At 34.2% G+C, this 72,089-nt stretch overlaps 1 protein-coding gene across 1 annotated transcript; it reads right to left on the bottom strand.

Annotated features, from left to right (window-relative positions):
- Positions 1 to 45,365: 45,365 nt before the first annotated feature.
- Positions 45,366 to 47,806, bottom strand: LOC149541118 (alpha carbonic anhydrase 7-like). Its single transcript, XM_089802788.1, has 7 exons — positions 47,727 to 47,806; positions 47,482 to 47,627; positions 47,277 to 47,383; positions 47,062 to 47,167; positions 45,775 to 45,948; positions 45,624 to 45,677; positions 45,366 to 45,473 (listed from the first exon to the last, which is right to left on the bottom strand). Exons 1-7 carry the CDS (start codon positions 47,788 to 47,790, stop codon positions 45,366 to 45,368), a joined length of 759 nt encoding a protein of 252 aa, XP_089658914.1. The 5' UTR covers positions 47,791 to 47,806.
- Positions 47,807 to 72,089: the final 24,283 nt, after the last annotated feature.

Genomic DNA, 72,089 nt, shown 5'->3' with positions numbered 1-72,089 from the left:
ATTTTTATTTATGGAGTTTTGTGTCAAATAAGCCTTGTGATGCCCTTAAGAGAAACTAGTGATTAGTTGTCTTTATGATAGTTTTTCCTTGTGATTGGGGATTCCTAGGAGTGGTTTGGTTTCTTAGAATGTTATAAAGGTCCTTAGGTTAATTAGGTTAAATTTTAGGCATCTAGGAGTTAAGATGTCAAAAATTGCAAAAAATTGCAAAAGTTGTCAAAGCAAAATTGCAAATATGTTGAAAACTTTGCAGGAATTTGGAAATTGGTGAGGGGTTGAGCATTTGGAAATAAGTCATTTTACTATTTCTGAACCTTTTACAAGTCATAGAATTGGAATCAAGTGAAAAATGTAAAAATTACACTTTTTGTGCATAGTTGCATTGTTGAAAGTTGTAAAAGTTGCTCAAGTTTGCAACTTATTAGAAAAAGGGTCATGGGATCGAACTATCTACTCCGTTAGCTTTGGGTGGCTGGGTAAACCCCATCCCCAACCTTATCTCATCCTATTTAGCACTTGAACATTCTCAGGCATGCCAAACCAGAACGTCCCTAAGGGTCACTAAATACCATAGAGCTGCAATCTTTAACGGGACATATCATGGAGCTTGTGCTGTTAGAATTGCTTTAGAATAACTGAGAGGACTAGGTGAATCAGTTATTCAAGGTCTAGATGTCCCTTACAAACTTTTTTTCCAAATGTGGTGAATCCATTCATTCATTCATTCAAGCTTTAACCTATCTAATTAGCAAGTTATTGTAAATCAACATGCAAGTATAACACACAAGAAATCAACACATGACAAAGTGATTTATGTGAAAATCCAATTTGAGAAAAACCACTAGTAACATGCCACCCAATTCTCACCCTTCTAAAGTGATGCCATATGAAAGGCCTACTCTATTAAAAGCTTGCAACACACACTATTAAATGTGACCTCATTAGAGGATTTAACCACCCTTTTAGAAGTGGGCCTGGTTAAAGGACTTTAGAACACTTACCTGGAATGTCACCCTATTAAAGGATTTACAAATGGCTATTAGACCAACCTAAGTCCATAGGATTTTTAGATCTAATACAATTGCTAGAGAGTATTAGAAAATCTTGACCTGACTACAACATACAACTTATCTTGCAGATCTCGGATCACTTCTTTGCACATACCCTTGCCCGGCCTTCTATCTTTGCAACTCTTAACTACTTGTCTTATCTTTCAAGCTTTGTCTCCTTGATTCTCCATACTCAATGTACTAGTGAAATCATCTCTTCATGAGAACTTGTACAAGCAAAGCCTCTATGCTCTTCCTTCACCTAGATGTCTCCTTCTTGAGACCCTTTTGATCTATTCACAGATTTGACACTTTTGTAGCAACAATATTAGTAGCTCTCTACTTCTTGGTTTATGAATTCTTAAATAGAAGTCTTGGAGTTCTTTTTCCCACTCGATTCTTCTTTTCTTCAATTTCAATTCACATGGATTAGGTAGGATTGATTGCATCTAACCCATATTCTATTTCCTCTAGAAACTTCTTGAATAATTCATTAGAATTCACCCAAAAATGGTTTACATAGGATTCTATGCCAAAAAATCATCATCCTTATCCTCCAACTTGTTCACAAAATTCAATGTAACCACTAAGTCAACTTGGATTTGGAAAATCTTTGTTATTTGAAATAATGCAGCAGCTCGACACTATTGAAATATTGGTGCTCAACACATACTATGTTACTTGACATCAACTATGTTTTTCGTGATGCTTGACACCTGAAGATTACTTGGCATCAACTAATTTTTTTTATATGCTTGGCACCTGAAGATTACTCAACACACACTAAAAATTTCTACTACTCGACTTCTAATAGGAATTTTCTCAGCTTCAACTAATTTTCTTGGCTTGATCTAATGATCAAGATTAAAGCTTTGCAGTGAACTTTGTTACAACTTTTTCTTCCAATATGTCTAATTGTGACCATCCTCTATATCTTCGAGTATGTTATCAATAAACTACTAAACCATTTTCTTAGCTGATCCTTGCACTTCATTACATCATGATAACTCAACCTTTCATTTGGGTGCTCTTGTTACATCTTGTTGATCAAATCCTCTTCATCAATCAACTAAGTGATAGTGCTTGATCCTTATAAGAAAATATCATTCCTATAAATAGTAGGATTGACATCAATGACAAAACAATGATTGAAAACATTCTTTCACAACAATCTCCCTCTTTGATCTTCAACAACAATGAGCTTTTCAATTAGATTTCCAACAATCTCCCTCTTTGTCATTGATGGCAAACCAAGTTGATCAACCATCAGACTAAACTATTCAACCACAAACTAAATAGGTTAAAATAGTAAGTCAAAAGCTAAAAGTAAATTGTAACATTACATCTCCTTCTACTATTTTGATTGCTTCATTTGAGCTTCTCCCTCTTTGCTACTATAGCCTTATTCTTTTTTCTTTCTCCTTATGTATTGTTCATCTTCTACTGTTCTGATCAAGCTCTAAAATCTTTATTTGTCTTTATTTGTTAAGTTGTCTATATTAAACATTTTTCTAAATCTTTTGTTTTCAAAGTTGTTGATCAGTTGTTCACTTCTCCCTCTACTTCTTTGATCCTTTATCTTTAATAGTTGTTGATTAGTTGTTCATTTCTCCCTCTTTGACAACAATGCCAAAGACATATTAGCATCTTTAATATGTAGCTGTAACTCTTACAGATTTAGTCAATTCCTCCCTCTATCACCTTGCTTGTGACTGATTTAAAGGTTTCAGCACTTCTATTACTTTTGGCATGGATCCCAAAGTAAACATCCTCTACATCAATGTGTAAAGTCTTCAACATTCAACTTATTTGATGCAGGGCATTCTTGCTTTTGATTTAAATAGCCTTAGCTAGGGGTATCACCGCTAACTTACCTCTAAGATACTCAAAAGAATCTTTAGGTAGTGGTTTTGTGAAGATATCAACAATCTATTCCTTTGAGCTAACATATTACATCTTCACTTGTTTATCTTCCACTAGCTCTCTTACATAGTGATACTCAATTGCAATATGCTTGGTTTTAGCATGCATTACTGGATTCTTTGATATATTGATAGCACTTGTATTATCACAATAAAGAGTCATGGGCTCAATTAAATTTTCCTTCATACCTTGCAGAAAATGTTTGATCCACACAATATTAGTGTAGTTTATAGCAGCTGCTACATATTCAACTTCAGTAGTAGACTGTGAGGTGCAACTTTGATTTTTGCTTGTCTATGAAATCAACCTCTTTCCTAAGAAAAGTGCTCCTCCACTGGTTCTTTTTCTATCATCAATGTTACCTCCCCAATCTACATCAGTGTAAGCTCTCAGTTCAAATTTCTCATTCCTTTTGTAGTATAGACCAAAGTCATCAATTCCTTTTAGGTATCTCAATAGTCTCTTTACTACCATTAAGTGGTTTTCTCTTGAATTGGCAAAAAATCTAGCCACTATTCCAATAGCTAATGCAATGTCTGGTCTACTATGTACAACATATTGCAACTTTCCAATCATTGACCTATATAATGTCTGATTTACTTCAACAAAATCATCATTCTTGGATAGCTTATGTCCAGTTGCCATTGGTGTGTTGACTGATTTTGAGTCTTCTAACCCAAATGTTTCAAGTAACTTCCTTGATGTATTTGGATTGAGCCACAAATATGCCATGCTTCAACTGATGTACTTGTAATCCAACAAAAAATTTGATTTCTCCAAAAATTGACATCTCAAATTCATGCTTCATTTGATTTGCAAAATCTTTGCATGAAACATCTTTCCCTCTAAATATTATGTCATCAAAAAAGATTTCTGAAATCAAAATGTCTTTTCTTTCCTCAGATTTAATGTACAAATTGCTATTGTCATCAGTTCTTTCAAATCCTATCTTTACAAGATATTTGTACAACCTTTCAAACCATGCTCTTAGCACTTGTTTTAGTCCATAAAGTGCTTTGTGTAGTTTGTAGACCATGTCATTGTTCTTCTCATCAACAAACCCCTCTGGTTTGTAGACTTCCTCTTCTAGTATACCATTAAAAAAAGCTGACTTCACTTCCATCTGGTAGAGTTTGAAACCTTTATATGTAGCATGTGCAAGTAATGTTCTTACTCCTTCCATTCTTGCAACATGAGCAAATGTCTCTCCATAATCCAATCCTTCTTCTTGCACATAGCCTTTGCAAACTAATCTAGCTTTGTTTCTTGTTATTTCACCATTCTCATAAAGTTTGTTTCTGAACACCCATTTGGTACCAATCACATTCTTATCAGCTGGTCTAGGAACTAGAGACCAAGTTTTGTTCTTGTCAATTTGATCTATCTCTTCTTTCATGGCCTTATACTAGTCATCATCTTGCAGTGCATCTTTGACTATTTTGGGTTCAAACTTGCTTAGTATACATGATTCATTTCTGAGTCTACTCCTTGTCATTGGTCTAGCATCCTTATCACTAATGATTTGATCTGCAGGGTGATGTCTTTTTACATACTTGGCTAATCTAGGTTTAGTCCTTCTTTCAATATTTGATCCTTCAGCTTCAGAGTCATTTCATTCTTCTTCATTAGGTAATTTATCATTCCTTTCATGTATACCATTTTTACAACCAGTTTGTACATTTTCTACATTCTGTAGCTCAACTTTTGAATGTAACTCAACATTCATAGGTTGAGACTGAGCAAATAGTGAAGTTTGTTGCTGATTCCCAACTTGATTTGCATCATTGTCTTTAGCTATCATTTCTTCACAGAGGTATACAAAGGATCTATAATCCTCTATTTTCTTTGACTCATCACTTCTACATGCTCATCAAAATTTACATTTTCACTCTTCACAATTCTATTAGTGTTAGTATTCAAACACTTATATGCGTTGCTTTTAGTGAAGTACCTAAGAAATATTCCTTCATCACTTTTCGCATCAAACTTTCCATTTCTAGTGTCTTTTAGAATATAGCATTTACAACCAAACACTTTGAAATGTTTAACATTAGGTGAATGGCCATACCATAATTCAAAGTGTGTTGCATTTGTACCTTTTTTGACTTGAACTCTATTTAGTGTGTAGATTGTAGTACTTACAACTTCTCTCTAGTACTTAAGTGCAACATTTTTCTCCATCATCAAGGTTCTAGCAAAGTCAATCACTGACCTATTTCTCCTTTCAGTAATACCATTCTATGGTGGAGTTCTTGATGCTAACATTTTCCTTTTGATACCTTTGTCATTGCAAAATATTTCAAATTCACTTGATGTGAACTCACCTCCTCTATTTGACCTTAGGCATTTCAGGTTCTTTCCCGTTTTCTTCTCAATTCTAGCCAAATACCACTTGAACATTTGAAATGCATCAGATTTTTTTTTAAGAACATAGCAGTCATCATCCTAGAATAATCATCTACAAATAGTATTATGTATTTGTCTCCTAGGTAGCTTTGTACTTCTATTGAGCCACATAAATTTGTATGGACTAACTCTAGAACTTCATTGGAAGTGTATGCTTTACTTTTGAAACTAGATTTAGTCATCTTCCCTAGTTGACATTGTTTACACATTGTGTTTTTAGGTTTCTTTAACTTGGGCAATCCTCTAAATTTGTTCTTCCTGCTAATGCTGATCAGATTATTAAAATTAACATGACACAACCTTTTATGCCACAACCACACATCATCAAGTCTAACAATAAGACATGCTGCTTCTTCCATATCTAGGTAAAAAAAATTAGTCTTAGTTTGTTCACCTTTTCCTATCAGATTTCCATCAATATCACAGATCTTGGCAGTTTTTTTTCCAAATTCCACTTTGCATCCTACATTGCCTAAATGAGATACACTAAACAAGTTGTAGTTCAATCCTTCAACATAGTATACATTATCACATGAAATTTTCTCTATAAGTTTGATAGAACCTTTTCCTTTGATTTGACATGGGGCATCATTACCAAATCTAACATTATTTCTATCATATTGAGTAAAGGTAATGAACTTACTTTTATCTCCTGTCATGTGATGTGAGCATCCATTGTCTATGATCCACTTGTCCTTCTTGTTCACATAGGTAACTAATGTTGTCGATTCATCTTCATCTTTGTCTGATTCATCCTTCATGGCTACATGGACTACATCATCAACATTTTCATTAGAGTCTTCTTTAACAATGTAGCATCTCTTGCCTTTCTCCTTGTAATCTTTGCTATCATCTTCTCTTTTGTTCCTGAACTTGCTTCCTTCTTTAAAGTGTTTCTTCTATGGGCATTGTTACCTATTTTTGCCCCATGCCAAAATTTGAATTCAAATACTTGACCATCCCAATGGCCACTTCCCATCTTTAATATTATTTTAATGCCTGAGAAATACAAAAAATAAAATGATTAAAACTTTATTGTATTTCTTTCCTCTCCTATTTTTTTTTTTGCTGGCCTACAACTTTCCCTGTTGTTGGATCTTGTTAAGATCTACAGATGTCATGTACTCGCTATGAAAAAAGTGAGATTTTTTTCTATAGTGAGATAGCGACCATCAAAATTTTGCTATAGTACTAAAGATGAAGTTTGACGTCGATTTTTGATGAGTCTGTCAGTGCTTGCTATATCACTATCGAGAAACTTGTTCTTCTCGTCGTCAGTGACATAGCCCCTAGCTAGTAAAAAAAAAAACACACGGTGGGACATAGGTAGCGTCGTAATATGGCCAAGCTTTTTAAATACAAATTTATATGCCAGCAGAGTAGGATTTTCTCATTTTAGCAGTATGTGGACCCACACCCTAATTCATGAAACATATGAAAGATTATGATCGTCAGATCAATCATATATCTACGGTCATCATTATCTCGCTATGGTGAGATGCATGAAGGTTACAAATAGTGACATAGCAACAAGAGACCCACCATATTTCTCTTAAGTGATGTATCAATGTCTTCCACACGATCAATGGGAATCTACGATGGTTTCTATCTCGCTATGGAAAGGTACTCACTTTTTAAGTATAGCAAGATAGCGATTCAGTGACAAGTGTCCTTGCGAGCTCTAGGAGATAATGTTATAGTTAGCATTGGCGGTTAGGGTTGGTGATTATGTGACATCACGGTTAGGGTTTTAAGGAGGTGGTATAGTTGTATAGTTATGTAGCCCATTTTGGTTATAGGACTTTTTTGACTTGCTGATTTTTGTTGACTAATGAGCCAGAAACGTAGGAGATCAATTTTTTTCATGTAATCTGATCCTTGTGATCAATGCCAACTGTATATGCTAGTTTAGTATGTTAGAAATACTAAATTAAAAAAATCAAAAGCATTTGCATACTAATTTAAGATAACTTCATGAGAGATAAAGTGAAGTCCTCAAATGAGAATATGAGCCATGGATAGGCTCTCTCAATGAGGATGATCACTTGATGTAGAGGTGTGTCTAATAGCTAAGATGGCTTGATTATGTATGTATGCTCAAATGCTCAAATGGGCTTCAATGAAGAATTTTTGATAGATTTTGGTGAATGGATTTGATGTAAAAATGGCTTCTCAAAATGGCATTATGGCTTTACTTTCTAAATTGTGTTAAAATGGCTTGCGAGATGATTCCTTAATTAGGCAAAGGGCTTGAGGGATCAAGGGCTAGGATGCAAGGATGGGAGAAAGCTTATGGAAGGTTTAGATTGAATGAGAGGAGAGCACATGGATTGTGCTTCCTTACAACCAATTAAAGAGTGACACATGTCATAGGGTCATTGGTTAGAGCAAGAGGGGTTGAGGGGTCAACAAAGGAGGCTCAAAGCTCATAAAGACCCTCATAATGGCTTGTAAGAGCAATGAATGGGCTTGTAAGAGTCATTTATGGCTTTGTGGGCTTCATAAAGTTTTATGGTTGGGATATTTTGAGGGGATAGACTTTGGCTTGGCTTAGGAAAGTCTTAAGCTTGTTTAGGATTGTGCAAATGATTAAGGGTAGGATTAGAGATGGCTTAGGATTAGATTAGGGATGTTAGAGATGGGCAAGTGGATGGCATTTAATGAGGATGGGTGAAGGAGGAGATATTTGTTAACTTTGGCTTGGGTTAGCAAGTCTTAACCCATGTTTAAGAAATGTGACAAGGTTAGGAGGGGATTAGGATTAGGATTAAAGATAAAGATTGACATCTTTTAGAAGAGTCTAGGCTTTGGATGAGGATGAAGACTTTCTAGAAGAGTCTAAAACTTCCTAGGGTGAGGATAAATAAGGTTTTTAGGAAATAAATAAAGTTTTATTTATTTCAAGGGTTTGGGTTGAGGAGATATTTATTAAAATATTTTTAATAAATATGAGGATTAATATTTAATCTGAATTAAATATTTTGAGTTGGGATTAGGGGTAGGAAATGATGGGATTAGCCTTTAATCGAAATTAAAGAAGGATTAGAAAATTTTGGAAGAGGTTAGTGGTCTTAAGGAAATTGGCCAAGTTTTGGGGAAAAAATAAATAAATTATTTTTTTTGGAATTTTTGGTCAATTTATTAATTGAATAATTAATAAATAAGGAAATAATGTTTAAATAAGATTTAAACATTTTTGGGAGGGATTCCTTAATTAAATACTTTTAATTAAGATAAAGGGATTTAATGGAATAAAATAAATAAATAAATAAATAAATAAATAAATTAATAAATGATGATGTCATCAAGGACTTTTCCGAAAATAAAAATATTTTATTTTCTAAAAAATTTTTAGGTGTCTACATTTTGCCCCTCTTTGATGTGATGCCACAAGTGGAATGGCATCAAAGATAAGAAAATAAGATGCCCAAGGCTAGAGCAGAAGAGGAGAGAATGGACTGCAAGATGCCCTCTCAAGAAGGTGGCAGGGAGAGAAAGCAAGGCTCGATAGCTTCTTGAAAAGTATAAGAATCTTGGTGGGTGGGAGGACAAAGAGTGGCTTAAGAGAAGAGGTTTAGTTAGCTGAAACTCTCACTATGGGAGAATCATAAAGGAGAATCCGATGCACAAGAGGAAGCAAGCTTAAGACTTTAGGGAAGGTGGAGTATGAAGGAGTAGAGCGCTATAAAAAGGAATCTAGGATAGGGAGAAGGATGAGGGGATTGAAATGCAATAGGATTTCAAAGAGTCAGATTGGTGGAAGATGGGTTTCAAAGATCCCTAGGACTAGGATTGTGGATCTCGAAAGATGAGGCTTGATGGATTGATTGGATTGGTGGATCCCTAAGACTAGGATTGTGGATCTCTAAAGCTAAGAGTGATGGTTGATTCTAAGAGATGCAGTTGCACAAGCTAGGGTAGGAGAGACGGATGTTGTATATGGATGGGGGATAATGGAGATGAAGGGAATCCATTGAAGCTTTTTGAGCAGGGGAATACTTCAAAGAGAAGTACCACCATGTAGTTGAGCACTAGATTTGCTATAGAACTATTGGTTAATTGCCAAGGTTACCAAGAACATCAAGGCTGTGTCACCAACAGTCCAGAGGACTGACGAATTGACTAAAAACAAAAATGCAAGGATTGCCCCAGCATCACACATGAATCTCGAAAGAATTAGAGTGGAACCGACACTAGGTAACCCACAAGCAGAAAAGGAAAACAAACAAAAGACTTGATCAAGACATTATGCCTAGATTGCCCCATTCGCAGTATACCATGATATGGAAGATCGTGGCAACCTTGAGGAGGGAACAAAAAGATTGTTTGGAAAAGATACTTCAAGACCCAAAAGGGAAGATTCCAAATCAAAAGAAAGTGAAAATCCAAAAGAGAATAGTTTGCCAACAAGATGGGTGGGATGAATTACTAACGGACCAAGATCAAACATGCGAAAAGCTATATCCTACAAGGATCTATCGAATAGCACCTAAGCTGATGGATTTGGATGAGTGATGCACTTGGCAAGCTGAACTGAGAAGGATAACACTTTGATGACAGGAGATCTAGCTAAAGGATGTATTGGAATAGCTACCCAAGATTTGTGCAATGTGTGCAAGATGCTAATCAAGGATGAATTGACATGAAAGATTGATACATACAATGGTACTAAGCTAAAGAGGATGTACAAGCTGATGAACCAAGATATGGTACACATGTACAAGTTGTTTTGGACAAGATTGGATATACAAGTTATGATACAAGGTATGATACAAGCATTGGATACAAGATTATTTACAAGTTGTACAGGAGCTCTAGATGATAAGATAGCGGGATGCCTCAAGTTGGTACAAGATTCAAAAGCTAAGGATGAGGTGATAGTGGAAGATATGGATTTGGCAGGATGCATCCAATGATGATGATAGATGTGCGACCAAGGATGGGGACAATGCTAAGGTTGGTGGTAGCTGAGCTGATAGATGGTGCTAGAGTGAATGGCTAATGAGAGGATGACATTGGATTTGCATGAGGATAGCCTAGAGTTAGATACCAATGACAGGGGAGGATGGACAAGACAAGATCTCCAAGGGATACAGTGCCCCCAGTTAGAAGATGACATGCAAAACGAGGTCTTACGATGGATGTGATAGGATTGAAGCTAGGATAGAAAAGATGAAGGCGCTAGGGAGATGGATGATAGCTGGGATGATGGGGTGAGGTTGCAGAAGATAAGTGGATAGTGATAGATAAAAGCTGGAGGATGAAAGATAGGTGGATAAATTGGAAGATGGAGCTGGATGGCAAGATGTTACCAAAAGCATGAGGATTATAGGCTAAGTTGGCGATGGCCGGATTATGCATGATGCTTGTTTGCCAAGTTTTCATCATGGTACTTGTCCAAGGTGCTTGAATTGCCAAGTTTTCACCAGTGGACATTTTATTTTTCTTTATTTTTTTGACTTTTTGACTTTGGACTTAGCTGGAATGATTTTGACTTTGTTCAACTATTTTTGGCTTTTTTTTTTGAGATTTTTCACTGGTTGTTGGAATGTTCAATTTTGTTGCTAGCTGTTGGTACACCAGATGTGTAATTTATGCAATAGATTAGATTAGATGGGATTGATGGTAGGAGATGGAGGGATGAAAAGGCTGGAAAGGAGCATCAGATGGGGATGCTTGTAGGATCAACATTGGCAGATGTTGGGATAGCTGTGAAAAGAGCATATGGGGGATAGATGGTAGATGTAGGCTTGATGGAGGATTTATGGAAGCACGCTTGGGCATATAGGCACCCAAGATGGAGTTAGGAGATGGGGGACATGAATCACTGGATGGGGGATTAGCAATGGTGGATGCCATTATGCATTGGGTTTCAACTTTTTTCTTTGGGATCCACATGGTTTTGGATTTTCTTTTCATAGACTTTTGCATTGTTTTGCATTCTTTGATTGGATTTTTCCTTTTTGGAGTATGTCTTTTAGAATAGACATATGATTGCCTAGGATGTAGATTTTTAGCTTTATGCATTTTGAAGTTGGCATTCACATTGCTATGGTAAGCTTTGGGAAGATGGTTAGGAGAAGCTTTGTGAGATGGAGAGGATATGGAAGAGCATGTTGGGGGATGATGATGGATGATGCGCATTGATATGTGCCTTTGTTGATCTTGCGTAGGAATGGAGGGAATAGGATTTTTATGATGGCTGATAGGAGGATGGAGGATGGTAGATTTTGGGACATGGGGACCCAAAATGGATTTAGCGGATGAAGGGGGGATATGGTAGGTTGTTTTAGGTTGCAAAGATGGTGGAGGGGGGATGGCATAAGATTTCTTGAGGGAGTGATGGGAGGCTGGCATGATGGGCCTGGAGATAGGCTTGGTTTGGGGATGGCATGTACCAACACTTTTAGATGGTGAGCCTTTGGATACATATCCAAGACCATGAAATCCTAGATTCTTTTGTGCAATAATGGGCTTTCTGATTCTTTTCTCTTGTGGTCCTAAACCTAGACCTTGATAATGCCATCGATTGAGCATTTGAATGAGTTGAGGAAACCTTTTGCTTGTAGAAAATGGTAGAAGTGCTTTATTAGATGTACTACAATGGGGAGATACTATTCTTAATTCTTCTGCTGAGAGGGGGCCACCATGGATGAATGTAAGTGAACCATGAGGGTATATTATAGATGGTGGAATAGCTTGGATAGGTGGTAAGATGGAAGCATGGAGTGGAGGAGATGGTAGGATAGGATCTTGATTTAGCTGATGGGATGAAAAGATATCCTACAGTAGAGGAGGTATGGCTTAAGGTTTTAGAGATGGAGGGGATGGTGACTACACTATGGATGGAAGACATGGTACAATGATATCTTCGTTTATGCTTTGGGGGATGTCAACATGCTTTTGGGAAGGATCTTGATAGGATTGGATTGGAGTGGATGGTGCGATAGGAGGTGAAGGGATGGATTCTTCAAAGGTAGCGAATGGATAGATGGGAGATTCGGTAGTGGAGATGGGTGAGTAGAAGATGGATGCATAAGGGTCATTACGGGAGATTTGGGAAATACTTGGAGGTGATGTGGATAGGATTTGGAGAAATTTGAGAGGTGGTGGGGTTTTGATGCTTGCAAGAAGTGGAAGGATTTTAAGCAATTTGATGGATGGTATGGGCATGACAGCTATGGGAGATGGAGGTGATATTATAGATGGGGAAGCTTCAGCACTGACTACTTCACATGTTTGGATTAGATGACATGACTTATCAACTGTTGGAGGCAGCTTTTCTTGTATTTACTCTAGGAGATTCTCTGGAGACTCATGTGTCAGAGGTGGAGGTGGTGGATTGATAGGAATAGCGAGTGTGATGGGGGTGGAAGATTGGAAGCTTAGTTGATTGGGTGATGGAGGAGAAGTTGGGATATGAGATGGCATGACTAGATAGTTTGGAGGAATGCTTGGATTTTGGGGGATGGTTGGTGGAAGGCATCTAAGGCTCTCAAGATACATGTCATAGTCAACAAGATTTTCATCATCATTGGAATAGGATGTAGTGGAAGAAAGGACAATGCGACCAAACTCATCATGATAGGGTTGGGATTTCATGTTTTGATGATGAGTTGGATGGGGATGGGATCTTGCATATGGATGAACACAAAAGCTCATGGTTGGATTTGGATTAAGCACAGATTTTGGATTGGCTGATGAAAGATTTTCTAGGGAGAGTCAAAGCTGCATGACAAACCTAAGGAGGATTGGCTGGAGATTTTTGGCTTTCCTATGGATGGAAGACTTCAAGGGTATGCTATCAAAAAGTGAGAGTTTTTCTTTCCTATGTGCAAGATTGGTGGCTTTTGGTGTCAACTTGAGGATAGACAAATGATCCTATGGGCATGACATGAGATTGACCACTTGTGGATCCCAACTTTTAGCCTAAGGTGATGAGGGATGACAAGTGACAAGGCTAGATTACCCTAGACAAAGCTCTGTCAAAGGGATAACCTTGGGGAGATTGAGGGATTTGGATAGATTGATTGGCTAGCAAACTCTCGTAGAGTAACAACAAGTCCTTAAAGGCTTGGGTGATTTTGGATTGGGTTGCTAGCTAGCTAGGGGGATGATTTGGATGGACTTTGGATTTGGCATTGTTGTAAAGAAAAGACCTAGATAGATTCGGTTGCAATGGTGGAGCTTGGATGATTTTCTGATGAGGTAGTGACTACGCTAAGTATGCCTTGAGCTGGGATATTTTTTCTTTTCTGGGATTTTGATCAAAGTTGACAAACATTCATTCAAAATCTATGAACAAACAAGTAGACAAAAGTTTGGAGCAAGCACATCAAACACATCCTAGGAAGCAATGGTGGAGCTTGGATGATTTTCTGATGAGGTAGTGACTACACTAAGTATGCCTTGAGCTGGGATATTTTTGCTTTTCTGGGATTTTGACCAAAGTTGACAAACATTCATTCAAAAGCTATGAACAAACAAGTAGACAAAAGTTTGGAGCAAGCACATCCTAGGAAGATCTTTACAAGGATGAAATTAGGTTTAGCTAGGGAGTCCTCGATATACACAAGGTACGCGAGGCCCAAATCCATAGCTAAAACTAAAAAGATGTCACACAGTCGAGAGGAGCGGTATCCCACTTCTCCTATTTCACTTTTTCAAGGGTATAAAGTTCCTTGAGGCTTAGCCCGAGTGATAGAATTTTGATCCCAAGAGAGGTGTCTGTGGATTCACCTCCCGATCTTTATACTCCGCCAGAATGCTGGAGTTGAGGTCATCCCAAGGGGTGATGAAATCCCAAAGTAGGCCTCCTAAAAGCTAAGACAAGATTTTGGATCCTAATCTTATGCACCCAAGATGGCCTCGAAAGATGACAAAGGGAGATAAGACTTGGATGATCTTGGGCTAAAAGACAGAGTTCTTTTCCAACTGATGCTTTAAGTTTTCTGATCTAGACCTTTTGAAAACAAACGTGATTTAAGATGCAAAGGTTCAATTCCAATTTGAAATGTGCCAACAAAAGAGAAGTGATCGAAGAATGAATACACCAAGAAGATTTAGGCTCAACAAAAAGTAAACTCGCGCGCTCAGAGGCCCTCCACATCAAGTATCAATTGATTTTCTTTAAGGCATTCAAGATTGAGTGTGAGTTTATTTTAAGCCCAAAAAAAAGATGTGTGTAAAGCTCGATTTCAAGCACGTGCCCGGAGGCCCTCCACGTTAAGATTTGTTCAATTTTTATGCCCAAATGAAGTGTTAGCGAAACTAATGTGCATTCAAAAAAATTTCTATCTTAGAAAAACCAATAAAAACTCAAGTGAGTGGAATTTGATTTTTGTGGAGCACTTAACACCTTCTTAGGTAGACCCATCCCCATATATGGCATTGAGATTGCAACCAATGGTTAGAATGATGGGTGATTAAAGAGGGTGATTCCAACAACAAATTCACTCAAAGTGTCTTTATTTGTTTTTATAACTTAGAAAGTTTTTAAAATGTAGATTCTTTTTATGCCGCAAAAGATGATTATTTGATCTATGGCATTCAAGATTGGATTTGTTGTTTTAATCATGCATTCATTAAAAAAAGAAAAAAAAAACTTGATTTTAATCCATGGCACTCAAGAGTGATTTTAGCAACATGCATTCAAAGACAAGTGATTAAACATTCAAGTTTTTTTCCTTTGAGCATTCAAGATTGAGATTTTGTGTGTTGTTTTAAGAACTTTGAAGTGCTTTGTTTTAACCTTAGATCATTCAAGATTGTTTTGGACTCAAAAGTGAAAATGACTCTTTGGACTTTGGTTTTCATTCAAGATTTTGTGTTCTAGTTTGCATGTTTTAAGCCCAAAAATGATATTCCTAGATTGTTTTGATGCATGAAAAACCTAAGAAACATTCAAGATTTTGCAACAAGACATTTGTTTGGAACAAATAACAAAGATTTTAGGACAATTTTGGCAACCATTTAGGACTCTTAGTTTTCATGAGATGTTTAAAAGAACTTTAAAATATTTGTAAATGAGGTTTATTTTATCCTTGATTGATGCTTTGAGTTTGATTTAGATTTTAGTGTGCACTTAGTGTTGATTTTGAACCTTTTGAAATGGAAACTTGAAGTTCTTTTTAAATTCTCAAAAATGAAGTGTTCCTAACTTTGCATGAATGCATCTAAAACCTTGATGTTGCAAGGATGCAAATGATTGGATTGGTTTAGTTTCACTTGTTAAAAGATTATTTTTTTGTTGCAAATTTTTAGTTTTTAATGGATTTAAGTATGATTTGGGGGTTCATTTTAAGCACTTAAAAAAAAGTGTGTATGATTTTTCTTCCTTAAAAAAAAAAGGCCAAGGTCTCTCAAGAAGAAGAAGAAGAAGTAGATGAAATAGAAGAAGAATATAGACAAGAAGAGGAATTATAATTCCAAGTGCATTGTCCACCTATAAGTTTGAAAAATCTCCAAACACTATGAGATAGACTATGAGTTCCTTTGTCTTCTTCATGCTCATGTGGACCTACAAAACCAATTTATACAATCCTACCAATCACAAAAATAAGAAAAAATAGCCAAAATCAGCAAATGACATACAAAACTTGACTAAAAAAGCTAATGAAGATGACCCATGCGAGGTCCCACCAGGCGTCCCAACATGTATATGCTACTTTCGTATGTTAGAAACACTAAATTAAAACAATCAAAAGCATTTGCATAGTAATTTAACATAACTTAATGAGAGACAAAGTAAAGTCCTCAAATGAGAATATGAGCCATGGATAGGCTCTCTCAATGAGGATAATCACTTGATGTAGAGGTGTGTCTAATAGCTAAGATGGCTTGATTATGTATGTATGCTCAAATGCTCAAATGGGCTTCAATGGAGAATTTTTGATAGATTTTGGTGAATGGATTTGATGTAAAAATGGCTTCTCAAAATGGCATTATGGCTTTACTTTCTAGATTGTGTTAAAATGGCTTGGGAGAGGATTCCTTAAATAGGCAAAGGGCTTGAGGGATCAAGGGCTAGGATGCAAGGATGGGAGAAAGCTTATGGAAGGTTTAGATTGAATGAGAGGAGAGCACATGGATTGTGCTTCCTTACAGCTAGTTAAGGAGTGACACATGTCATAGGGTCATTGGTTAGAGTAAGAGGGGTTGAGGGGTCAACAAAGGAGGCTCAAAGCTCATAAAGACCCTCATAATGGCTTGTAAGAGCAATGAATGGGCTTGTAAGAGTCAGTTATGGCTTTGTGGGCTTCATAAAGTTTTATGATTGGGATATTTTGAGGAGATAGACTTTGGCTTGGCTTAGGAAAGTTTGAAGCTTATTTAGGATTGTGCAAATGATTAATGATAGGATTAGAGATGGCTTAGGATTAGATTAGGGATGTTAGAGATGGGCAAGTGGATGGCATTTAATGAGGGTGGGTGAAGGAGGAGATATTTGTTAACTTTGGCTTGGGTTAGCAAGTCTTAACCCATGTTTAGGGAATGTGACAAGGTTAGGAGGGGATTAGGATTAGGATTAAAGATAAGGATTGACATCTTCTAGAAGAGTCTAGGCTTTGGATGAGGATGAAGACTTTCTATAAGAGTCTAGAACTTCATAGGATGAGGATAAATAAGGTTTTTAGGAAATAAATAAAGTTTTATTTACTTCAAGGGTTTGGGTTGAGGAGATATTTATTAAAATATTTTTAATAAACATGAGGATTAATATTTATTCTGAATTAAATATTTTGAGTTGGGATTAGGGGTAGGAAATGATGGGATTAGCCTTTAATTGAAATTAAAGAAGGATTAGAAGATTTTGGAAGAGGTTAGTGGTCTTAAGGAAATTGGCCAAGTTTTGGGCAAAAAATAAATAAATTATTTTTTTTGAGATTTTTGGTCAATTTATTAATTAAATAATTAATAAATAAAGAAATAATGTTTAAATAAGATTTAAACATTTTTGGGAGGGATTCTTTAATTAAATATTTTAAATTAAGATAAAGGGATTTAATGGCATAAAAAATATATAAATAAATTAAATAAATAAATAATTAATAAATGATGATGTCATCAGGGACTTTTTTCAGAAAATAAAAATATTTTATTTTCTAAAAGATTTTTAGGTGTCTACACCAACCACTCTTGGATGAATACTAAAATTAGTGAACGAAGGAGAACACTCCACCACCCCAGTTTATCCATCTACTTGGTCAGGATGGTTTAGTGGCGTCATTTCTGTTAGGGCCCTATTTCAACAAAATATCAAATTTTCTTTAGATCTTTATCAGGAATTAATGGTAGTGGTTGTGGAATAACTCCAAAGAAAAGTATCTTAGTTATGCCTAAGCTATAAAGGCAATTTTTGTAAATTTTGTCAAGTCTGTCGACTCTTTTCTATTTTCTCTGATATTGCTCTACAATTTCATGTGTAAATTCCCTTTGCCTTTGAATTATATGACATTCTATGTTATCTCCTTCAGCCATTGATGTAAAGTGCAAGAATTATTTTCCTCTAATTGGTGTACTGTGGATATCTACAATTTTGCATGACTGTATCTCTTTTGGCCTATGAATGATATATAAGTGAGTCTTTTCTTTCCTTGTGTCATTCATTTGGGTTTTCTAATCTACATATGATTGTTAGATTAAAGAAAGTCTAGATGTGTATATCTTTTTGTGTCATGATGGTTTAATAGTGCATGTATGGGCAGAGATTAGTTTGAACACTTTATTTTGGTGCATCACCCCCTTAGGTTAGAATAGGTAGATTTTCTTCTATGCATTCCTTCTCCCTTTTCCTCTCCAAGAGTAGTTAGGTGCATCTTGATAGTAAAGGAAGTCGGCCTTCTTCAGAGACTCAACCTCATAGCTCAAGTCCCACATCTTGGAGGTTGTTTCCATGTTTCACAAGGTTGTCTTTAGGTAAAAACTTTGGACAAGGGTGCAAACCTTTGTGAAAATAGTTTTTGGTATGCCTGGTGGGACAATATTCAAAAAATTTCAAGTCTACTGGCGTCAAAAGGAAGATTTCAAGATTAATATCGAGGAGAGAGTATTGGCTTCAGTGTTCAAGCCTTCAAGATGCTTATTCTTCAAGTACTTGGTGACTTTGAGCTTCAAATACATGTGGTTCAAGACCAAAGTTGTAGTAATTCATGCCCAAAGTTGAAACAAGGGCATCTTCTAGAGGTAAATTTCAGGACCAAGAGCTTTCATTTTCAAATCCTAGAAGAAGGACGACTAGAGTATCTTTATCTCTAGTTAGGAGTGCAATAGCAAAAAATACACTTGCAAGATCCATTTCTACTTCTCCTGCTATTAGATCTCAGCCTAGATTGCCATCAACACATATCAATAGATCACTTGTCTATATGACATAGCCTAGAGCCCATACTTTTTCCTCCTTTAATGGTGGGAGTCCTCTTTTATTGGCCCAAAGACATGACATACCAATATCTGTACTCAAAAGTATACCAGAATTTACTGGCAAAACTTCTATCTCTCCCTAAGAACACATTCAAGAAGTTGCAAATTTTTATAATATCTATGGTATTATAGAGGATGATGTTGTAGTTAGGCTTCTAGCCTCATCCTTGAAAGGAAAAGCATTACAATGGTATAGAGGTTTGGCTTATGGTTCTATAATAGATTGGGATGGATTAGGAGCAGGACTGTGTAAACACTTTGAGGACAAAAGTGACCATTTGTCACTTTTAGAATAGTTGGCTACCATAAAAAGAGCCCCCCATGAATGCATGACTGATTTCAACTATAGATTTCAAAATACATGGGATAGAATACCTACTTTAGTAAAGCCTACACTTGGTAATGCCTTTTTGCATTACCTCAGAGCTTTTGACAGTGACATTGCCACTACAATCCAAACTATGAGAGGAGATACCTTATCTAATGGTTATGAAATAGAAATAAGGTCAGAAAACATTCTAATACAAGGAGGTAAGCTAGCTCCAAGGCCTCTTATGCCTTTCTTCCTTGATGTTCCAAATCACCAACCAGCAATGGCTCCTCATCCCACAACTTCCACATCACAATCCATTTCTCTAGTCCCTCAACCTTCCACACCATGCAATAGAATAGATGAAATCAAGAAGATGATGTAATCTATGATGCTAAACATAGATAAAAGATTGCATGGCCAAGAGAAGAAGCTAGAAGATAGCTTCTCTATGATGTAGAAAGTAAGGAACAAGGTGGTGACTTTAGAGAGACATCAAGCTCAAGGTAGTAAGGCTCACCAATTGCAATATCAAACTTTGAATAGTGGTAGGCCTCCAAATAATAATTGTGGGAACAATTATTTTGATCAAAATAGGCAGAATAGCCATGTTTCAACCTCAAATGTAAACCAAAGTAGGGCCATAGTTCCTCAAAACAACATGGTCCAAGATCAAATTTTTTTTCCCTCTTGTAACTACTCCTATGCCCATTTCATGTGTCAGAAGGTTGAATCTTATTTGGCCTTGACCATCCAAGAGCCTACAACAAGACAATCATACAAGGGCCTACAGGTGGTGACTTTAGAGAGACATAAAGCTCAAGGTAGTAAGGCTCAACAATTGCAATATCAAACTCTGAATAGTGGTAGGCCTCCAAATCATAATCATGGGAACAATTCTTTTGATTAGAATAGGTAGAATAGCCATGTTTCAACCTCAAATGTAAACCAAAGTAGGGCCATAGTTCCTCAAAACAACATGGTCCAAGATCAGAATTTTTGTCCCTCTTGTAACTACTCCTATGCCCATTGCATGTGTCCAAAGGCTAAGTCTTATTTGGCCTTGACCATCCAAGACCTTGGAACATGACAGTCATACAAGGAGGACCAATTTAAAGATGCCTTATCTATGCAAGGACAAGGTGATTACTCCTTTATGAATCATCAGGTGGAGGAACATTATAATGTAAACTAGGATTCCATTGCTCACAACACTAGGAGCAAAAGAAGAGCTATTGAAGATGGTACCCCTCCTCCTCCCAATCATGCCTCAACTTCAAATGCAATACCTCACGAGAAAGTAGTAAATGATCAATCAAATACCTTTCAATAGCAAAGGAAAAATAATGGCAGAAAGGATGTAAGTGATCCTCAGGTTGTTCCATCTCAACCTCCTACAAATGTAGCTCCCAAGGCTTCTACCAAAGTACCTACTATGCCATTTAGTGTGGTAGAAAAAATGAAGAAGAAAAATGTGAATATTTCCATGTGGGATGCTGTTGCTACTATACCCACACAAAATAGGTTGTTGCAGCAAGAATTGGAAAGTATTGAACAAAAGGATCAGCCACCTAGCATGGAAAGTGCCACAAGCCTATTACAACCATCAAAGAATGAAGAAACAAATAAAAAGGTTAGACCCCCTCCATTTTATGTTTCTCTAATTATATGGGATAAACTAGTCCACAATTGCATGATTGATTTAGGGGCTAGTAGTTCAGTGATGCCTAGGTGTGTTGCTAATGCTTTGGGAATGAAATATGAGCCCATTATTACGGATGTATTACAGTTGGATGGTAGTACTATCAAGACTGTAGGGATCCATAGGAATGTAGAAATGGCATTACATGCATGCCCTAGTTGTACTGTAACACAAGATATATTCGTTGCTGAAGTCAAGCAACATTTTGCCATCTGCTTGTCAAGAGACTTCACTACCCAAATAGGTGGTTACATATCTTTTGATTGATCATATATGTCTTTTAGAATAAGATATGGGACCAAATCTTCAATTAGAGTAGAACCTCTAGCCCTCTATCATATTAAACCCTACACCCCTAATCTCATCAACATAAACTATACTATCCTAGAAATGGATGAGAATGACATAATTAATAAGCCTACTACTTCCCTAGTAGAGATACCTAATTTTCTCTTAGATGAATGGGCTATTGCATATCAATTTGATCCTATGTTAAAAACCCTTGAGATAGGCCTTAGCACATATTGTATATTAGAGAAGGATTCTCTAGTTCCTAATCTTGTGGAGACTAAAGAAGATGTGAGTGGGATATGGAGCATGTACTTTGATGGCTCAAGGAATAAGAATGGGTCAAGGAGTGGTGTGATGTTGATTTCTCTTGCACAAGTATGGTACTACTTTTCCTTTAGGCTCCAGTTCAGTTATACTAATAATGTGGCTGAGTATGAATCCTTGATTCAGGGTCTCCTACTCACTCAAAAAAGAGGAATTCAAGGCTTAAGCATTTATGGAGATAGTGAGTTGGCAGTTAATCAAGTGAGAAATTAGAATATCACCAAGAATAGTTTGCTCAAGTCTTATAAATATAGGGTATGGGATTTGCTTGAGGGTTTCAATGCATTTTATATTCAAAGTATCCCTAGAAAAGAAAATAGACATGCTAATAGACTTGCATCAATAGGTGCATCTCATGATGTGCTAGGGAATCTTGAGGAGAAGAAGAATAAAAAAATCAAAATGGTAGTAAGGCCTACAATCCCTAACAACAACATCCATTGGCAAGTGTTTGAATTTGATGAACAAATTGTAAGCTTCTTGCAGAATGAAGCATAATTTTTAGATAGAAACCAGTTAGGACTGCAGGATTAGTATGGTGATCAAATCATTAATCTCAGTTCCAACAAATTTCCTAAGGGTCTCATTACCTTAGAGATTGTTTTTAATCTTGATGACCAAGAAAGAGGCAGAGTCATGAACTTAGCTACTGACAAAGATGATCACACCCTAGTCATGGTTGCTGATGGAAAATCCTTAAACATGGGGAAGGTATGTTTTGTGATTGAGCAAGCAAGTTTTATTCATCTATGTAAAGAATTTAATGATATATTTTCTTGGACGTATCATGATTTAAAGGGTTTTGACACAAGGTTGTTTCAACATACCATAGATTTAATTGATAATGTCAAACCAGTAAGACAAAAAAAGAGGCCAGTGAATCCCAGGATTGAACCCTTAATGAGAAAAGAGCTATCCAAATTGATTGAGGCCAATATAATTTTTGCCATCAAGAACTCATCATGGGTAGCAAACCTTGTCCCTGTTAGGAAGAAGAATGGAGAATTTAGATTGTGTGTGGACTTTAGGGACCTTAATCAAACTTCCCTTAAAGATCAGCATCCTCTCCCTTCCATGGAGTAGATTTTGTCTAAGGTCAGTGGTTTAAAGAGGTTTTCATTTCTTAAAGGATTTTTGGCTACAATCAAGTACTGGTCAAAGAGTCTGATAGGTACAAGACTGCATTCACTACCAAATTTGGTACCTATGCTTATTGTAAGATGTCATTTGGGCTAACCAATGTAGGTGCTACATTTCAAAAGGTAATGGATATGGCCTTCAAAAACATGATTGAAAAGTTTGTATTAGTTTACCTTGATGATATCACAATGTATTCAAAGAGTGTAGACAATCATTTTAATCATTTAAGACAGGTGTTCTCAAGGTGTAGAGAGTTTGGGATATCCCTTAACCCAAGAAAGTGTTTCTTTGCTACCAATCAAGGAAAATTATTATGACACATTGTATCTAAGGATAGTTTAAGCATTGATCCAGAAAGAACAAAAGCAATACTTTCTATCCCTCTTCCTAAACATAAGAAAGGGTTGCAAAGTTTCCTTGGTAGGATAAATTTTGTGAGAATATTTATCCCTAATCTTGCTACCGTGGTAAAACCCCTTATAGCTATGCTCAAGAAAAGTATGGTCTTTGCATGGACCAAGGAAGGGAAGGAAAGTTTTGAAGAGATCAAGGTAGCCATAGCCTCGGCCCCCACTCTCATTAATCCAAATTTTGAAAAATATTTCATCCTTTTTACGCTAGGTGGTGAGTCAAGTATTTTTATTGTCTTGACTCAAACAAATGATAAAGATGAAGAGCAGCTCATAGCCTTCTTTAGTGAAGGGCTTAAAGAGTATGAAGACAAATACAACTATGTAGAGAAGCAAGCCCTTGTATTCATTAGAGCTTTAAAGAAATTTAGACACCTCCTGTCTCATAATAAAATTCATTTGTTAGTACCCCATTCCAATATGAAGGATTTCCTTTTGAGAAAAGATATTAGTGAGAAAAGAGCTGGTTGGATTGCTAAAGTAATGGAATATGACGTTGACATCTAGATCACCAAGTTGGTAAGAGGGAAGGGGTTGTGTAAATAGATGATATCATCTCAAGAATTAGATGAGGAAGTTGCTATGATAATAAAAGATCAATGAGAGACAAGAAATGATGATCCAAGGAATTGGATGGATAATATGAGAAATTTCTTATCAGGCAATGGATATCCTTAAGGATTAGATAGAACTAAAAGGAGACAATATAGATTATAGTCAATTCCTTATGTTATAGTTGATGGTATCATTTTTAGGAAAGATTTCAATGGATCCCTATTAAGATGCATTGACATAGACCAAGTTGAAAGAATGATCAGAGAGCTTCATGATGGTCTTGATGGTCATCACTTCTCAACAAGGACAACTGCAATGAAGGTCATGAGGGCTAGTTACTAGTGGCCATCTGTATTCCATGATTGTCATAGGTATGTGAGGAAGTGTGGAAAATGTGCCTTCTTCTCTGGTAAGAAAAAGCTTGCAGCTCTTCCTCCTCATCCCATTCATGTGGACTAGCCTTTTTCTCAATGGGGATTGGATTTCATAGGCCCCATCAATCCTCCTTCTAGTTTTGGTCACAAATGGATTTTAGCTACTACAGATTACTTCACTAGATGGACAGAGGCAATTGCATTGAAGAACGCTATGAAATCTTCAATTGTTGAGTTCCTTGGTGGAATTGTGACCAGGTTTGGTGCCCCTTCAACCATTATTTTAGATAATTCAAAATCTTTTGTAGAAGCTTAGATTTGTGCATGGGTAGTTGACCATAATATCTACTTAAGCACATCCTCAAACTACTATCCTCAGGGTAATGGTTTGTATGATTCATCCAACAAAAACCTAATTAGGATTATGAAAAGAACTATAGAGGATAACCAAAGGTGTTGGCATCAAAAGTTGAGGACTGCACTCTGGGCTGATAGAATAACACCTAAGAGGTCAATAGGAAATTCACCATTTATGTTGGTATATGGTAGAGAATCAAGGCTTTCAATTTCATTAGAATTCCCATCCCTAGAACTAGCTCATTAGCTAGAGCTAATTGAAGATGATGGCATGATAGTAAGAATGGCAAAATTGGAGTTGAAAGAGAAAAGAAGTTAGGCCATGCAGACCCTAGAAACACATCAACAGTAGCTGAAAATGAGCTTTGATAAGAAGGCTAGTGTCAAAACCTTTAGAGAGGGTGATTTAGTTTTCAAATAGGATGCAGATAAGGCAAAACTAGGGAGACACTCAAAATTTGATGCACTATGGAGTGGTCCCTATCTGATTGTCAATTGCAAGTAGGCCAATGCTTTTCAATTAAGCAGGTCTGATGGTAAAGTTTTTCCTATCCTAGTCAGTGGGATCTATCTCAAACCATGTCTTTGATAGGGCTTGAGGTTTCATGTGCATATGTAGCTTAGTTTTCTTTCTATTGGTTTCCTACTTTCGAAGAAGTGCATGAGCACAAGTTTCTCCCTATGAGATAGCCAGTTCTTTTTTCAAAGTTTTGAAGGTTGTAGAAGGTTTTTTGGTCTCTAGTTCTAGTTGAAGAGATAGATGGCAAGTTTTCAGGGTTTTTTTCCCACAGAGGTAGGGTTAGGGTTTTACAGTGCACTAATCCAAATCTTTTGTGACTCTATAGCCCAATGGATGCATAAGGTCACTGGTCACATGCATAGCTGGCTTGCATCCCCTCTGAGTCGCCAAAAATGTTACCTATTTTTGCCCCCCCCCTCCAAAATTTGAATTCAAATACTTGACCCACCCAACGGCCACTTCCCATCTTTAATATTATTTTAATGCCTGAGAAATACAAAAAATAAAATGGTTAAAACTTTATTGTATTTCTTTTCTCTACTATTTTGTTTCTGCTGGCCTGCAACTTTCCCCACTGTTGGATCTTGTTAAGATCTACGGATGTCGCGTACTTGCTATGAAAAAAGTGAGGTTGTTTGCCATAGCAAGATAGTGACCATCAAAATTTTGCTGTAGTACTAAAGATGAAGTTTGACGCCAATTTTTGATGACTCCACTGGTGCTCACTATAACGCTATCGGGAAACTTGTTCTTCTCGCCGTTAGTGACATAGTGCCCAGTTGGTAAACAAAAAAACACAGTGGGACACATGCAGTGTGGTAATATGGCCAGGTTTTTAGATATGAATTTATATGCCAGTAGAGCAGGATTTTCTCACGTCAGCAGTAGGTGGACCCACACCCTAATTCATGAAACATATGAAAGATTTTGATCATCAGATCAATCATATATCTACGATCGTCACTATCTCACTATGGTGAGTTGCATGAAGGTTACAAATAGTGACATAGTGAGAAGGGACCCACCACATTTATCTTAAGTGATGTATCAATGTCTTCCACATGATCAATGAGAATCTATGATGATCACTATCTCGCTATGGCAAGGTACTCACTTTTTATATATAGCGAGATAGTGATTAAGTGACACGTGTCCTTGTGAGCCTAGGGAGGTAATGCTATAGTTAGCATTGGTGGTTAGGGTTGGCAGTTATGTGACATCATGGTTAGGGTTTTAAGGAGGTGGTGTGGTTAGTCAATCAGATGTGGTAAAACTTAGGAAGACCTTGTGAGTGGAAAAATGAAATGAAATAATTGGCCCACATGGCCCATTTTGGTTATAGGACTTGTTTGACCTGCTGATTTTTGTTGATTGATGAGCTAGAAACATAAGAGATCAAATTTTCCTATGCGATCTGATCCCTGTGATCAATGCCAACCACTCTTGGATGAATGCTGAACTCAGTGAATGAATGAGAACACTCCACCACCCCAGTTTATCCATCTACTTGGTCAGGATGATTTAATGGCCCCATTTCTATTAGGGCCCTGTTTCAACAAAATATCAGATTTTCTCTAGATCTTTATTATGACTTAATGGCAGTGGTTGTGGAATAAATTTAGAGAAAAGTATCTCAGTTATGACTGAGCTATAAAGGCAATTTTTATAAATTTTGTCAAGTTTTTTGACTCTTCTCTATTTTATCTTATATTTCTCTGCAATTTCATGTGTAAATTCCCTTTGCCTCTAAATTATATGACACTCTATTTTGGCGCATCATCCCCTTAGGTTAGAATGGGTAGATTTGCTTCTATGCATTCCTTCTCCCTTTTCCTCTCCAAGAGTAGTTAGGTGCATCCTGATTGTAAATGAAGTCAGCCTTCTCTGGAGACTCAACCTCATAGTTCAAATCCCACAGTTTGGAGGTTGTTTTCATGTTTCACAAGGTTGTCGTTAAGTAAAAACTTTGGACAAGGGTGCAGACCTTTGTGACAATAGGCATTTTGTAGCTATATGAACTACTTCATTACAATTGAAACATATGATAGGAAGCTTATCTTTGAATTTTCCTTTACCTCTATGGAATCTCCTGGCCAATAGTGCTTCTAATTGTTCCACATCTTCCTCATCTATGTTGCTATCACTAGATGCATGTTTTCCTCTTCTTCTTCTCTTGCTTGATGTGTTGTCCTTAGTATCTTTTATTGTTATCTTGGCCTTGAAGGTAGATTCAAGGTTCTCAGGTCTATAATTGTCAAAATTAGATAGCTCAAATGCAGTCAGTCTTCCAACTATTCCTTCAAAAGTTAGTGTGTTCCCTTGTACACACCTTAGCTCTTGGATGACTAAAACTCTTATAGCATAGATAGGGGGTAGAGTTCTTAATTATTTGTTAATGGATGCTTCATCTTCTAGTTGTCCACCTAGACTTCTTATTACACTCACCACTTCTTTTATTCTTCCAGCATACTAAGAAACATTTTCACCTTCCTCCATGTTCATGTTATCAAACTTACCTCTTAGGCTTTCTCTCTTTGCTCTCTAGAAATTTTGATCTCCTCCATAGATTTTTGACAAAGTTTTCCACATATTGAATGCAGTGTCATAGTCTTTGACATCATCATATTCAACATAGCTAAGTGTAGAGGCAATCTCCAACATTGCTTGATTGTGCTCCTTCTTTTTCTTCAAATCATCTGTAGTAAGAGGTCCTATCAAAGTTACATGTTCTGTTCCACTTGAAGTTTGTGCATAGTCACCTATTGATCCAAGGTGCAATTTGATCAAACTCTACCATGTAGAAAAGTTGTCTTTGTTAAGCTTGGGAACTTCTCTCTTGGACATCTTGATCTTCCTACTTCTAGTACCTTGAAACTAAATCAGCAGAAGGCTCTGATACCAATTGTTAGAATTGTTTTAGAATAACTGAGAAGGGGGGGGGGTGGGTGAATCAATTATTCAAGGTACAAATGTCCGTTACAAAATTTTCACCAAATGTGGTGAATCCATCGATTCACTCATTCAAGCTTTAAGTTATCTAATTAGCAAGTTACTGTAAATCAACATGCAAGTATAACACACAAGAAATCAACACATGACACAGTGATTTATGTGGAAACCCAATTTGAGAAAAACTACCAGTAACATGCTACTCAATTCTCACCCTTCTGAAGTGATGCCTTGTGAAAGGCCTACCCTGTTAAAGGCTTACAACACACACTGTTAAATGTGACCTCGTTAGAGAATTTAACCACCCTATTAGAAGTGGGCCTAGTTAAAGGACTTAAGAACACTCACTTGGAATGTCACCCTATTAAAGGATTTACAAATGGCTGCTAAGCCAACCTAAGTCCATAGGAATTTTAGATCTAATACAATTGCTAGAGAGTATTAGAAAATCTTGACCTGACTACAACATACAACTTATCTTACAGATCTCATATCACTTCTTTGCACATACACTTGCCTGGCCTTCTATCTCTGCAACTCTTAACTGCTTGCCTTATCTTTCAAGCTTTGTCTCCTTGAGTCTCCATACTTAATGTACCATTGCAATCATCTCTTCATGAGCACTTCTAGAAGAAAAGCCTCTGTGCTCTTCCTTCACCTAGATGTCTCCTTCTTGCCACCCTTTTGATCTCTTCACAAATTTGACACTTCTATATCAATAGTATTAGCAAATCTCTTCTTCTTGGTCTATGACTTCTTAAATAGAAGTCTTGGAGTTCTTTTTCCTGCTTGATTCTTCTTTTCTTCAATTTCAATTCGCATGGATTAGGTAGGATTCATTGCATCTAACCCATATTCTATTCCCTCTAGAAACTTCTTGAATAATTCATTAGAATTTGCCCAAAAGTGATTTACATAGGATTCTGTGCCAACAACTCATCATCCTTATCCTCCAACTTGTTCATAAAATTCAATGTAACTACTACGTCAGCTTGGATTTGGTGAATCTTTGTTATTTGAAATAATGTAGCAGCTCAACACTGTTGAAATACTGGTGCTCAACAAATACTATGTTACTCAACATCAACTATGTTTTTCTTGATGCTAGGCACCTGAAGATTACTCAGCATCAACTAAATTTTTTTTGATGCTTGGCACCTGAAGATTACTCGGCACACACATAAAATGTCTGCTACTTAGCTTCTAATAATAATTTGCTCAGCTTCAACTGATTTTCTTGGCTTCATCTGATGATCAAGATTAAAGATTTGCAGTGAACTTTGTTACAACTTTTTTTTCAAATATGTGTAAGTGTGATCATCCTCTATATCTTTGTGTATGTAATCAATACACTACTTAACCATTTTCTTAGCTAATCCTTTCACTTCATTACGTCATCATAACTCAACCTTTCCTTTAGGTGCTCTTGTTACATCTTGTTGATCAAATCCTCTTCATCAATCTACTAAGTGATAGTGCTTAAACCTTATAATCATATATCATTCCTATAAATAGTAGGTTTGACATCAATGGAAAAACAATGATTGAAAACATTCTTTTACAATAATCTCCCTCTTTGATCTTCAACAATGATGAGATTTTCAATCAGATTTCCAACATGTGTGAGGTATGGATGTGATTCTAGTTCCTATAGGACCATGTTTTAGAGACCTACACTAACCTCTCTCACTTTTTGGAGATTCTACTCCATTTTGATTTTGCAATGCCATCTCGGGTGATGCTAAAACTTGTAGTGTTGGCTAGTACAAAGTTTCCAATTGCCAAATCTCTCTCACCTTTCATCATGGGATCAAACTGTCTACTTTGTTAGCTCTGGATGGCTGGGTAAACCATATCCCTAACCTTGCCCCATCCCATTGAGTGCTCAAACATTCATGGGCATGTCAAACTGGAACATCCCTAACTATCACTAAATGCCATAGGGTTGTGATCTTTGATGGGGTATATCTTAGAGCTCGTGTGAGGTATGGATACAATTCTAGTTCATATAGGATCATGTTGTGGAGACCTACAATGACCTCTCTCACTTTTTAGAGATCTTACTCCATTTTGATTTTGCGATGCCATCTCAGGTGATGCTAAAACTTGTAGTGTTGGCCATTACAAAGTTGCCAACTACCAAATCTCTCTCACCTTTCCTCGTGGGATCAAACTATCTACTCCATTAGCTCTAGATGGCTAGGTAAACCCTATCCCCAACCTTATCTTGTCCCGTTCAGTGCTCAAAAATTCTTGGGCATGCCAAACTAGAACATCCCTAAGGGTTACTGAATGCCATAGAGCTGCGATCTTTGATGAGGCGTATCTCAGAGCTCATGCGAGGTATGGATGCGATTCTAGTTCCTATAGGACCATGTTGCAAAGACCTATACTAACCTCTCTCACTTTTTGGAGATCATACTCCATTTTGATTTTGCAATGCCATCTCAAGTGATGCTGAAACTTGTAGTGTTGACCAGTACAAAGTTGCTGACTACCAAATCTCTCTCACCTTTCGTCATGGGATTTAAATGTTTGCTTCATTACCTCCAGGTGGCTGGGTAAACCCTATCAAAATGAATAGTTTTAAGGTCAATGACTAGAACAACATAAATAGTGTACAAAGTTCATGGATATGTGAGCTTGGATATGTGTTGCAAGATGAGTATAGATCTTATGTCTACAATTGCAATACTTTATGTAATGATTTGAGTAAGTTATAGATGTTTTAGTAAAGACTAGTTGCAGGCTAGTTATAGAGAAATATGTTAGGTATTGTTACCATATTTTGGTTATAACTTGTTGGTGACCTAGAATTAAGGTTTGGGAGTATAAAGAATGGTAGAAGACTTGGAATAGTGGATGATTTTGGATTTGTAATTCATTTGGTTTGTGTTGTGATGATCGCTAGCATGTGGCATATAGATTACTACTTCTAGGACCTGAGGGGATGGTGTAGTGTATTGTTTGGACTGGCGAGTGTTAATTTATAAGTAGGAATCCAATAAGTCCTAAGTGTTCTAGTCATTCTCATGAGAGATGGGTTCATGCAAACTGCTACTCATGCAACATGGGTCAATGAATTTGACTCAGAAACAACATAGTTGAATCTTGATAGAAATATCAAAATTTGACATGTTGTGGAATATATATGGTACTTATCAATTAACAAGCTTAAGGGGATTACTAATGAATGGTTCATAAGGAACAACACTTGATGAAGCTTTTACAAATGGAGTTGCAAGAAGAGTGGTTTTAACCATGGGGGAAACTTTTTAGTTAAGTGTGCTTGAGTTGGAGTAGTACTAGGATGGGTGACCTCCTAAGAAGCATTCATACTTCACCTCTCTAAGCATCAATTAGATTCAATGAGTGCTAAGGGTTCTATTCATTATCATGAGAGATTAGTTCATGTAAACCACTACTCATGAAACATGGGTCAATGAATTTGTCTCAAATACTACATAGTTGAATTTTGATAGCAATATAACAATTTGACTTCTTGTAGAAATGTCTCCTACTTATCAATCAATGAGCTTAAGGGAAATTCTAATGAATGGTTCATAAGGTACAACACTTGGTGAAGGTTTTGCAAATTGTGTTGTAGGAAGAGTGGGTTTAAGAATAGAGGAAACTTTATAGTTAAGTGTGCTCAAGTGAGAGTAGTACTAGGGTAGGTGACATCTTAGGAAGTCCATGTACCTCAACTCTATGAGAATCACCTAGATCCAATGAGTGCTAAGTGTTCTATTTACTCTCAGAAGAGATGGGTTCCTGTGTCCCACTACTCATGAAACATGGGATAATGAGATTGATTAAAAAATTACACACTTGAATTCCATTAGTACTATCACAATTTGACTTGTGAAAAAAGATCTAAGCCTACTTATCAATAACACAATTTGCTAGACCATTTGACCTATCTTAGCATATACACAAATATCCAGTCTCCATGGTGATAGATTGATTGATTTATGAGGTGCACATATAAATGTAAGTGCCCATTACAATTGGTATTTTATGATGGCAAATCTAACATATGGAATTAATGAAACTTTGAGAATCATATTAGGATCTACATCATAACTAAACCTTGAGAATCCTATTAGGCTCTTCATCATAACTAAACCTTGAGAATCCTATTTTGGCTCTACATCACTGTCTATCTCTATCACATGATAATCCTTCATTTTTTTGAGGCTAGATTAATGGATTTACCCCTCCCACTATCTGTGATGTAGATGTAACTTGTGGGAGAGGGTGTTACAATTGTAATGAATGTAGATATGATGATTTTGTGTGCAGGGTAAGATTTTTGATAGAGAGAAAGAACCAAAGACTGGTTGGGCAGTGAAGAGCATGGGCATGGGTGACTGCCCCAAGTAGAGAAGTAAGAGTTTTCTCCAAAAAAGGATAAGTTTTTTGTTTAATATCATCCATTGGGATGATTTTAAGTATGTTTGATCCATTTACAAGATCTAGAAAGATGGGGAGATGAGTTTTTGTGAAAGCCCTAGGGTAAAGGGCCACGAGTGAGGGTTTGGTGAAAGGGGATGTAGAAATGCTAGAGTGATCGAAAAAAATTTGAAATCCTTTCATTTGATTCATATTACAAGACTATTTGAGTTTTTTAAAGTTCCAACAAATAAGGGGATATGAGTTGCTTTGTAAATGGCCATTAATTAGGCCTAGTTGTGTAACTAAGATAGCAAGATTTGAGAGATACTTTCCAAAAAAACTATAGTTGAAATTTTGGTATGTCTTAGGTTATCTAGAACAACAAAGGGTTTGGGAAGGTAAATGGAAAATTTTGGAGAAAATTGAGAATTACTGTCTGGCAAGGGCTAGTTGAGTCAAGCCTAGAATAGGCAAAGTGTAAGAGATGAGTTGTTGAGAGGTTGCAAGGAGTTGGAACATGTTAGATGGGATGTGTTGAGATGACCCAAGGTATTGGGGTCATGATGTGAAGCCTAGGATGGGTTTTTTTATGTTGGAGGCACCAGGGTACACTAGGTGCTTAGGTAGCAACGTGGGGGTTTTGAAGACAAATTGAAGAATTGAGTTATAACCTCTTAGATATGGTTGTGGAAAGGTATTAAAAAGTTAGAGATCTCCTCTTGAACCCTAGTAGAGTTAGATTCCTTGGGTAGATTCCAAGAGTACAAAGGATTCTCGGAGTTGAGTTGTGATTCCTAGGGGAATAGTGGGAGGCTCTGCATTAGGTGTAGGGCTTAGGATCTCTTCTATGGACTATTTAAACACCAAATCCACCTTTACCTAGAAAGGTGGTAATCAAAGGCATCACATGTCTCAATCTCAATAACCACAATATTACAAGAAATCCATACAATAATCTAAGAAATCTAGAGAGTAATTCTTCCTTGTATCCCCCTGATAGGGAACCTAAGAGATCACATAACTAATAAGGGTAAAAGTGGAATAAATTTTATTCTATTTTTAACACAAAATTGAAGCACATACATTTCATTTTCAATTCTTCTAATATTAAATATTTTGATATATCTCATTGATTAAATATATGATTATTCTATATTAACTCAACAACCAAGTTCTTATAGGTTCTCAAACATCACTACTAGAAATGCATACATAAGTTCCCATAAGTAAAAACCATCATAAATATATGAACATGAGTTCATTATAAATAATTGAATCCATTATTACAATTGGATAGCATAAAAATAACATAAGCATACCAAGCACAATCATCTTGATATACCCATTCTTCTTTATTGCAACTAAGCATGTGTACATATACATATTACAAGGAGAAAGTAATCATTATATATCATGTTTTCATATACTTCTAGCATTTTTCTACTCAAACATGATCTCTATACAAAATGGATACATAAGTATTATATTATAGTCATGATACAAAAATATGATGTTGCAACATCTAGTCACAAACAAAAAAAGATGCAAAATTGAAATGTGTAAAGAAAGATCATCCAAGGCTCTTGAAAAACTCTAGAAAAATACGAAATGGATAAAAGAATTTCCACCCAATCATGGAACCTTACTACCCCACTCCCCTAAGCTAGGAGATAACACAAGGCTCCATACTAAGTTCAAACATAAGCAAGGGGATAAAATAACTATTTTAACACTGATAAATTTTATTGCTAATCAATATTGTATCAAAAATTCAAACTAATTAGGTATTGAATTAAACTTGATAAATAAATGACAAAGAAGGAAAACTTTAAACATGAACAAGATCATAAATCATATGACGATGACATATTGGAGATGATAAACTTATGCTTAAACAGTGATAAAGTTTATTGTTAATCAATATTCTATCAAAGTTTCGAACTGATTAGGTATTGAATTTAATGTCATACATGAACATACCTAATTTAATGTCATACATGAACAAACATATAATATAAAATGATAACCAATAATGTCATGTAATTTAACAAACACATAATCTATTATGATAACCAATAATGGTATACATGAACAAACATATCATATATTAACCAATAATGTCATAAGTCTAATAATGTCATGAATCAAATAAATTTCATATATCAAATATAAAATGTCATATATACATCAAATGTATATTGAATATGTCCACTGACATAAAATCCAAAATATATGTCCGCTAATGCCTATACATGTACATGTGTATCAACTATATCTTCTCCTTCCCACGAGTGGAAGGAAACAAATCTCTAGAGGTCTTCAGTCATCATGTGGAGGGAGATGGTGGCGATGATGGGGTCCTCCTCACATGCTCACTTGTCCTCTTGTTGAGGCTCTTCTCTAACTTGAGCTAATACAAACAAAGAAGAAATGAATGAATAATTATTATACATTGAAATCAAATATATGTACACACAAAATTAATTATTTTCTTACCACCATCATATAGTTGCTCTATAAGTCCGCCTCGAATGCTCATGGATGATCAGGTGTGACAAGACCCTATAACAATTGAATCAATATAATCACTTATAAAGAGCATTAGAAATTTCAATACTAACTATTATAAACAACAACTAAAACCAAGAAAATTCTTTCATACCTTAGTTAATGGCTGTGAATTAGCCATAGCTCCAGCCACTCCATGATAGACGAACTTTCAGAGATGAGGAGTGTCCAATGTCATGAGCTACATGTCATACAATAAAAGTTATATGTAACATGAAACATGAAACAAATATAATCAAATGAATTAAATTAACACGAAACAAATGTACCTCTACGAAGCTTGTATGATGTCTATGCTCTGAGTCCGTAATAAATGTCGATGGTCCTGTAGAGAACTGATGCACATGCATAATTTTTTTTGTCAATCCTTAATATGATTACTTAATAAATATATGTATTAATTTAAATTATTAAATTGATACATACCTCTAGACTTGTGGACGAGGCAAAAAATGGGGCTAGGGGATTGCTACTAGGCCTGCCAACACTGTAACCTTGAATTTTGAACAATGTCAATAGATGCTAATTAATTAATCATTCACTATACATATGAAATGTGATCAAATTAGTAAATTATAATTGTAATTTACATGTGTGTCAATGCCAAATTTTTCATTCAAGAACTGATCAGTGACGAGCCCATCATCCACACAATCTCCAGCATGAGTTCCAAATGTGCATAAGGATCCACATGATGTGCACATGTGACTGTGGCACACTATAGGCTCCCCCTCAACTAATGGACTTGTGCAATGGATGAGGGTTTGCATCAAAGCATTGATGGTCCGTAGAGCACTGACCTCTACATGTTCCTTCACAACTAAAGGAATAGTCACCTACTCACCCTGTGGCTTGACCATAAGTGCCCTAACTACATTAGGGTCATGACATGCCCCCAACCTCTCAAATGATGACCCCCCACCTCTATGCTGGGAGTCTAATATATCAAAATAATTAGCGATCTCCCCAAGGACAAACTCACAATACAATTTCTTTAAAAAATACATGGGGACCTCGTGATTGTTGCAAGGAGGGGCATCAAAAACCATCCACCATCTATCCAAAAAATTATTTCTAATAGCATTGTGTATCCACCAATGGATGGGGAACCATTTAGTACCCTCTCTAATAGTAGTTTGTTCATCGAGTTTTCTAAATAATGCACATATTCTACCTTTTGGTATTTCTTTTTTTTTAACATCTTGATATGACAATTTATTTGCATAAAATCTTTTTTTTTCATCCCTCTCAACCCGCCAAATATTTAACTGACCACTAACTGAAGCTATCTAGGTCTTAATAGATTTGAGGGGCGATGCTAATTGAGCCCTCATTGGATTGGTTTGTCCAAATTCTTTCAACTAACCAATGCGTCCTTCTACTTCTATTTTGCCTCTTTCTATTTCATTTATTATATTTTCTTGTGTGCCAGGTGGAGGTTTTGCAATTGGTTCAGGTTGTGGAATTTGTTGTTCTTCTTGGGGAGGGTTTTGATTTTTATTTTCTTGAGGGTTTTGATCTTGGTGGGGATTTTCCCGTTGATTATTGACATTTCTTGATAAAAAATCAATTGAAATCTAAATAAATAAACAAATCTAAAGAAAAATTGTAAAAACCCTACAAAACAATATAAAAAACCTACAAAAACAATATTAAAAACATATCAAAAAATGCAAAATGAAATTTAGATGACATATGACGTGCTCATGATCTCGTATTTCATCAGCGAGGAGACATATTGGCAAGGCGGCTGGTGAAAACTTTGATTTTCTCCAATTCGTGTACGTTGTGAGGAGAGGACAAAAAAAAGAGTTAAAATGAATGGGCTGTAGGTATGCAACCCATTTATAAGATTTTTCTTTTTTAAATGCACGTACACACTATAGAATGTACACACTATTAAAAATTGAAAAAAAAAAAGGTTGTCACCTTTTTGGCACCACAACTTGGTGCACATACTTGATCATTAAATATGGATCAATGAGTTTGACTAAAAATCACATAGTTAAATCCTAATAGAAATATCACAATTTGTCTTGTTGTGGAAATTATCTCCTACTTGTTAAATTGATGAGCTTAAGGGGCTTTCTAAGTAGGGTTCATAAGGCACAACACTTGGTGAAGGTTTTGCAAATGGGGTTGCAAACTTTGGGTTAACCTTGGAGGAAACTTCATAGTTAAGTGCGCTCAGATCGGAGTAGTACTAGGATGGGTTACCTCCCGGGAAGTCTCAGTGCTTCACCCCTGCGAGCATCACCTAGATCCGATGAGTGCTAAGTGTTCAATTTATTCTCATGAGAGATGGATTCATGTTGAATCACTACTCATGAAATATTGGTCAATGAGTTTGAATCAAAATTACATAGCTAAATCCTGATAGGAATATCACAATTTGACTTGCTGTGGAAATTATCTCCTACTTATCAATTGATGAGCTTAAGGGGCTTTCTAATGAAGGGTTAATAAGGCAAAACACTTGCGGAAGGTTTTGCAAATGGGGTTGCAAGCTTTGGCTTTAACCATGGAGGAAACTCCATAGTTAAGCGTGCTCAAGATGGAGTAGTACTGGGATGGGTGACCTCTCGGGAAGTCTTGGTGCTTCACCCCTGTGAGCATCACCTAGATCCAATGAGTGTTAAGTGTTCCATTTATTTTCATGAGAGATGAGCTCATTTTGAATCAATACTCATGAAATATGGGTCAATAGGTTTGACTCAAAATCACATAGTTAAATCCTAATATAAATATCACAAGTTTTAAATTATAATACTTAAACTTACTCCAACAATGCATCAAACAATTTATCCACCTTTGTGTACTTAACTTTCCTTTCCTGCAAGATTATAAATTCTACAATGCCAATAGTTTTGTTTTAGCCATGAAAAATAAATAACATGTTTATATAAAGAATATAGTTAAAGATAACTTTTTTTGGGTTTGATTACATTTGAATGGTGAGAGATTCATCATAATGATAATATATTGTACATCCCTTTTCAAATCCATTTATGTTGGACCTACAACACCCAAATCTACCTTTATCTTCACTCATTGACAATCTTGTTGGTGATCCACTCAAGCTAAGAACACCTTGAAACAGTAACTTTTAAGTGCATGACATGTGCAAAGATTTTAATAAATTTAAATTAATTTCTCTTTTTGTGTTATTATAGACACAAACTATTATAGGTATATATCTTTAAAAAAATTAAAAATTTAATTTGTAAAATTTGATTTTTAGTTGAACAAAAAAAAGAATTTTATGGTAGGAAGTTTTATTTTTTTCGAGAAAAAATATGTTGTTAATGTTATAGAGACAAGTGAGGTGTCTTGGTGAACTAGTTAAGACTATGTCTTTATTAAAGAGATAGATTTAGATTCGGTGAAATCTAAAAACATAACTCTCAAATATAAAAATCTTTATCACAAAGTAGGAGTGTACACATTGAATTATCTTTTCGTAAGTGACTTCCCTAAAAGATACCTTAGCATTAAAGTCATAGAAAGATGAAGCCATAAGATAGTTTGGTGGTACTAATTCTTCAACAAGATTGTTGAAGGGAGTGATAGCTTCATCAATTTTATATATTAAAGTTCTTTAAAAAAAATATAGAACTCTTGTATAAGAAGTGGATAGAGTTAGATGTTATTCCTAAACCTAAGTCAAATTATACCTAAACCTAACCATCAACCCATTGATAGAGATGGATGCTATATATAAAATAAAATTATATAGATAGTTAAGAGGCCAAAGTCAAGATTAGTTATTATTACTTGATGTGATTAATTATTAAATTTGAGAAGATTCAAACCTAAAATGTCTGGTAGGCTCACAATTTTATCCTTGTGTTGTAGGCTCGTACCTAATAAAACAAAATAATATTATATAATGTTAATTATAAATGTAATTTTTAGATTTCACTCATCCTGATACTACTACCTATATAGAGAGAGTGTTGATAGATACTAAAGTTTTAATTTATATTAGAAATACATTTCACATTAAAAAATTTAAACCTTAATATCTATATATAAATAAATAGAAGAGTATAAACACAATAATATCGATGTGAGAAAGGCATCAAAATCGTTAGTGTGCTTGTAGTAGAGGATTCCAATGGCTGAAAATGTACTTGAATCAAAATGTGAGAAATATATTGAAAATGTATTTAGAATGGTAATAATATTAAGGTAAATAATGTTGCATGTTAAAACAAAAAAATGTTTTACATGTGAAAGGGTAGAGAATCACGGTTCTATCAAACAAAAACATTGATAAAACAAGAGCTCTGTTTGAGCACAAGCCTCTACCTATTATGCGAAATATAAGGCCAAAAATTATTAGGATGACGTTTAAAAGGAAAAAAGATGAAGATTATTATCACTACAAAGAAAATATTACATTTGTTTTCTTTTTATAATTTTAAGTACTTTTAGTTTGTTTTCTTTTAGAATTTTAAGTACTTTTAGTTTGTAAGTAAATTAAATAAGACTTAAGAAATGATTACTGATAATATCTAAAATAATAGCAAGAGTGTGGCATGTTTACTATCAACTTAATTTTAAACTGATTTTGCTTGAAACAAAGTGTGTGAATTTCTAATAATCACTCTACACAATAGTTTTATAAACCAAAATTTTAACAATAGTTTTATAAAGTAAAAGTTAAGTGCAATGGAACTAACTAAAATCTAGTGCAATTAAGCACCAAAATAGGTTAAAATTAAAACTGGAAGCTTCGTGGTGAATTAGTTAGTTTTCAATAATTATGGCCAAAATGTTATTTATGCTCGACATAGCCAACAATATGTAGCATAACACTAAATTAGAGTGCAAAAAGAGGGGTAAAAATTTATTAAGAAAGAAAGGAATACAACAAGGAGAGCTCAACAAGGAGCTCGATCCTGAGCAACAAGATCATCAAATTCTTGCACCATCTCAAAGGACAGTTGCCCCCTATCCCTAATATTCCAACCCGGATCATGACTAGAAGCCCATTTGGCTAAACAATCAGCAGGTCTATTCCATTCTCGCGGAATATACTTGAACCTAATGAACTGAAAAGAGGAAGAGAAGAAAAGAATTTGCTTAACAACAGTGGCCAGCTTCCAACTAACATCCTCAAGCTCTTGCGAAGAAAGCATGTTCACCACCACTTGGGAATCAGACTCACAAATAATCTTACTCCATCCCCACAAGCAACACTATTCCACAGCATATAAAATAGCCTGAGCTTCCATGAGATTGTTAGTATAATCACCCTTATGAATTGAGAAGAAAAATTTAACATTCCCAGAACTACAACGAGCCACTCCGCCAATACCAGCCGGACCAGGATTCCCACGAGAAGAACCATCAGTGTTAATTTTCAAAACTCCACAAGGAGGAGGAGTCCAGTGCCCATCCCGGTTAACCTGACCCTTCCTCTGATGGTGAAGCTGCCTGGACATAGAAGGAAACCTATGAGCCGCAACCCCATCCTGCAGATGAAAATTGAGGCGATTACAAATAGCAAAATCAACCGGATCCATACCCCCATCAAGCTCACACTTCACAAGAATAGTTTCCTGGAGAGAATGTGATATTTTCCACCAAAGATGCAAAACACCAAGCCGAAAATCTTGGAATATGCGACGATTCCTCTCCAACCAGATATGCCAAAGCATGAAAGATGGGCCAGCAATCCAAGCAGCATGGAGAGAAGAAGACTTAGAGGGAGCACTACCCAAGCGAGCCCAGAACTTAGGCAAAGAGGAAGCATGCCGACAAGAGCAACCCCAAGTGCTCCACCAAAGGTGCCATATCTGAGTAGAATAGGAGCAATGGAAGAACAGATGGGAGATAGACTCCTCTCCATTACCACACAAAACACAATAAGAGGGGCCTTGAAATCCACGTTTACAAAGATTATCCCAGGTAAGACAATGGTTGTGAGCCACTAGCCACATGAAAAAATTGCACTTGGACCAAGAAACTTTATTCCAGACTTGCTTCCACCAAGGGACCTCAGCATCCCCAAATAATTGTCTAGTTATCTCCTGATACCCAGCAGAGACATGATATTTACCAGACAAGGTACCGCCCCAAGCCAATACATCTGGACCAAGCAAAGAGGAACACTCTCTAGAGGCCAAAATTTGAGAAAGCTCCTGACGATCCATGTCTGTACCTCCAGGAGGCCAATCAGAGGAATGCTTCCATCTATAACCAACAACAGGTCCCAATTGATAAGGAGTCTTGTAATGAGCCACTTTATCCCATCCAGTGGCAAGAAAAGAGTCACAAAGAGGCTGAAGATGAGGGTATATGGATAAAATGGAAGGGAATCCATCCCAAGCATCAGACCAAAACAAAGCCTAAGAACCTCTTTTACATATCCAGAATAGACCCCTCTTCACCAACATCGCACATGTCTTCAAAGTATGCCAAACCATTGAGCCACGACCTTCAAGAGGAAGTACAGAAACAGAGCAAGGATCAGCACCATGAAAATATTTATGAGTGATAATACGAGCCCAAAGTTGATGCTGTCCAGAGAACCATCGCCAATAAAGTTTAGCAGCCAAAGCTTGTCTACTCAATAGAGTAGAACGAAGACCAAGACCACCTTCCTTTTTAGGCCTACAAACAGTTGCCCAATTAACCAAGCTCCATTTAGTACTACGCAAATTACCACTCCAAAGGAATTGTCGAGAAAGAGCATCAAAATCCTTGAGAAAGTAAATAGGTGCAGCATGAACCATGCTTCTATAAGTAGGAAGAGCTTGGATAACAGCTTGAAGAAGAGTAACCCGGGCAGCAGTAGAAAGCCATCTATGAGTCCAATGATTTACCTTATCTTGAAGCTTGGTAATCAAATTTTTCCAGAAGAGACTTGGCTGCCTAGAAACAGCAATAGGAATGCCAAGATAAGTCAAAGGAAGTGAACCTATCTGAAACCGTAGGATACCAACAATCCTGTGCTGAATAGAATCAGGAGTGTTAAAAAAGTAAATGAAAGATTTGTGCTCATTAACTTTCTGGCCTGAAGTTTCCATATAAACGTCCAAAGCATATCGAAAGGCTTCAGCTTCCTTGATCCTAGCAAGACCGGCAAGAGTAGAATCATCAACAAATTGAAGATGGGAAAGAGAAGGTAAGCCATTACCCCACCGCCAACCTTGAATAGAATTCTGGGACACCTGATGCTTAATGAATCTGCCCAAGCCTTTAGCCATGATGATGAATAGATATGGGGAGAGAGGGTTACCCTGGCGGAGGCCTCTAGAAGCACCAAATAGTTGTGAAGGTTGACCATTAATAAGAATAGAAAAAGAGGCAGAAGTAACGCAACTCATAATCCAACTCACCCAGTCAAAGTTAAATCCAAAAGAAAGAAGAATACTCCTTAGGAAGCTCCATTTAACTCTATCATAGGCCTTAGCCATATCCAGCTTAACAAACATGGCTCTCTCCCTTGAAGTAGCCATAGAGTGAATAGCCTCAGTAGCAATAACCACCCCATCCAAAATTTATCTTCCAGCAACAAAACCACCTTGTTCTTCTGAGATAATAATGGGAAGCCACCTTTTCAGTCTCTCAGCAATCAGTTTAGTAATAACTTTGTAGACCACATTACATAAGGCAATTGGTCTAAAAAACTCCAATTGATTAGCACCCTCTCTCTTAGGAATAAGAGTCAAGAATGTAGAGTTCAAAGCTCGAAGCATCTGCTTGCTAGCATAGGATTCTTTAACCACCTCCAACAAATCATGATTAATGATGTCCCAAAATTCTTGAAAGAATTCAACTGGAAAACCATCAGGACCAGGAGCCTTCCCCTTAGGCATGCCAAAGACCACCGCCTCCAGCTCTTCCAAAGAGATAGGACGCATGAGATAATCATTCATTTCCTGAGTGATAAGGGAAGGAATACAGGACAAAATAATATTTTCTTCATTATCAGCAGGAGGAGAGTCCTCAGAGAAGAGGGTAGAGAAGTACGAAATAGCCTCCTGGAACAAAGCTGGCAAGGAATTCAGTTGGATACCTTGAGAATTAACCAAAGAAGAGATAGTGCTCTGATTCCGGCGAGATATTTTATAACATAGCAGACAAATAAAGATTGATATTTAGCTTAAAGAAGAAAAACTTAACAATATTTTTAAAAAAATCTATATTTATTTATGTAACAGCTTCCTTAAACCAAATGATCCTTAAAAAATATTGAATTTGAACCGGAAAACCATTATAAAAGTAATAATTTACTTATTCACAATATCTTAAATCAATTTCTCTGCATGTTAAAATCAATAAATTGAAGTCGTTATCTTCTAAAGTAGTTAGAGAATTGTAAGAGGCAACAGGGATTTCGATTCTGCAAATTACCAATCAAGAATTTTTTAAAACATGTTGACCTATTTATTGAAGGATTATAATTCCATTTCTTAATCATACTTTTTTTTGGTCATCAACACTTAAAAAATAGAAGACCGGAATTGGGTAAATTTAAATACAACACAAATTTTATATAAATTTTTGAAATATAATTGAGTGCCGGTTCAAGTGAAGGAGCATGTAAGAAAAATAAAATGTAATAAAGTTAGAAATATAAAAGATCTTGTATATACAAGACAAAGGATTTGATTACTTTTCATTTGGCATTATTATTGTACAGAAATTATTAGCAATAAAAAGTATTAATCGCAATATTTTTCAAAAATCTACAATCCCTCTGAAAACAACTGTCGAGTAAAAAATAGATACCATAATTCTTCGAAAGCTTTTTATAACAATTATACAATTATATTTCCCATTTGATAGGAAATAGCTCTAAATATTAACTATTACATTTTGGATTACGCTTATTAATTTCAATCTTCATGAAAGCAATCTATTGCTCCAAATAGTACACAATTCAGACATATCATCAAATGGAATGAAGCCTCGTGATCTGACTCTCAAGGTTTTGTTAAATGAAGCTAATGAGTTAATCACAAAATGAAGAGATCACCATTGACAAAGAGATAGAGTGGCAAACTGACAAACATTGCTTCGCTTTCATCTGATTCTTTCCGTCCATCCCTACCATTTAATATCTATACGGAAGGAGAGGTTTGACAAAATTTATGGAATTGAAATAAATCAAATCTAATATATAGTTTAAATTTTAAATTTTGTGTCATGGAGTTTAACAGTCTATTGATCTATTTTTACACAAATGGTAAAATGTCAATCAAATATTTAAATCTTATTAAAAACTACAAATATCAAAATGGATCCTAACATTTTGTTTCTACTCAAATGAAAATTAAAGCAGAATTTGTACATAAAAGGGAGCAATTACTTTTTCATTAAAATTATTATTGATATAAATAGTAAAAATAAATGACTCTTGATTTATAGTAAAATAATGGGAATGGGAAACCATTCCCATTGCCCTATACTCCCTCCTGCTCTCTGGATATAGCATCGAGCATTGATTCAGTAGGGTTCAGTTCAAATTTCTTCTAAAATTAGCCAGAGCAATAAACAAATAAGCTACCCTATTTCTACAAAAAATGGTGTTACGCTAAACAATTCCACAAATAACATATACATTTGTCTTCATTTATGCTTCTGATTACTTACAGGCTTGGAAGTCCATTCTTTGCACTACCTATAGTTTTAAATAGGCTGTAAGGAAAGGACCTCTTGTGAGAAATCTTGGTACATTTTAATTGTTTAAATTGACAAACTGCAACGAAGGAAACAAGAAATTAATAAATTTGGATGAAAGAAAAATGGATACAAGATTGAAAATCAAATTTTGTCCAACTAGGTAACAAATATAATATAAGGTAGAAAATTGTCAAATTGTATAAGAACTAAATAGGATTTTATGTAACAAAATTGTACAAACACAAAATAACAAATCTGATTCTTATGCATGGTACTAAGTGTTCTTTCAAACATTCTATCTTATAAAAGAGCAGAGAATATGCATCCTCTGGCTTTGCACTAACAATGGTTTAGAGATGACAGTAGATTTCATACAACACATATTAATCACAAAGAATGACCCATGCTTCATGACCTGTGTATGCATCTCATTGTAATGACTTTAATCAACTTATAAAAATATATTTCTTCGACAAATTTTCAAATTAAATATTTTTAATAAATGACAATTTATGATAACAACTAAATGATAACCTTTGAATAGTAAAACATATTATTTTATTGTCTCTTCCAAAAATATCATAATAAAATATATTCAACTATGTTTTTATATTGATTATTTATTCTATTTTTCTCTAATTAAATTTCTTTTAATTGTGGTGAACATTAATTTTTGAAATTTACATTGATAAAGAAATAAATGTAAATTAAAAAATTATAAATAATATAAGATTTGCAATAGATCAATTTAAAATTGATTAAATTTTCTTAATAATTCATAATTAGAAAAAAAGATCAAATAGTAAAAAAATATCAATATATCTAAATTATTTTAAAAAAAAAAACAAAAACATAATATTGAAGAAAAATTCTTCATAAACTAGCATACATCCACCACTCATACAATATATAAAAGTAAAATGTGTTATTCTTGCCTTTCATTGCAGAGACATAATAGTCTGGCAAATTAATTTATCATTGTCTTAACATAGCAAACTTAGACACAAACAAAAATAAAAGAAGTATTTCTAAGATGATTGCGGTAGGATGATCTGCTCTTCTTTGTATGTTTCTGAAATGTCATATAGTTGAACGATTCTGTTGTTTATTGGCTGCACCTTTCTTGAATTGTCCATCTGTAGTGCAACAAACAATTATTTTGATTATTATTTTTAATCAATGAAAGCATTTTATTTAAACTTCTTTACAATTATATTACCAATAAATGATATTTAGTTTTAAAGATTTTTACAAAACGATGATAAAAAGTATTATATAGAAATTACCCCTTTCAATGCTTTCCTCAAAGTATCCACTTGTTCTTGGGTAACAGTCTTCACCTGAGTATATAAAAGAAGTAAGAAGATGAGTAATTTTTTGTTTAGTTATGAAAAACAAATAGCATATATATGAGCGTGATAAGAAAAAATAAAGTACTTGTTTGAGTATGGTCCAAGTAACTCCTTCTGTAAATGGGTAAGTGGTAAGAGATCCAGTGTATCGATAATAAGCTGCATTTCTTTTAACACCAATTATTTTGGGATTTACAACATTCAGATCTGTATTATTTATAGGGAAAATATTGGTAATGTGGTCAATGTCTTCTTCAAGCTGTCAATATCAAATAATATTAACATTGTCAGTATAAGTTGAAAATATAAGTTGACCTTTTTATTTGTGATTTCTTAATCTTGATAATGAATCATATATTGTGAGACACAATTAAATATAGAAACAACAGTGTAAAATCTTATATCATTAATGTACTTTTTTATATTTGTCAATCAAACATATAAAAAATCAATACAAATTTTTGTTTTTAATAGATGCTATTCTAGCCACATAAAGGTCACATTTTTATTTTTTAACAATTAATAGTTCAACTAAATGCATATAAATTGTAGAATAAAAATGTTTGAATATAAAGAATTATAGTTTGTAAGGAAAACATAAATAATTAAATAACCAGTGTGATTCTATCTATCAAGAGGCAAGTCAAGCAGGAGAGATCAATTGATTCTCTTTTTGGAGACCATGATATACATCCCTCAAAGATATATACTAGCATTGAGTGACACATACAATGAATAACTTAATGCACGTGGTATATGTGTCAACAGAGATGTAAGGTGGTGCTATTTTTATAACAAGGATATTTGTGAGAGAAATAGTTCTACTTATTTAATATGTAAGGATCTAGGTCCTTCCTTTAAAAAAATGTATTAGTTATTTTTCAAATGATTTTTTAGTGAAAATATTCTTTCATGCACAAAACTTTGATCATTCCAAAAAACATGGCTTCACATATGACTTGCAATGAAAAATATTGTTTTATGTAAAAAAAAAATTGATCAATTCTATTAAAAAAATCTTGATACTTAATTTATAGATGGTTTACTAAAATGAAATGGTGAATTTAAATCCTTTCAAATGTTAGAAAGACACAGTCAAAAGACAATCAAATAATACTACAGTGAAAAAAAAGTCCATTTGTCTAATTCATATCTTAAATCAAAACAATTCACTCATTAGTAATATAATATATATTTTTGTATGGAACAAAGCTATATGATTACGATGAAAGGACACCAATCTTGTTATAAGATTGCAAAAATACAACTTAGAAATCACAAATCCAACAGAAATTTTACAATTAACTAAACAAAAATTAATTAAAACCAAAATCTCTACAGTGACAATAGAACAATGGAAAGTTAATATTACCGTTGTGAGAAAACAATCAGGAGATCCAAACTGGTAGAGAATACCAATAACTGCAATCTTTGTGTTGTTCTCTGACAAGTGGACCATGTGCAATTCTAAAGGATACCTGGCCATAATATATCACACACAAATTACACTATATAGTATATAGTATACAGCATAAACATTATTCATCAGCATTACTAACTTTAGAGACAATACTAATTAGTTAGTACCGTATGCCATTTATGGTGTGCTCTGCTGGGTGATGCCAATGGCTCTGATTTAATCTGTATTTCACCCCATCTATTTCAATACCACCCGCATCTTCACACCATACCACCTGCATTTGTATTGCATTCAATATAGTTTATGCAACATTTTCTATTGATATAAACCATTAACTCATGGTAAGAAAAGTGAAATGAAAATTATTATAACCTGAATTTCATAGCCTTTATTGACCATGCTTGCTCTTGCACGTGAATAATTCTTCTTCAAATCACCTAGACATTCATTTCTTTCAACATTCCAAGTTTGTATATCGATGGGAGATTGTTGGCAATTAATTCCACCTTCTTCTTCTCCTGTAATTTGCAGCACAAATAACCATTCTTTAGTTTATCTATGATGAAACAACACTAGAAAAAGCAAAAGTGAGGAATGAGTATAAATGTAATTATTACCTTGGACAAATATAAGAAATCCACAGAGGGCTAACATACACATAAATACATATCTCATCACCATCCTACCAAGCTTTGCAAATTCCATGAGATTTGAAGATCTCAAATGGTTTCTTGTGCATTCATATTCCCATGCTCTCTCTATTTATAAAGCCTTTTGTGGGAAGTCTCCTCAACCATACAAGCCTTGCGGTTTAAGTGTAGTAATTGTGGATATTTGTGTTAATATAAATAATTATGCTTTTCATTTCTTTATTTTTAAAATTTACTTCTTAAGTTGTATGGTAACACGAATTATTTGGTCAAGGTATTGTCGTTTTCCAAAATCGATGCTAATATTTGTTTTTCACTCCACTTGTCAAATTGCAAACATTAAAAAACGAAATGATAACATTGTTTGAAATTTTAATTTTGTTGAATATATGTTAAAATATTTCCACATAAACTAACCATTGTTAATGCATGTGAAATTCATCCAATGGACAAGCTTTGCTGTTTACCAAGCAACTGCGCGTCCACAGAAAGATTCCTTTAAACTTTGTAAATTTGGCTTAGTCAAATGACTGGAAATTTACTGTCAATCAAAACGTGGGAAGTGAAATTGTGATAATATTAAGATAAACAATGTTACTTGTGGAGAAGAATATATGCTTTACATGTGAATGGGGAGGATCAAACAAGACACTTATTACTAAATTCTTAAAACAATTGCCTTCTAGTGAAGGATTTGTTATACATTGCCATCAAACTTCCCATCTATCAATAAATATACACATTCTCTATTTGAATGCTTTGATGGATTCGGAAATACACATGCCATATAATTTTTTACAACATATTTGACAAAAATATTGATAAATAATATGGATTTGTGTTTAGGATAATATTAATAATGGTCACAATATTAAGATAACTAGATTATACTAACAATCTCATGGAGGCTTAGGCTATTTTATATGATGTGGGACAATGTTGCTTGTGGGGATGGAGCAAGATTATCTATGAGTCTGGTTTCCAAGTGGTGGTGAACTTGCTTTCCTCATAGGAGCTTGAGGATGTTAGTTGGCAGCTGACCACTATTGTTAATCAGATTATTCTCTTTTGTATCTCTTTTGAGTTCATTAGGTTTACTTATATTCCTCGTGAATGGAACAGAGCTACTGATTGTTTAGCCCAATGGGCTTCTAGTCATGCTCTGAGATGGAATATTATGGATAGGGGGCAACTTCCCTTTGAGATGGTACAAGAATTTGATGAACTTGTTGCTCATGATAGAGCTCCTTGTTGAGCTCTCCTCGCTGTATTTCTTTTTATCTTAATAAAAATTTTACCCCTCTTTTTTGGAACAAGATGTTTTTGTGTTTAAGATAAATATTAAGAATGGTGATAATATTAAGAACGCGAAAAATAATAAATGTTTTATGTTAGAGTATTATAAATAAAATAAAATATATTAAATTAAAGATGATGATTAAGTTTGTATCTAATATTTAATAATTAAAAGATAAATTGTTGGGTGGGATATTTTCTATATAGATTTAATTTAGACTTTTGTAAATTGTAATATGCAAATGTGGAATACATGTTTAGATATTTGATTTTAGGTCAATGATGTTATGCCATATTATTGCAAAGTTTTACTCTTCTAAGAACAATTCAATGTATACTATCTTTTGTAATTAATATATTATTTAATAATAGAAAATAAATTTACTTAAATAAAATAGTATCAATAAAATTTTATTTAATTATATTAAAGGCATTATGGTTAAATAAATGTTAAAAGAAAGGCATGTGAAAAATAGGGATCTTTAGAAAAAAAATCTATAGAAAGAGCTCCCCACTAAAATGTGTTAGGATTAACTACAGCAACAAATAAAAGTTACTACAAATATAATAATAAATCACATATAAGAGAATACAAGACACAAAGATTTAACATGGTTCACCCAATCCCTAGGCTAGGTCCACCAACAACAAGTCCAATATTATTATTATCCAATGATTACAATCTATAATCCCTTATAGCTCAATACTACTGTAAGAAGTTACAATATCACCATACATTATCAAATCCCTAACCCTAAGCCATTATATACAAGTTTTTTCCACTTACTAAATTAGGGCTAGAATAAGTCATCCAATAGAAAATATAATAGCCGATGCCTTTTACAATATAACATCAATTTTTGTTTCGCGGGCAATGCCCTTGAAAACCCCCACGGGGGTGTTGCCCCTTCATCCCACCATGTACTACAATAGGGAGCACACCTGGGGCATTGCCCCTTGATCCCATCTTGAAACACCCCCCCCCCCCCCCCCCAAAACCCCATAGAAATAATCTAGGGGGAAACTACACTAAGTAAACCTTCGAGTCTGGTTAGACTCCACATCACAAAAAAATGAAGTGCAAGAAAAAGCGTTGAAGGTATGCAAAGGTAAGGAAGACTTGGGAGCAAGTGGCAAGGAAGCTAGGCATGAGATAGTGTGAGAGGGAGTGGGCCCCTCTTTCTGCTTTTAAACTTTAAAAATAATAAATTTTTATTAAAAAAGTAAAGAAATCATGCAGTCCTTTAATATATTTTTTTAATGACATTTTGAATTTTTAAAAATATTTTTGTACAATTTTGCATTTATAAAGCAAGAGTTTCTAGAAAAATTAGAGAATTATAAATTAATTAATTTTTAAATATTTTACATAAATAAAGGTACAAAAAATCATTATACGTGTACCTAGGTGGGATTTTTTCAAAAAATGACACAAATTCTAAGACAAAAACCTTGACCTATCAAAAGATTATTTTCTTTTAACTTCTCAAACTTTGACAAAGAGATAGGGTTTTTACACTTTTGGCCATTGTGAACATGATGGTGATGCTACATAGAAGCCAAAGTGAATACATTTTTTATTTGAGGTGGGAGCTCTATGAAAATAATAGGAAATTACTAGATTAGCTTTTGATACCATGGTAATATTAACCCACAAGCAAAGAATCATCTACAAGCATACAATCTATCACAAATAGAATAATAAATCAAGATAATTCACACAACATAAGAATTATGTACTAATTTCACACTACAAAATTGAGTTACAATGAGGTCAAATGATATGTTTTTATAGGAAGAAATAAACTAATAATAGAAAAAAATGTGGAGCTAGATATGCAAATTAGAATCAAACTAGATTGAACTAAACTAAAGCTAACCTAAGTGAACATAAGCTAAGAACACATAGATTGAAAACATGTGTTTAATTGTACATGAGAATATTCTAATACTTTGAGTTATATTTCATGTACAAATATTGTTCGGATATTTGAGAGTGGTTTCAAATCTAGCAATCTCTAGGAGTTACAATTTAGATTCTAAGCATTTGGAGATCATATAAATTTTCAAACTGAGTCAAATTTTAGCAACACACATGATCCTATTATTATTCTCTCACTTTCTTTACCTCCCCCCCCCCCCCCCCCCCCGCCAGAGAGAGAGAGAGAGAGAGAGAGAGGGAGAGTACTTTATATCTTGTGCTCTATGAATTTTATCACTTCTACCATTAATTTTGTACCCTAAAACCTGTACTCTAGTATTCAAAACTCAAAATCATATACATTATATATTATACCAAATGTGAAGAGAGAGAGAGTGGTAAGATAGATAGAGTGGGATAGAGAGAGATATGGGTAATAGTAGGAGAGAGTTCATAAAGGGATATGTGTAATTAAAAAGGGAAGAGAGGTGAATAAGAAGGAAGAGAAGTTGAGAGAGGAGTAAGATAAGTAGAGGGGGATAGAGAGAGGTGGGTAGTGGGACATGGATGAAAAGGAATATAGGTGGACAAAAAGGGATGAAATGATGGAAACATAGAAAAATAGAGATAGAGAGGGGGAGAGTTATGGGAGTAAGGAGGGAGGAGAGAGAGAGAGAGAGAGAGAGAGAGAGAGAGAGAGAGAGAGAGAGAGAGAGAGAGAGAGAAAAGTAAGAAGAGGAGATGGAGGAAGAGGTATACATGGAGTGAGTGAGAGATCTAGGGAGAGATGAGATAGAGGGGAATAGATAGGAGAGATGAAGGTTCTGGTGTAGGCACACTTATGCCAAAAACACAATCAGAGGATAAAGGATCACAAGATGGTCAAATGATTTGAATTTTTAATGAAATGGGTCTAATACATGTGTATTTAATCCATTTTGATTCATTTGTAAGGCTATGAAGCCATTGATGTAAAAGAACCACAAAAAGTCCTAGTTATGAACCTAGTTTGACTAGTCATAATGGTCAAAAGTATAAAAATGAATGATGATAGGTTGAATATTCAGTAAAAGGTCATATTTAGTGCCAAAATTGAAATTTTGAACATTTTCACCAAAAGGTACTCATAAGTTTGTTAAGAAGCTCATAACTACCTAAACAGGTATAAATTTGATGTAATGGTCATTCAAAAAAGGATAAAGAAGGAGAGGACTAAATTGGAAGCATCTTGGTGTATTTTCTAATTTCTTGTTTTGTGGTTTTTACTAGTATATCTCTATTTCCAAACCTTGTGCAGACTTGTACAACCTAAAAATAGTGTATGATCAATGTAGATAGTTGGAGTTTTGAATAAGCTTCCTTTTGGTTTTTGGATGGGTCATTTTCATCAAGGAATGAGTAGGTTAGGGATAATTTGGTAAAAGATGTTCAAAACCTTCATTTTCTAGTTAGTTGAGAACAATTTGATCATAGAACAAGTTTCAGCCATGGGAAAATATTGAATCTTACCTTTTTAAAAAGTAGATTCAATTTACTTTTAAATGAACATGTTTTGAGATTTTTTGGTTAGGTTTTTGAAAAGCTACATGTTGATGCCCTGGGCAGATTAGACATGTAAGTTTCTTACTTTTATATGATATAGATAAAAAGAGTGCTATAGTGGGGGCCATATCTCAAGATTCCACCGTTAGATGTTACTCTATTTTGGATATGTTGTGTAGGGTTAAGTTTTCTAAAGACTAGACGGTGTGATTGAGGATTTTTGATCTCATACAAAAGTTATAGACCTTTGTGTACAAGTATATCAAAGAGGACAATGAGCAGGTACAATCTTGTTTATTTATTTCAGAATTATCATTGATGAATCAAATTGGCTTGTCAAACCATAAAAATTGGGGATATGGTAGATATTTTAGTTACTACAACTTTCGTTATTACCCAGTAAAATTAGTTTGAAGATAAAAGGGGTAACCAAAGGGATTTTCAAAAACTATCCGTGGAAGACTAAATTTTTAGCAATTGTCAAAGTTTTGATTATGAAGTGTTTTGAAAGGGTTAAAAGGTTTCTTATTGTTTATAATGGAATAGGAAATGTCAATAGATTCATTAGGAAATTATTGAAGTATTTTATTCTAAAGATGATTTATTAAACCTTATGTAAGGGAAAGGTGTTGATGAAGGGACAACATCTTACTGGTAGATTTGGGACATAAAGTTGTTGAAGGTATTTTGGGTTTATAAAGATGTTCCTCATCAGGTTCAAGGAGGAAGAGGGAGATATAGATGAATAAATGAAGAAAGAGAAGTAGATATCTAGAGAGATGAGAGAAATGAGAGAGGGAGAAGGAGAAATAAGTATTAACACATGAAATTCTCTCTACCTTATTTACCCTAAACCATGTATACCATCAATATTGCACCCTAAACCTAATATAAAAAGGAAGAGGAAGACAAAGGGTAGTAAGGGGAGAGAGGATATGAGTAAATAGGTATTGGGGAGGGAGAGAACTATGGAGGGGGAAACCAAAGAGGCAAAAAACATAGAGGGGTAGAGAGATTTGAGATACTTGGATAAAAAGGGAGAGTAGTAATATATGGATGTTGAAAAAGAGAGGTTGGTAATCAGATAGGGTTAGAGAAGTTGGGAGGAAAAGCTAGAGAGAGTGGGTAGTTAGAATGGAAAAGAGGGATAGAAAGGTGAGTGAGGTAGAAGATAAGATATAAAAGAGAAAAAAGAGAGAGGAGTAAGAGATGATAGAGGAATATGTAGACATGGAGGGTGTTTGAGATCTAGGAAAGAAGGAGATAGAGAGCTTAGGAGATAGAGTTAATAAAAGGGTAGCTTTGGTAGGGGGAGTGAGGTGGAGAGGGAGAGAGATATAATTTAAAACAAAATGAGATAATAACAAAGTGCTTAAGAGGAAATGGGAGAAAAATATATAGGGAGGGAGATATAGATATAGGGGAAAGTAGGGAGGGGAAGAAGACAGGAAGAAAGATATAGAAATACTTGTTGAGATTTGAGTCCATCATCAAATTTCATAATATTTTGACTATAGACCTTAACTTGTAATTAACTGAAGATACAAAAGAAGTTATAAAAAAGGCCTAAAATCCTTAAAAATATGTATGTTATAAAACCCTTAAGGGTTTTTAAAAGGTGCTAATTTATAATTTGAAGTTAACCGGTTTCACCTTCCCATAATTACTTAAGTGACCCCTCAAGTATCCTTCATCATGAAACTTGACCAACCCCTTCTCTAGTTTACCTGATCAATGGTTTTATAATACTCTCTCCTTTGTAAATTTAATTTCAAGTCAAGGTTTCTGCTTTTACAAAATTATGCTAAAGTGAAGTTCCTTCTTCATTTTAAAAAGTGATATCAATATAATAATCAAGTGTTTTGCAAAATGGAAACAAAGTAAGTCACCTTCACTATTTTACAAATATCTTCTTGGTCAGAACTTTATGACTTGTGCAATAATGATGAATGAAGGAAAAGAGTTGTGGTGATTAAAGGGGACACATGTCCCTAGTGGACCTAGGCCATCAAGGTATTTTACAAGACTCTTGCTTAGTCAAAATTCATTGACCACAAAATAGAGATAAAGTTAAGAGTGGTAAGGTCCATTCATGTATATTTATATTTTTAATGTAACCTTTAGTCAATTTTCATGGAATTCTAAGAAATTCTATCTACCTTACAAAATATTAGAGAGTGTTTAAAAGAATCTACATAGTCAGATATTTGTGAAATTTTTGGACTGCCCTTATAATAAGCCTATGTAAATTTGGAGCTCAAAATAGATCCCACAAGATGAAGTTAGGTAGTTGAACTACCCTTTTATGTCTTAAAAATACTATAACATGTTCTTTCTATTTTAAGAAAATGAAATTATTCATTTTTTCTTCTTTCTCAACATATTGTCAAACCAATAAATATTCTTCTCTCGCAAGCCTGATCTCTACTCTTTCTTCTCTTACTTATTTTCATCAACTAGTTTTTATCCCCTCTAATTGAACATTTTCTCTTCTACTATTCTTCTTTATAGGGTCTATCCTAGAATTATTCAACCTCCTTCACCAAAAAACCTGTTTTCTTATCATGGATTTGAATCCCTCATAAATTGGCCACTATAACCAAATCTCACTTGCACACCTTTTCACTCCACATACAAATTTTCAACATATATAAATTATACTCTATTACTATATGATCCTCTATCTTACTCACCTTAACACACAAATCCATCTCAAATTTGACCATATCAAAATTCCATTAAAATTTACCTCAATATATGAAATATTTTCTACCCTTTCTCATTTTTTTTAATTTCATCCATCAGTTGATGATTTGTCATTAGTATTTTCTCCTCTATTATCTCTTCATCTATGCTGGTTAATCTCACTTCTTTCACTTTCAAGTGGGAACTCTCTATTTCCAAAAAACTCTCCACATCCTTTGATTCTCTTTGCAATATCACTCCAGAAACATTTCAAAACAAGTCTCTTCACAACCTTACTCTCTTCTTTTTCAAAATCATTACCTTCTCATCTAATGAAACCACTTCTCACACGTTCAATCTATTAATGTTTTTATCTCTCAATAAATTTTTTGATCTCTTCTCAAGAACAACTCCTAAGCATGAATGTTGAAGGTATTCCTATGGAGGAGTATCATAGCATTGTTGGGGAAATTATATGAAGGTTTTGTTTTGTATTCATGATAGAGTTTTTCATTAATGTCAACATAATAGTTATTTTGTGAGAACTGATAGTACAACATATCAAGTTTGGTTTCACAAGTATCGAGGATTGAAGTTGAGCCTATGTAGACTTGGAATCATGTTGTACAGAGTTTTGTGATGTTGTAGTTAAGATTTCATACAAAAATATGAAGAGAATATAGAGTTATTGAAGATTTAGTAAATCTTGGGATATGCAAGACACCATCAAATCTTCTAATTCTTCTATCAGAAAATTTCACATGAATACTTCCATGACCAATAATATCAAGAACTAAATTATCACCCAAATAAACCTTACCACCATCAAACTTTTCATATATATTAAACCAATTTATATTAGGAGTCATGTGAAAAGATGCACCTAAGTCTATCAACCATGCATTCTCACCTGCATGAGTGGCCAAGGCTGTGATGAAAGCATCTCCATCTTCCTTCTCAGACTCAGAATCAAAATCTTGCTTCTTCTTCTTTTTCTTTTCCTCTTTGTAGTCCTTTTAGAAGTGTCTGGGTTTGCCACAATTCCAGTAGATCACCTTGGACTTATCAGGAGATTTTGATCTCCCCTTATTCTTGTACTTAGAATGGCCATGTTCCTTTTAATTCTTGCCTCTTTCTTTTGGTCTTCCTTGAACACTTAAAGCCTCTTTGGCATTCAGAGAGACCTTCCTTCTCATCTCTTTAGAAACTAGACAACCAACAATGTCCTCCATCTTCAAGACATCTGAAGTGCTCCCTATGGCCATGAAAATTTTTTCCCATGAGTCTGGTGACAAACATAGCAATATTTTGCACCTTTCTTCTTTATCCATCCACACCTGTTGTGCTTGCCATATTTTCAATCTTGCAATATAGAAATAAAGACTTCTGCACAAGCTCCCACTCAAACTTTTATTAGCTCAAAAAATCCTATACCCAACAAATAGAACCAAAATTGGCTAGGATCTAATACCATTTGTAAAGAGGCAAAGGTGCATGAAATCGCTTCCTACATTAATCTTTGAGAGTAAGATTATGCAAATTCAACTAACTATTGCAGAGATATTAATAAATGCAAAATAAATTAATAAAAAATAACAATGAATGCATAACACAATGATTACTATGGGGAAACCTTTCTAGGAGAAAAACCCCACCATCCAAAACACACACAATGTATTCTAAAATCTAGAAGATTACAATACACTTGCAATGCAAGTTCTTATAGGAGGGCATCGCCATAACTCAAACTTGCACTCAGACTTAGAGAGACTCCTTCTTGAACTAGTCTTTCAAACTAAACTTGATGATTCAAACACCTCCCCAAGCCCTCTTTTATAGTGATTTGCCACTTGGAAACCATTTGTGGTTTTACAAAACCATGGGCAAAACAACCATGCCACATGTTACCCACTTGTAATTCAAGAATAACATTTTCATCCATAATTTTTTCCTCTAGTTTAGACCCCATTAAAAGTCATTTAATGAATTGTTTACACTCTAAAAATAGCCCTTCTACATTGGTCTAGAGACTAGACACATTCTTAATAACTCATACACCTTTCTTCCAAAACATAAACATGTGGAAAACTAACACAAAAAAATTCTAGAATTTTCTAAAAATTTTCTAGAGTTTTCTAGAAAAAGCTTGCAAGGTTGAGACACAATTCTCAACATCAAGAATGACCCAAGCTTGCTTCACTGTAATAGTTAGCTTAATTTTTCTAAGAACTGAGTCATCCAGATCTTGTCCAATAATCTGCAAAGCTTTTTTACTCTTCTGTGGATCTCACAATAAATTTCTATCCCCTTTCTCTCTGCAATCCTCCTTATGCACAATCCTTCAAACTACTCTTCTTAACCTTCATTTGATACCAATCTGATAGATGGGTAGAGGCACAAGAAAAATTAAAAACACAGAACACAATGTGCTACGACACAATAAAATATATTATATTCCATTCACAGTGATTTCAAATGAATACATAGTGCCTTTTTATAGGCAAGTGTACAATATTCTAGAGAAATCTAACATTAGCCAACAAGACAAAATATCTACAAATTTTTGAAAAATACTACTACCATCTCAAACTCCTAGAAAATACTTCAGCCAACACAATCTAAACCTAAACCTAATAATCTAGAAATATCTAATGACGGACAATTAATTCTTAGTAGAAATTATTATTTCTAATAATATAAAGGTCACATTTTTATTTTTTAACAAATTAATAGTTCAACTAAACACATATAAATTGTAGAATATTTTTTTTTGAATATAAAGAGTTATAGTTTGTAAGGAAAACATAAATAATTTAATAACTAGTGTGATTCTATATATCAAGAGACAAGTCAAGTAGGAGAGATCAATTGATTCTCTTTTTGGAGACCACGATATACATCCCTCAAAGATATATACTAGCATTGAATATACATAGAAAGAATAATTGAGTGCATGTGGTGGTGATGTTATTTTTATAAGAAGGATATTTGTGAGAGAAATAGTTCTATTGATTTAATATGTAAGGATCTCGGTTCTTCCTTTAAAAAATGTATTACTTATTTTTAAAATGGTTTATTAGTGAGAACATTGTTTCATGCACAAAACTTTGATCATTCCAGAAAATATAGCTTTGCATATGACTTGCACTGAAAAATATTATTTTATGTAAAAACAACTTGATCAATTCTATTAAAAAAATCTTGGTACTTAATTCATAGGTGGAAACATAGAAAAATGGAGATAGAGAGGGGGAGAGTTATGGGAGTAAGGAGGGAGGGGAGGATAGAGAGGGAGAGAGGAAAAGAAAGGGAAAAAATAAGATAGGGAAAGGGAGGGGGGAGTGAAAAAGAAATAAAGAGAGATAGAGAAGTTAGAAGAGTTTTGTGATGTTGTAGTTAAGATTTCATAGAAAAATATGAAAAGAGTACAGAGTTATTGAAGATTTAGTAATTGCAATGTGCAAATAGAGTACCTATGTACTAGTTACCATTGTTTGGATTGTATATCCTAATAGAGATAAAATCTAGTCATTCATAATTAAAAAAAGGTAGAGAAGACACGATGAAGTTGCAGTGGTCAAACACACACATCTAGATGACCATCAAGTGAAGAGTTATGAAGATTGTGAGATAATAACTTGTTTGTAATTGTGAAAAGTGTAAACTTGTAATTTAACTTATAAAGTTAATAGCTTAAGATGGTCCTATAGTATAATTGTAATTTAGAAAGCCTCAAGGCCAACTCAATAATTAGTTTTAAGAATTGGTATAAAGGAAAGGTAATTTCCTTGTAGCTAAAGATGTAAAATGTGACATCCAGTGCTGATATTTATGTAAATTATGCAAGTATGAAAACTTGAATGTGGGATCTAGTGAACTTAATAACGAATATCTTTTGATTAAAGAAGCATTTGGTGCAGCTGAGGAACAATGATCTTACAAAGAGATTGCATGTGAAAAAGAAGTTGCTACAGAAAGTTTTATACTTTTATCATGCTGAGAAGGATAGTACTAAGGCCAGTTGTACAGTAAGTTTGACAGTCTTGCACTGAAGTTGTTTGGACAGTGGGTCCTTCTAGACCTTCCACAACTCCTAATAGGGTTACTAGGGATTCAAAGTCTCCTAATAGGGACTGATATGTATTGCATGTATTTCATTGACTCCTAACATGGTCCATCCTCCTATAAGGAACAAGTATATATTAGTACATCATTTTGTGGGTACAATCCCCACCGGAGTTTTCCCTCTAATCAAGGGCTTCCATAGTAAACATATCTTGTGTTATTGTGTATGGAGATTTTCCTATGGTTATTGCATCTACTATTTATATGCTTTGGAATTAATAAGGATATTGAAAGTTGTTTCAATTGTATTACTCATTCATCAACACCCCCCCCTCCCTTTCCTTAGTTATCTTGGTGGAGTTTACTTTCTAAAAATTGGTATCAAAGCATTAGGTCCTTGAAGGAAAATCCTAACAAGTTATGGATATCTATGGTCTAGTTTGGGAAAGATAGTTCAAATTCTGATGGAGTTAACTATGAAAGTTGGAAGGAAAAGTTGCAGAAAACTTTTCTATGCATGGGTCTAGGTTATTGGTTGATTACTAAGAGTAAAAAGGTTGTGATTGAAGAAAAGAATCTTGAAACTTGTACTAAAGCTCAAAGATATATATTCATTCTAAATATGCTTTCTAGAGAAGCACTATTATCAACTCTTCCAAAAACTAAATTCACTCAGGTAAAATCTTTAAAATTAGCTCATAAAATTTGAACTACTTTGAAAAGTACATTTGAAGGCAATGATCATGCTTAGAATGCTAGATTACAAAATTGGGTATGTCTATACCAAGATGATAAAATGATGGAAGATGAATATATTAGAAGCTATTACGGTAGAATAGAAGAAATTGTTGCATAAATTAAGACTTGTGGAGAATCTAAATTTGAAGATGAGATTATATGAAAGGCACTTGCATACAGATAGATAGTACAAATGATTGAATGATTTATTCCCTTATCATTGAAATTTATAAGAGAGACTCTTCTTGGGATATTACAATAAAAAAAAATATGGATGAGATAGAGTGGAGTATTACCTAATGTTGGAATTGATTTCAATGCATTGAGTGTTTATCCTATGTTATCAAGAAGTGAAAGAACTAGTGGAGATCATGCTAGCAGAAGCTAAACAAGATTGGAAAGAAGAAAATAAAATTGAAGAAGGACTTGCCCTATATATGAAGAGGGAACCTAAAGGTAACAAAATATTTAAGTTTTGGACTTTTAATGAATATGGTCATTATTCTTCTAAATGTTCTAAGAGAGTAAGAAAGACTAGAAAGCACATCAAAATCAAGAAATCCTAAGGAATGCCTTTTTGCAAATGATCAGGATGAATTAAATAAATAAATTTTGATTGATGGTGATGATGAAATAAGATTTTTTTCTATTAAGGAAGAAAACCATGAAAAAAAAGAAATTAGAGAAGAAAATACATTAGTGTCACAAGTTGAAAAGAAGAAATCTGATTGAATTATTGATAGTGGCTATTCCCATTACATGACTAGAGATATGAATAAGTTTTTAAAATTCAATATAGATGATGGAGGAATTGTTAGAGTTGGAAAAATGCATCTTTTCATATAAAAGGAAAAGGATCTATTAGAATTGATGGAAAAACTAATATTGATGATGTTTACTTTGTTGACGGTTTGAAATATAATATTTTAAGTGTTGGACAACTAGTGGAAAAGGGTTATTAGTTACAATTTATAGAGAAGACCTAAATTATCAAAGACAAAGATGACACATTGATTGGTAATGGTACAAGAACAAGAGGTAATTTATTTCAACTAAATCATACTAAGATGACATGCTTAGTTGCTAAAGTGGATGATAGTTGGTTATGGCATAAGAGATTTTGTCATATAAATTTTTGATAATATTATGAAGGTTAGTACTACATTCACAGTTAGAGATTTGCCTAAAATTGTAAAACCTTCTAACATGGTGTGTAAGGAATGTGTGATGGAAAAAATAAAGAAAATTTAATTTTCAAGCAAGAAAATTACTACATCTATGAAGTTGGAGATTGCGCACAGATTTGAGTGGTCCTACAAAGACAAAGCCATTCTATGGTGAAAGGTATTTTATGATTCTTGTTCATGATTTCACTAGAATAATGTGGTAGCTTTTCTTAGAGAAAAATCTGAAGATTTTGAGAAGCTTAAGCTATTTAAGAATAAAGTTGAAAATGAATCTAGTTTAAAGATTAAATGCTTGAGAGTTTATAGAGGTAGAGAGTTTACTTCAAATGAGTTTAGCAATTTTTGTGAAGAAAATGACATTAAAAGGTATCTTTTAGCCCCTAAGATGCTTGAACAAAATGCGATAACAAAAATGAGGAATAGAACAATAATAGCGACAACAAGAGTGGTAATGCTGGAAAATAATGTGTCTAAGATCTTTTGGAGAGAAGCAGTAAATACAATAGTATATACTATGAACATAGCACAAATTAGACAAGGAATTGGTCAAACACCTTATGAACTTTGGTTTGGACATGCACCCTCAATTAAGTATTTTAGAATGTTTGGAAGTAAGTGTTACATTAAGAGAGATGATGACATTGGAAAATTTGATTCAATGAGTGATGAATGTATGTTTCTTGGATATTCATTGAAAATTAAAGCATATAGATGTTTTAATCAAAGAACTAAGACTATTATTGAGAGCGCAAATGTAAGAGTTGATGAGAAGTTTAGAATTTAGGAAATAAAACTTGATTACAATTTTGATTAAGAGACTAATACAAAGCCTAATAGAGAGAACATTGATCAAGAACTATTTTGTGAGACTGATACTAATTTGCATAATGAAATTCACAAAGAAGCAAAGAGAGAAGAACCAAGATCTGAACCTAGAGTTGAAGTTCGAGTTGAAGCAGTAACACCTAATAGAAATTTGATAAAAATTCACCTTGCTAATCAAATTATTGGAAGCAAGGACAAAGGATTTATGGAAAGAAACAAGATACAAGAAGAACTATGCTTGATTTCTCAAATTGAACCTAACGGTGTTGTTGAATATAGTAAAGATGACTTTTTGATTGAAGAAATGAAAGAACTAGAGCAGATTGAAAAAAAAAAAAAACAATACATGGGAATTGGTTCCTAGACCTAAGGAAAAGAATGTTATTGGAACTAAGTGAGTATTTAGAAACAAGATGAATGAACAAGGTGAGGTTGTGAGAAAAAAATAAAGGATGGTATGTAAAGGTTATTCACAGTAAGAAGGTGTTGATTTGGAGTAAACGTTTGGACATGTTGCTAAAAGTGTATTAGATGGATCTAAAATCAACCTTCTAAATGGATAACTAGAAGAAGAGGTATACATTGAGTAACTCAATGGTTTTTCTTTCATAGTTCAAGTAGATATGGTTTGTAAGTTGAAGAAAGCATTGTATGGATTGAAACAATAATCTAGAGCCTGATATACAAGATTGGATAAATCTTTTATAAGTTTCAGATTTGTAAAAGGTAATATTGACATAAATTTATATTTGACTTGGAGATTGATAATGACTTACTAATTGTTAAGGTATTTGTGGATGAGATGATCTTTGGAGGTGATGATGAAGCATTTGCAACATAAATGAAGAAGGAATTTGAGATGATTATGATTTGTGAGATGAATTATTTATTGGTATTGCAGATTGTTTAGAAAAAGGATGATATCTTAATATCACAAGATAAGTATTTTAAAGATTTCTTGAAAATATTTGGTCTGGAAAGTTGTAAACATGGTGGAATGTTATGATAGTTGGATGTAAGTTGTCTAGAAAATCTAAAACACTAACTATTGAACAAAGAAAGTATAGATCTTTGATTGGTGGATTGCAATATCTAACACACAGTAGACCTGATATAGCTAATGTAGTTAGTAGTATGGTGAGATTAAAAGCTAATCCTAAAGAGTCACATTATGTAGTAATGAACATGATTTTTAGATATTTGAAGGGTACACCTAATTTTGGATTATGGTATGATAGATCAAATGACTTTACCTTATGTGCATACAATGATGTGGATTGGGAAGGAAATGTGGATGACATAAAGAGCACAAGTGATGGAGTGTTCTTGGGAGGAAGATTGGTTTCTTCGCTAAGCAAGAAATAGAACTATATATCATAGATTATGAAATAAGTAGATTAGGTAGTAGCAATAAACAATTGTAATCAAATTATATGGATGAAACAAATATTGACAGATATTGGAATTGAGTTAATAGAACCTATTATCATACATTATTATAACACAAGTATGGTATGCCAAATAATCATGTTCATTTAAAGGAAAAGCGTATATCTATTAAGTATTAATTTTTGAGAGAGAAAGTTGTAGAGAAAAGATCAGATTGGAGTATGTCAGTACAAAGGAGCAGATAGAAGATATATTTACAAAAAATTTGCCAAAGGATACATTTGAGTAGTTGAGAGGTATGCTTGTTGTTATACCCCATATTTCTTTTGACTAGTTGATGCTGAGATTGCATTAGTACAATGGTAATAGAGCATTATTTCTATTATCTAGTCAGGACGCTTGATGCTTCCTCTATGGTGGAGTATTTGTGTTTGAGCTGAGCCATGAAGGAATCTTGGAAACTAATGTTTAATAATATCTTTGGATACTTGAGCTTATTTCATATCTTATGTAGTAAATTAACATAATGATACCTTTTTCATTGATGTCAATGGGGGAGAATGGATACACATGAAAAACATCCTTATCAATGGGGGAGAGACACACATGTAAAATATGCAGAAATTGAGGTCAATGTGAGAGAGAAAGATTTTATTAATGAAGATGATTTGAAAATGATTGATGAAGAGGATTTAAAAATGATAGGAGATTAACACCTTCCTTGTGCATGTTGGTTATAGTAAAATGGACATTCATGGACATCATGAATGGGGGAGTAATTGCAGTAGAGATGGTATTCATGGAACTTAGATGTTTTTCATCTATGTTTCCATCAATGCCAAAGGGGGAGATTTTTAAGTATGAATGTTGATGGTATTCCTATGGGGGATTATCCTAGCATTTTTAGAGATATGATATAGAGGTTATGTCTTGCATTCATGACATTGTTTGTTATTGATGTCAACATACTAGTTATTCTATGAGGATTGACAATACATCATACAGAGTTTGGTTTCATGAGGATTGAAGAATGAAGTTGAGCCTATGGAAACTTGGAATTTAATATTATACAAAGTTTTGTGATACCATAGTTAACATCATCCACAAAAATATGGAGACAATACAAATTTATTGAAGATTTAGTAAAAGTAGCATTTAGATAGAGTTCATGTACATAGTAGTTATTGTTTTTTGGATTGGATCTCCTAACATAGATAGAATCTAGTCATGTGGACTTAGACAAAGGTAAAAGACATAATGAAGATGTGGTGATCAAATGTACACATCCAGATGAGCATCAAGTTAATAGTTATGAACACTGTGAGCCAATGACTTGTTTGTAATTGTGAAAAGTGCAAAGTTATAATGTAATGTGCAAATGTAATATCTTAAGATGGTCCTATATTATAATTGTAAATTGGGAAAGCCTCAAGTCCAAAAAAAAATTAGTTTTAGGACTTGGTATAAAGGAAAGGACACTTCCTTGTTTTTAAAGATGTGAAATGTGATTGTGAGATTGAGTGTGAATATTTGTGCAAATGTGAATATGTGAACTTGTAAGTGAGATCTAGTGAACCTGATAATGAATATCTTTTGATTAGAGAAGTGTTTGGTGCAACTAGTAGAATGAGCTTACAAAGAGATTGTATTTTGAAAAGAAGTTTCTATGGATAGTTGTATATTGGTATTATTCTATGAAGGATAGTACTAAGGCCAGTTGGACAGTGAGCTTAGTGGTCTTGCCCTAAAGCTATTCGGATAGTGTGTCCTTCTTCCTTCCACAACTCCTAACATGGTTGGAATATGCTTATAGGGATTAAAATTCTCCTAATAGGGATCAATATGTACTGAATGCACTTCATTGACTCCTAAAATTTTCCATCCTCTTACAAGGAACTTATATATTGGTACATCATTTTGTGGGTACTATCCCCATTGGGGGTTTTCCTCTGATTATTAATGGTTTCACTAGTTAACATATATGGTGTTATTGTGTATGGTGATATTTCTACGGATATTAATTCTATTGTTTACATGCTTTGGAATTAATATGGGTTTTGAGAGGTGTTTTAGTTGCCTAGTTGATTCACCCCCTCTCAGATATCTTGGTGGACTTTACTTTCCAACAACTTCACTGATTATTCGCTCATTGGTCCTAGCATATGCTATATCGCATTTGTTTTCTTAATTAACTTAGAACCTCTTTATTTGATATTTAATTCAAGATGCATTAAACATAACCCTTCTTTTGTGTAACCACAAAACCTAATTAGAATACCCATTTTTTATTTTTCCCCCAACAAGGAACCCATAAGAAAATTACCTAACTAGACATAAATTTGATACAATTTTTTTTTTAAAACAATTAGATGTACATAATACAGCATGAACATGGAGGAAATATACTTTATATATAAATAAAATTCTTAACACATGTGTACCATCATAATTGGGTGCACTCAAATTTAAATAAGGTTTAGCACCTATTTAATGCAAGATCATCAATCTCTTTGTACCTTTCATTCCTTCTTCCCTTTTCAATCCTTTCTCCTAGGTGAAATTTGGGTAAAACCTAATAGATCCTCTTTAAAGCTCCTATTTTCATGGTGTTAAGGTTGACATAGGATCTATCCTCCTAGTTCCTCCCTTTCCTTCATTTATCCACTTGTAATATGGTCTTTGTACTGTAATGAATATCTCAGATTTTGCACCTGATTCTAGAGATCTGGGACCTATTTTGGGATCCTTGAGGTTTTAGGACCTACTTGTTACTTGGGTGGAGTGTGCCCTCAATTGGGACCTATTTTGGAACTAATCAAATTGATTCACAATATGTGTAGTAGAAAGAGCATTGAGATAAAATAAAAGATGCATAAATTTTTAAAAAAATCAACATTGCAAGAGTAGACATAAAGTTTATCTAGTGGTTCACCCAGAATGTCTGGACTATGTCCACTCTTCAAGTAGGGCAATATCTCCATTCCAATTAATTTTATAGTACAATGAGAAGTAGCTACATGACTGATTTTACATATAACTTATTCATACCAAGTGGAATAAGAAGAGATAAGGAATAAGTGAAGATGAGTCTAATTGGGTTGCACATGTTAGATCTATTACAAATTCCTTATTCCAAAATTGTTAAAATGTCCCACTTGGAGTAAAAATCAGAGCTGAATAGAGACATCCCTTACTTGGAATGCATATGGCTATGTCATGACAATGACCAAATAAGCTCTACATAATTTGAACTTCTCTTGGGATACAACCTTTGTGAACACATCAGTGAGATTAACCTTTGCATCAATCTTCTCTAACTATAATCTTCCCTTTTCAAGAGCATGATGAATGAAATAAAATCTGGTTTCTATATGCTTTGTACAACTATGGAAAGCTAAATTTTTAGATAAATGAATGACACTTATGCTATCTAAAAATAGAGTGAATTTGGATTGTTTAAAACCCAACTCTCCAAAAAATTAGTGTAACAATATCAACTCTTTAGCCCCCTTAGTAAGAGAAATGTATTCAACCTCGGTAGAGAAAAGAGAAAGAACTTGTTGCTTACAAAAAGTTCAGCTAATCATTGCCTTGACAAAAGTAAACATATACTATGTAGTATATCTCCTTTTATCTAAATCTCAAGCCATATTAGAGTCCAAATAACCACAAATATAAGGAGTCTTACTATTAAAATATAAAACATGAGAGTACATGCCTCTCAAATATTGAGGAATCTATTGAAATGCTTACCAATGATTTTTTCCTAGATTACTTATAAAAGCATTCACAACTCCCACTACATGAGAAAGATTTGAACATGTGCTAACCATTCCATACATGAAACTTGCAACTACTGAAGAATAAGGAACATCATTTTTATTATCACATCATTTTTGCAACTTTAGGGTAATAGTTAGTTACAACATGCAACCCCCAAAACCTCCTTAGGGTCTGGCCTAGCCCCAAACTTGGCATGGAATTATGGAGAGTGTACAATACTTCCTTGATCACTCACCACAAAATAGAAAAATCCCACTTGGGGACTGATTAGGTTCCACTGTAGAAAATAATCTCTTACTTGGAGACTGATCCTATAAAAATATCACTACTTCATGGGACTCTTGCTAAATCAGACCACCATGGACTCAATTGTTCATTTATTCTATTGAGTCTAGAAGACCAACTGAATTTGAAGAGGAATTCATCTGCTCCCTTGTCACTACCTTTATAAACATATTTGTTGGATTATCATCTATATATCTTGTCCATCTTTAATAGTCCATCATCCTAAATTGACCAAATGAAATGGTACTACAACTGTATTTGTTTGGTCTTTGAATGCAGAGAAGAATTATTGGCAAGATGAATGGCACTCTAACTATCAGTATAGATATAATTATCCCTTTGTGGATGTCCCAATTATTCCATGGTTAATTGAAGCCATATCATCTCCTTGGTTTCCTTTGTAGGAACAAAATACTCTTCTTCTATAGTGGATAAAGAATTCACCATCTATAAATGAAAGTTTCAACTCACTAATGTCCCACCAATAGTAAATACATAATCTATAGTACTTCACCTGGTATCAAGATCCCTACCAAATATGAGTTAACATAGCTTTTTAAGTTAGTAGGAGAGCCCCAAAAATGTAAAAATTTATTGGATGTTCAGAATCCATTTGACTGCAATCTAGTGCTCAATCCCAAGATGCTCATATACCCATTAACAACTCCCACTGCATGTGCAATATCCGGCCTAGTACATACCATGACATAGATTAGATTCCCTACAACTAAAGTTTAAGGTAACTTAGACATCTTATCCTCCTCTTCTTGTGTCTTTGGACACATCTCCTTAATCAATTTCAAATGAGAAAGAAAAGGTGTGGTGATAGATTTGGCATTCTTCATAGAGAAATGTTGTAGGGTAAAAGTACAAAGTTGTGTCACCTCTCAGGCTGACTTATTAGAATGACTGAATTTGAGTGTTTCTATCTAAAAATCATTTTTTTTCAAACATATCATCTAGATAAATTAATTCTAGCTAAGTTATATATGGTCTCACACTTTTCCAATTGAAAATGTTTATTAAATGCATGCTTTATACTAGTTTATATCCAATTACTAAAGAAGTAAAATTATTCCAAAAAAATGGAATTTCAATATCTCTTACTATTTTTTATGATTTTTTTTAATAACATTTAAACACCATTTTATAGAGCTTAGGGTCAAGAATATTCTCATATAGATTTTATAGTGTGTTTTTTTTTTATTGATAAATGTTCAAAGCCTAGGCATATATTTTATTAATGAAAAATAATTTTACAAGTCCTCCATTCAAACAGGCACTGGTAGGAAAGAATGGGGAAGAAAACCTCCAGTCTTGCTCGAGAAAAAAGTCCTAATACATACAAAGAGCAAAGGGGCATACCCTAGATTATAACATATCACATAATCCTTTGGTGGATCAATCCATAAAATCAATTTTAATTACATATTATTCCTTCAGTAGGATATTCGTTATAGATTCCATTTATGTAGATTTTATAGTGTTTTAATTAGATATAGTATATTGTAATTAAAAATTTCTACAAGCACGTATTTTAACACTCTAAAAGATGTCAGTTTTGAAAAATAAATATTAAATCATATATAAATAAATAAATTATATGACATTCTAGAGGAGAAAGTCCTCTTCCAAAATGTATATTTTTTCTCCTAGTTAGAATAGATTTATTTTGAAAAATGTGGTGGGAGATGAAAATTATCGATTTTAGATGAGTTGAAATTTGAATCATTATAAAAGAGAAAATATAACTCTAAAGCTGATTTTTATTTTTTGATTGTTCTAGCTATATGTGTTATCCATAACATAGTTTGAGATCAAAGGGAAATACGTTTATTTCTATATAGTTTTATGGTGGGAACTAGACCCCAATTTTTTTAGCATTTTTTAGTAGCTAAAAAATTATCTATAAAAATTAGGAAAATATAGCAATTCTTGTTCCAAATAACTATTAAAAAATATAATCTTAAACTTCATCCATTTCTACACATTTCATTAGTTTACTTCATTTTCAAATTCAAAATAATAATACCAATTTTATGTCATTGAAGGTGAACAGTTATACTTTTGTTGGCCTTTTCCTTTACAAAAGGGTGACACAAGTTTGTGCTTTTACCCTACAACACCTTCTCAATATAATCAACTTGAGATAATGCAAATTCTTAGTTCTTCCTATCTCGCAAATTTTCAAACCAAGGATTTGTTTTTCTGCAGATGAATATGATAATTGTTGTTTTAACCCCTTAATGTGATCTGTGTTAGACCCAACTACAAGCATGTCATCAACATATAAACATAAAATAGTATAGATCTCATCATCCAACCTCTTAAAATAAACAAAATGGTCAGAATGATGCAATCTAACCATCCTCATTCATAAAAGTATCACATTTAAGATACCACTACCGATGTGCTTGTGTCAAGCCATATAAAGTTTTTTTAAATCTGTACGCTAAATCCTCCTTACCTTTGACCTAAATTCAAGCAGAATTTAGTAGTAGCTAAGTGTTAGAAAGTTAGAAGGTGCCCAGTGTCAGAAAAAATTAGCAGGTGTCAAGCATCAGGAAAATAACAATGTTGACCAAGCAAGGAAGATTTAGTTGATGTCAAGAAACCTAGTGTTGGCCGAGCATCAAAAGATTGTTATTTCTAAGTGAACACTATAGATGCTGAGTGACATCAAAAAGTGTTCAATAAAAGATTTGATGAATTTGAGCCAATAAAGTTGATTTCTTGAATTGTATGAAGTATGTGGAAGATAAGTATGATGAACTTGTGGTACATAATTCAAGATGAACCATTTTGAGGAAAATCTAAGGAGGATTATAAGAAAAGTTTCTAGAGGGAACATAATAGAAAGCAGGAGGATTCAATGAATTTGGCCTAATTCTAAAATGTATGATTGTGGTTAAGTGATAAAAGATCTAATTCTCTTTATAAGGGGATACAAGGATAGAAGAAAATGAGGTTGTTGAGAGTGTAAAGTGAAAAAGAAGTGTTGCTTCATATGGTGACCAGAAAGATGAATTTTTAATTGACATACTGAGAAAGAAGGCTTAAGGAGTTGAATACTTGAAGGGTGAACAAGCAATTAGAGATGAAGGGTATGAATTCTAAGTAGAATGAAGGACTAAACTAGAGATCTATAGTCTACAAGTGAGTTAGGTTTCATTATTAGATCAAGTCCTAATACTACTTTCTAATCATTGTATTAGTCTGGATAAATCCTTTAGATTAAGGTTGACCTAATAGTCATTTGTAAATCCTTTAACTGGGTGACATTCTAATGGAATGTTCTAAAATCCTTTAACAAGACTCACACCTAACAGGGTGATTGAAATCCTTTAATCAAGGTCACATTTAACAATGTGCACTATAACCTTTAACAAGGTTGGCTCCTCACAGGGCTCACTTCAAAAGACTAAAAATTGGTAGAATGTTACTAGTGGTTTTTCCCAAATTGGGTTTCCATGTCAAATCCTTGTGTCAAATTGTATGAATGATCTTGCTATGTTTTATGTTTACATTATTGAAAAACTTATTTTGACCTAGGATAGTGACCTACTAAGTTATGGAGTTATTGGATGATCTAATAAATGCATGCACTTATATTTTTGGTGAGAACTGGAAAGTTTTATTTGTACATTTGGACCTTGGATATCCAATTCACCCTCCCTATTATTCTAAGTATTCCAAAAATTGGTAGCAGAACATTGGTTCTTGTGAGGAAAAAATTTGAAGCTACAAGAAGCTAAAGATCAAGATGTATAAAAAGGGTTACCCAAGCTTAACAAGGATGACTTTCCTGCATGGAAGTTTTTGATGAAGCTGCATCTAGGAAGACTTGGAGATTTTGTAATGTCAACTATAACTATTGAGTATGTATAATTAATTGGAGGTATGATGGTAGAAGAACTAAAACAAAAGAAAGAACACAATTAGGAAACGTTGGGAATTGAATCTGCCCTAAGCTATTCTAAGTTTGATGACATTAAAGAGTATACTACTTCCAAATAGAAGTGGGATACCCTACAGAAGATCTATGGAGGAGTTAAGAATGTGTTGAGAGCCAAATTTAAAAGTTGTAGAGGAAAATTTGATGAAATGAGAATGCAAGAAGTTGAGAATATAGTTCATTATTGTACAACAGTCAAGGAAGTTGTTAATGCCATCAGAGGATCAATTGAGAAACTTGAATATGAGATTATGATCAATAAAGTTTTGAGAGTCATGCTACCTATCTATGCTATTAGAGTGTATGCTATACAAAAAATGACATGTATTCTAGGTGATGATCTGACCCTTAAAGGATTGGTTGGTAGGCTTGCTACTTTTGAGATTTGAAATTTTGATAAATTTCAAAATATAAATTTTTGAATCTGCTTTCAAAGCTAAGTTGTCACTGAAAGCACCTAAAGAAAAGAGAAAAAAAAAAGGTCAACCATGTTTCTAGTGATAGTGATACAAATGAAGATGATGTAGAATATCTTGAACCATTGTTTGCTAGGAGATTCCATAGAGGCAAAGGGAAATACAAAGGTAAGTTACCTATCATGTGTTTCAATTGAAATGATGTTGGTCATATTGCTACAAGGTGTCCAGAGAAGAACAACC

This window comes from Cupressus sempervirens, chromosome 9, assembly GCF_028749045.1.
Source record: "Cupressus sempervirens isolate cs-2001-9-10 chromosome 9, ASM2874904v1, whole genome shotgun sequence".
In the NCBI taxonomy this organism is placed as follows: domain Eukaryota; kingdom Viridiplantae; phylum Streptophyta; class Pinopsida; order Cupressales; family Cupressaceae; genus Cupressus; species Cupressus sempervirens.
Note: the sequence above shows the minus strand (reverse complement) of the source record. Positions and strands in the feature narration are given on the sequence as shown.

Coding starts and splice junctions, on each gene's coding strand:
- LOC149541118 (XM_089802788.1), bottom strand. CDS start 47,790: ATGGTGATGAGATATGTATTTATGTGTATGTTAGCCCTCTGTGGATTT. Junction 45,949..47,061: donor CTGATTGTTTTCTCACAACG/GTAATATTAACT, acceptor TGATATTGACAG/CTTGAAGAAGACATTGACCA. Junction 45,474..45,623: donor TGAGGAAAGCATTGAAAGGG/GTAATTTCTATA, acceptor GTTGCACTACAG/ATGGACAATTCAAGAAAGGT.